The sequence below is a fragment of the Hevea brasiliensis genome, chromosome 1 (genome assembly GCF_030052815.1).
Source record: "Hevea brasiliensis isolate MT/VB/25A 57/8 chromosome 1, ASM3005281v1, whole genome shotgun sequence".
NCBI classification, from domain to species: domain Eukaryota; kingdom Viridiplantae; phylum Streptophyta; class Magnoliopsida; order Malpighiales; family Euphorbiaceae; genus Hevea; species Hevea brasiliensis.
Genome location: NC_079493.1, coordinates 107,929,252 through 107,990,199, shown reverse-complemented (window position 1 = coordinate 107,990,199; position 60,948 = coordinate 107,929,252). Strand labels below are relative to the sequence as shown.

At 34.6% G+C, this 60,948-nt stretch overlaps 4 protein-coding genes and 1 pseudogene across 7 annotated transcripts; 4 read left to right on the top strand and 1 right to left on the bottom strand.

Annotated features, from left to right (window-relative positions):
* The first annotated feature begins 516 nt into the window (after positions 1-516).
* On the top strand, positions 517-1,092 carry LOC110664035 (dirigent protein 4). Its single transcript, XM_021823561.2, has one exon. It carries the CDS (start codon positions 541-543, stop codon positions 1,090-1,092), a length of 552 nt encoding a protein of 183 aa, XP_021679253.2. The 5' UTR covers positions 517-540.
* An 8,472-nt stretch (positions 1,093-9,564) lies between these two features.
* Positions 9,565-10,173, bottom strand: LOC131183253 (uncharacterized). Its single transcript, XM_058153710.1, has one exon. The coding sequence runs from the start codon at positions 10,171-10,173 to the stop codon at positions 9,565-9,567; it is 609 nt and encodes a 202-aa protein (XP_058009693.1).
* A 19,693-nt stretch (positions 10,174-29,866) lies between these two features.
* On the top strand, positions 29,867-40,152 carry LOC110651258 (ABC transporter E family member 2). The gene is made up of 12 exons (XM_021806531.2): positions 29,867-30,202; positions 30,590-30,718; positions 31,455-31,540; positions 31,639-31,736; positions 32,633-32,750; positions 32,849-32,938; positions 35,301-35,605; positions 35,688-35,883; positions 35,970-36,155; positions 36,254-36,523; positions 38,997-39,242; positions 39,560-40,152. The coding sequence occupies exons 2-12, from the start codon at positions 30,616-30,618 to the stop codon at positions 39,677-39,679; spliced, it is 1,818 nt and encodes a 605-aa protein (XP_021662223.1). The 5' UTR covers positions 29,867-30,202; positions 30,590-30,615; the 3' UTR covers positions 39,680-40,152.
* A 7,946-nt stretch (positions 40,153-48,098) lies between these two features.
* On the top strand, positions 48,099-52,358 carry LOC110651260 (pentatricopeptide repeat-containing protein At2g21090). Of its 4 annotated transcripts, XM_058146685.1 has the most exons (4): positions 48,099-50,309; positions 50,903-51,068; positions 51,361-51,443; positions 51,557-52,358. In XM_058146685.1, the coding sequence occupies exon 1, from the start codon at positions 48,434-48,436 to the stop codon at positions 50,279-50,281; it is 1,848 nt and encodes a 615-aa protein (XP_058002668.1). In that variant the 5' UTR covers positions 48,099-48,433; the 3' UTR covers positions 50,282-50,309; positions 50,903-51,068; positions 51,361-51,443; positions 51,557-52,358. The 4 variants fall into 4 exon arrangements, with proteins under 4 accessions (XP_058002668.1, XP_058002660.1, XP_058002675.1 ...); XM_058146677.1 differs by having other exon boundaries at positions 50,903-51,443; XM_058146692.1 differs by lacking the exon at positions 51,557-52,358 and having other exon boundaries at positions 51,361-51,518.
* Positions 51,380-52,424, top strand: LOC110651259 (uncharacterized; annotated as a pseudogene).
* The last annotated feature ends 8,524 nt before the right edge of the window (positions 52,425-60,948 follow it).

Sequence of the window (60,948 nt, the reverse complement as noted above, 5' to 3'; positions counted from 1 at the left end):
TCTAATTTGAGGCAATAATAATCCATAAATCCAATATATTATAACAATTTTAAGAATTATTTTTTATTTTATTTCAATTACGGGGCATTTTATATTCAGATTAGAAGTTGGTATTTAGGTAAAATCCTTCCAACAATAACGACTCCAAAATTTAGATCCTTGACCTGGGGATCAGCTCCAAACCATTAATCCAATCATAAATGGTTGATATCAAAATCTGATCTGAATAATTTTCTGATAAATATTCAATATTTCATATAGAAATTAAAGTATATATAGAATGCAGGTGGAAGTTTATTTCCATAAATGGTCATGATTTTTGTGCTAAGATAGATCTACACTTTTATTTCCTTTATTTCTTTTGGAATTATCATTACTTTTCTGGCCCCAATTCATTTTTGTCGCAGAAATGGTAATTTATCAATTGTATTTGGAAAAAAAAAATCCTGCCAAACCAATGATGTATGGGTTTTATATTTATATACAATCAAGCAGAGAAAATAACAGTAAGCAGATTCTTGAAGCAGAAAAGATTTCAAAATGGAAGCCAGGAAAATTTTGGAGCTAGCTTTCATCCTTTGCCTCGCTGCCACCCCAGTGTATTCCCAACGCTACTCTCAGACTCGTCGATACATATCAAAGGAGAAGAAAGTTACCAATCTCCACTTCTTCTTCCATGACACTCTCAGTGGCAAAAACCCTAGTGCTGTCTTGGTAGCACAAGCTAATAGAAACAAGTCAGGAAGCCAATTTGGCGACGTATATGCCATTGATGATCCTCTAACAGTTGGTCCTGAACTTACCTCTCAAGTTATTGGTAACGCACAGGGGCTTTACGTATTTACCAGTCAAGGTATACCATCACTTGTATCAATCTATGATTTGGGTTTCACATATGGCGAGTTCAATGGTAGCTCAATCAGTGTGTTTTCGAGAAATCCAGTGCTGGAGACAGAACGTGAGCTTGCAGTGGTTGGAGGGAGAGGAAAGTTTAGGTTAGCTCAAGGGTTTGCTCAACTGAAGACTTATTATTTTAATCAGACTTCAGGTGATGCTATTGTTGAGTATAATGTGACTGTGATTCATGACTGAGCTATTGGTTTGGTGAAACAGTATAATAAATTAGTAAATCAAGTAATTGAATCAGCTTATTTCATTACTCTTCTGAATCATGATTTCATAGTTTTGGAGATGATTCCATAACCATTTAACTAAGAGCAAATTGGCAATTTTCTCTGATATATAAGTGGAGTATGATAATAAAGCCCTTGGCCCTCATCACTTTATTTTTTTAAAAAATAGATAATAATAATAATAATAATATAAATTTATAGAGTTAAGATGTTATTATGTTAAAAAATATTTTAGAAATGAACAAATTAATAATAATTAATTATTATAAATTGCTGATGTTTATTTAGAATATTTTAGAAATAAAAAATATTAAAAATAAAGATATAAAAAAATGAATTATGTGAAATGACAAGGAGAAAAAATAAAGCTAACATGATATACATTTTAAAATCTGTGTAGATATTTATATTTCTTTATTTCCATCTATAATTTTGGCATAGTGAAAGAAAGAATTGAATTTCTCTTTTTTGCTTGATTTGCTTTTTGATCCAGTTATCAGATTTTCATAGTTTTTAACTTCGTCTTATAAGTTGGGTTTGTAATTTTAGATAATTAAAAAAGTTCAATAATTTTAGTTAAGATTTAAATATTTCATAATTTTAAGTATTAATCCATTCATAAATGATATTGTTGTTATTTTTTAATATCAAATTAATTTTTTTAAATTAATTTTTTCTTATTTTTGTCTACATTATATTTGATAAAATGTCTAACTGAATTTATATTTTTATATGCTTCAATTTTTAATTAATTAATTGAATGTATTTTTTATATATATAATATATAGTAAGTTCTTGATCAATAAAACACAATCAGTCTAGTACGTATTAGAATGATTAAAATACAAATTTAAGACATGTGCATCAACGAGTTTGGATGGTGGCTCCCAGAAGGCTTAGGTGATTGTGTATTTATATAAATATTATTAAATCTGTATTACTTAAATTTTTTTAATTAATTATTTGTGCATTTATCAAATCAAATATCAATTATTTTAATGAATAAATGTTAATTATTGTTCAATAAAATGTAATTTATAAAATTTTAATAATTTTTTAAATTTTGACCCTTCACATTTAATCTGCGTCTCCCAGTCATCGAATCTGCGGAAATACAAATTGTTATTAAAATGCATTAAGAATAATTTTGACTTCTTTGCCACTTTATGAATCCATCGACTTAGATTTGTTTGCCCATGAGTTGATTCCCATTGCTGTAGAAACTTTAATGAGTTTAAAATGCTAGGTCATTTAGCCATAGTTCATCATTCCTCAACTAGTATGATTTCTCCAAGTTTGTTGAACCATTATCTAACCAGCTTTTTGATATTTCAATTAGAAGCAAATAGGTTTTGACCATCGAAAGGGGAAAAAGCACTTGGTTACTAGTTGTCTTTGATTCAATTTTCTGCAGATTTTCATATGCATTTACTGTTGAAATAATTCAACTAAAATGTCCTAGAATCACATGCATAAGAGCTTAAAATACAAACATGAATTAGGTTGAATTTAATTAAAGACTAACCTGATTTAGTAGAATCCACAGCTGAACTTAATTTAGAAGAATCAATTGCTGATTCAAGGCTCTTGACTTCAATTCTTGAAGTTTCAATTTGGTTTTCTCCTTCCAACCAACCCAAGATAGATAGCAGTGTTTTCTCCAAATTTTTTCGATATTCTCAGGGAAGAAAGTGAGAGCATGAGTTGGAAAAAGAGAAACCTAGCCTTATAAGTTGGAGATTTTATGGGCCCTTTATCAAAGCCCATAATCTCTTGGCCTATACTAAAACATACCCACAATTGAAAGTAGAGAATCCATTTAATCATATCAATGAAATTAGGCTATCGTTATGCTTCAAATCAGTTTCATGTCTTAGTCCATTTGAAATTGAAACCCACAATAATATTGCCCATAAATGATTAATTTTCTCACATTCCCCCACAATAATATTCCACTAACTCTAACTTAAACTAAAGGCTCCTCTACACGTTTTGATCTTCTAGTATTTATATTAGGTGCCTTAGAGCTATGTTTCAGAGTCCTTAAAGCCTTAGAAGTCTGTTCGGAATGTGTGGAATGGAGTTGGAGTCAAATTAGAAATCTGTGTGCTACAAAGTACACGGCCATAGGCTGTGCAAGGCTCAGGTCCAATTTTGGGCTTCGTTCATGAGAAGGCAGCGAGTTACACAAGGTAGGGAGTTTACACGGGGCTATTAGCATGGCTCGTGTATTGCTACCTTTCCTTGGCTCTCCAAGTTGCAGCTTCCAGAAGATCACGCAGGGGTTTATGAAGTACACGGGGTCTTTTACATGACCCGTGTACTGTGGCCTCCCCATGTCTTCTTCGGTTTCTTTTGACCAGGGGGTTACACGGGTCAGGCTCTGTCCTTACATGACTCGTGTAAAGCTATGCAGTAGTCCCTCTTACTTTTTCCTTGCTTTCTATTTTGTCCAATAGACTTCTAATCTTGGCTCTTTCCTAAAACACCTAAAAAGATACAAAAAATACAAAATTAAGCAGAGATTGATACAATTAACAAAAACTAATGAAACTAAGTGAAATACATGTAATTAACTACCTAAATACTATGAAATACAATGTAATAGTGACTTAAAATACCTATATGATAGAAGTGTATCAAAATATAAGATGGCTTTGACCACTTTTAATAAAACCTTCAGATTGAACCATATAGATTTCTTCATCTGCTTCTCCATTTAAGAAAGTAGTTTTAACATCAATCTGATGAAGTTCTAAATCATAACGAGCTACAAGTGCCATAATTACTCTAAATGTATTCTTAGAAGACACTGGAGAAAATGTTTCATAATAATCAATGCCTCCCCTTTAAGTAAATCCTTTAGTAACTAATCTAGCATTAAACCTTTCTATATTTCCTTTAAAGTCTCTTTTAGTTTTATAGACCCATTTACAGCCAATTGGTTTACAACCTGTAGGTAATTCAAGAAGCTCCCACACACCATTATGGCACACAGATTGCATTTCATCTCTCATTACATTCCACCATATTTTAATTGAGGAGTGGAGATAGCTTCTTTAAAAGTTATTGGATCAACAATGTGACTAATGTCTAATCACATTCACCAAGATAAACAATGTAATCAGAGGAAATAGTAGATTGTCTCACTCTAATTAATCTTCTAAGTGAAATATTTGCATCAGTATCTTGTGTTTGTGGAATTTCATGGATAGGTGTATGTTCCTCCACTACTAGATTGATCATAGGTGCAACAACTAACTGCAAAGGTATAGATGTATGAATGACTTTAGTCTGCTGATCTTGATTAACTATCTTAGGGTGATCAATAACATCAGCTATATTAAGTTCTAGAAATTTAGCTGTTTGTGATTCTACAATTCTGGAACCCCCTTCTTTACAATAGAATCTGTAGCCTTTAAAATGATCTACATACCTAATGAAATAGCAATGAGTTGATCTTAAATGCAATTGGCCTTCAGTGGGATTATAAAGGTGAACTTCTGAAGGACAACCCCAAACATGAAAGTGATTCAAGCTAGGTTTCCTTCGGGTTTATAATTCAAATGGTGTCTCAACCACATATTTACTATATATAATGTAATTTTAATGGCCTCACCCCAAAGATAATTAGGGAGATTAGTTTTACACATCATGCTCCTTTCATTTCTTGAAGGGTGTGATTCTGCCTTTTAGCCACACCATTCTATTCTAGACTACCAGGCATAGTAAACTAAGCTACTATTCCACATCCTTCTAAATATTTGGCAAACAGTCCTTTTATTTGTCCACTTGCTCCATGTTTGCCATAATACTCACTACCCCGGTCAGATCTAGCAACCTTGATGACTTTCCTTAACTATTTCTCAACTTTAGTCTTGAAAATCTTGAATTTATCAAGAGCTTCAGACTTTTCCTTAATTAAGAAAAGATAACCGTATAGGGAAAAATCATCAATAAATGTTATAAAATGCTTATTATTGCATATTGTGAGTGAATAAGGTCCACTTATATTTGTATGAATTATTTCTAAAAGGTTAGAACTATGAGTAGATTCGTTTTTCTTAATTTTGGTCAACTTACTCCTACAGCAGTCAACACATGTTTCTAGGTCACTGAAGTCAAGGGTAGGTAGGATACCATTCTTAATTAACCTTTTTACCTTTTCCCTAGAAATGTGGCCTAGTCTTTTATGCCACAACATGGAAGACTGCTCTTTTGTTAAGGATCTTTTGGCAACAACATGCTCAATATTATATGAAGTGGAATAGATTTGATTTGAACTTAAATAGAGTCTATACAAACCATATGATAAAATAAAATGACCAACTACTCATGAGTTAAAAGCTATATTTACACAACCTGCTTTAAACTCAAAAGCATAACCAAGTTTGTTTGGCACAGAAACTGATATCAAGTTTTGTCTAAAGGATGGTACATACAAAATATTTCCCAAAAAGAGCTCAAAATTAGAGTCTAGTTTTAAACAAACATCTCCAACGAACTCTTCTTCCACTTTTCATTATTGCCTACTGTGAGCTTTAACTCTTCTCTATTTGGTCTCCTCTTGTTTGTGAACCCTTGCAATGTGAAAGTAACATGTTTAGTCACTCAACTATCAAGCCACTAAGAACTAGATGTGGCATCAGCAAGGTTGGATTCACAAAACACTAGAGCTAAAGAGTTACCTGTGTTCTCACACTTCTCTAAACAAAGTTTATATTTGGGATACTAAGATTTCTTATGACCTTTTTTTTTACAAAAGAAACACTTCATTTCTTTCTTAGTGATACCTTTGGGACCACCCACAGCACTATATTGACCAGGTTCTTTGTTTTATGCTGAACAGTACTAGGAGCAAAAGCCTTGAATTTCTTACCTTTCTTCTTTTGGTGAGCTTTAGACACAAGCAGAGCAGTATTAGCATGCTTTGCCCTGAGTTTGCTTGATTTTGGAATTGGTGACTATTACAAGTATATTTCAAACAACAACCACTATGATTAGTGTTTTGACCCTAGTCAAAACACCACTATTTTTGTTATCTATACTGTTCGATGGCATATTGTTTACACTAGTGTTTAGAAGTTGAGAGAGTGGTTTATGAAAAATTACATCCCCTAACTTTTAGATGTTGAGGAAGCTGTTTTAATTATGGTCAATAAGATGATACTGCTATTTTTACATATAACAGCTAATCTAACGTTTATTTTTACCAAATATTCTTGTTTTAAATTAGTATATAAACAAATAATTACTGATAGCTAATATCTAATAGTTAATAACTGACAGCTACTAAAACAACTAATAGCTATTAGAACAGCTATTGTTGCAGAATAAAATCTTAATATCTATTGAGTAATTTTAAGTGTTAAAAGATGGTTTAATAACACAGATTTAATTTTAGCGTGTCTAAGCTAAATCTTTTCCTGATTTTATTAATAAAATTTTATTACTTATAGATAAATCAGGAAAGTGTGAAGGATTTGATTGTATTGAGATTGTATATATAACAATTGATAAGTTCTACACTTTAATTATGATTAGATTAAGTTTATTTTTATTAAGTGGCTATATAATTATATGTATTAGTATATTTCTCCAAACTTAATCAATTCACACATAAGCACTTTCCTCCATCTTTTTTAGCTTTATTCTTAATATGATATTAGATTTATAATCAATTCAAATATTTAAAGTATAAAACTTTATTTGTTTTGTAGAAAATATTTTTTTAGTATTTGGGATACTAAAAAATATCAGTGAAAAATATTTTTAATTAAAAAAAATTAATTCATTTTTTAAAAAAATAAAATTAGGATTAATATGACTCATGGGACATTTAATGAATCTTGTTAAAAATCTAAACACGAACATAACCTATATATATATATATATATATATATATATATATATATATATATATATATTAGCCGGGAGCCCTTATCACTCATAGAATGAACTCATGCTATGCCTCTTCCCTCTCCATAGGTACTCTCTGGCTGTGCCCTTTTGTTCATTATACAAGTGATAATGGGACCGTCGCACCTTAATGTCAAAACAAAGATATTTCTGATACACAGGATCCTCTTGAAGAGGCAAGTGTAGAGCATACGTATCTCTGATTATAAGAGTATGATACACATTCAAAGGTTTTCGGAGAGAAATGAGAAGAATTTAGAAAGCCATAGAAGAGAACTTCAGAGAATATTATTGAAAGGAAACTGAGTCTGATTACAACTGAAGAGAGCAACTCCTTATATAGGCGAGGAGGCTCTTAACATTACAGCAGTTAGGTAGAAGCAATGGCACTCTTAAAGCAACATAAAGAAAAGCAAAATAAAGACAGATACATTATTACATTATTGACTGTCAAACTTTTAACTTTTATCATGGAGTGGTAGACAGATTAAGGGTGTCAAAGTCAGAGTCATCAGAGTCGATTCCAAAAAAATCCTTTGGCCACTGTCGGTGTACAGGAGATGGTGGGTCAGCACTCTGAATGGCATCTTGTGACTCTGTGTCCATTGGATCCTGGGAATCTTGTCACATGGGATGGGTCCAATCAATGGGCTCATCAGTGAGAGACCGGATGGGACCAAGTGATGTACAATTCACATAGGGAGGCACCAGGCAATAATAGCTGTTGATCTCACAGAGGTACTCAGCTAGTTGTTTTCTCAAGGGTCCCATGGCATTTTTGTCAATAATTAACGCCTCGTAATTCCTCCACTCATATTTAGTATTCTGGGTCCAGAGGAGTCCATCGGGCCTTCTAGAGAAGGGCCTGTGAAAAATGAACAAGGTTCTGATGTTGGGTTGAGCAGCGATGGGCCTGTCTTCTATTCCATGGGTGTCTATGATGCGTTTCAGGCTGTAGCGCCATGCTGAAATGGGCTTGAACCATTCTAGAAATCTGGACTGGAGAGTCCTGTTAGTATTATTCATAACATACGTCTGAGGCCATGAGCGAATTCGATCTGTGGAATAGAGTGTAACCATGCACCAGAGGAGCCATAGTTCTTCTAGGATGAGTTCTCTGCCAGGTTGGATACTGAAATAGGTGAGGAAAGGGTTGTCAGGGATAAAGACAGTCGAGGAGGGGAGTAATCCCCTTAGGGTGTTTCTTGCACTCAGGTAGTGAAACAGATGATCCCTTGCGAACTTAGCCATCTTTGCGATAGGCTGGTTTGGTGAGCACCCAGGAGGAAAACTGTCTGGAGTAGGAACCAGGAAATTGTGCATTGGGGAAGGAGTATGTGGAGAGGAAGAGGATGATGCCATAAGGATCAAAGGGAGTGTGGAGAAAGACTAAATCAGGTGGAGGTTTTTGGGCCTGGATAGGAGGTCATGAACCAAGTTGTGTTTTCCTTTGATATGCTGCACTGAGAATTTATACTTGGCGAACCAGTCCTTAAGCCTCAGTAATTGTGGTTCAGGAAGAGACTTGTTTTTGAAGTCTAGAACCTTTGGGAAGGATGAGCTGTCCATGATCATAGTGAAATGGTGGCCAATCAGATGAAATTCGAATATCTTTATCCCATTTTTGATAGCTAATATCTCTTTATAGATTGAATGATAATATTTCTGAGGTTCTGGGAACTCTCCACTAGCATGTCCGCATATATGCTTTTCTCCTTGAATTTCTTCGATGAGGACTGCACTTTTGATGGGTGTCACTAGCATCAGTCTGAAGGATGCGGTGTCCAATGCTGGGAATCTTTAGTGGTGGCGGGTTTAAAGCCACTTCTTTTAATTTTTGACTGCACATGTCTGTTCTTCCCTCCATGGTGGGGAATCCTTTTTAAGCATCTTTGACAGCTGGCAAGTGTGGGCGGCCACATGCGGGATAAACTTCCTGATGTAATTGATAATACCAAGGAACTGTTGTATTTGTTTTACTGTCAAGTCATTATCAGGAAACTTCAGTAATTCTTCTGCAATGTGAGGTCCCGGTTGGTATTTTCCATCCTTGAATCTCATTCCAAGGAAGTCGATATCAGTTTGGGCCAGTGAGCTCTTCTTTTCTGATAGCATAATTCCATAGGAATCCACCAATTGTTGAAATGTGGAGAGGAGTGTCCTATGGGTCGTAACATCTTTGGAGAAGAGAAGGATATCGTCTATATAAATAAGAGCACTATGTAGTATGGGCTCGAATATCCTTGTCATGGCCTTTTGGAAAACTGATGGGGCCGTCTTAAGGCCGAATGGAAGGACTGTCCATTGGTATCCAGGAAGCTAATGACACTAATGGGCCGTTCATACTTACTGGGAAGAATATGAATCGGGACTAAAGGAATTGGAATAGTGTCTGGGCCATAAGTGGATTGGGAAGATTGGATATGTTGGGCCAGGTAAGACGGGTAATGGGCTTCAGTATCTGAACTGGATTCTTCTGAAGTGATTGAGTAATCTTCTTACATTCCGATGTCTACTCCAAGGGCAAAGATCGTATCTCCATCGGCTCATCTGCTCGAGAGAACAAGGATTCGACATCATCATGCTCCAGGTAGATGTGAGAAGCCTGTTGTATGTGTTGTAATAGCTTAACTGCCTTATTGGGGTCCTTAGGGCAGTTCTTGGCATAGTGGCCTCGGTTGCCACAGATATAGCATCTGTTAGACTTCTTTGTACCCGTTCTTTTCTTTCGAAAGTATCTTACTGACCTTCTTCCTTTCTTTTGCTTGAAAGGGGGTTTGAATCCAGAGGGATGCTTCTTGTAATGTGCTTTCTTCTTTGGTTTGCATTCACAGTTCTTTTCCTTGCATTTAATGGCAAGGTGAGACTTTTGGCATACATTCTTCAAAGCTTTGCTGTTGTCAATGATATCTTTGAACAACTTCTGTTGTTCACACATTTTGTCAAGACAGGCCAGAGTCATTTGATGAATTTCCCCTATAGTGATAGCTTTCATTGCTCTTCTGATAGCAGCAATACTTCTGTGGAGTTCTGGTTGTAATGCTTCTGGTAATGAGGCAATGTAGGTATGCCTGAGGTTGACATAATTATAACCATTAAGCAGATAATAGCGTTGAGTCATGCGCTGGTAGTGTTTCTCAATGTCTGATCTTTTTAAAGAACAGCAACGCATGTCAAGAACTCTTGTCTTAACTGCTTGCTGTATAAAGATGCATCTCCGAGAAACTCAGCAAAGAGAGCGTTGATTGCTTGTAAGGGAGTCATGTGGCAAAATTGGGCTTTCTGATATTCTCCAATGGAGGAAAACCAATCTTGCAATGTGTCAACAGTTCGAGAGATGAATTCTCTGATTATAGTATGGGAGTCAGCACCTTCCCAGAGCATTTGAACATCAAGCCAAGCTTTGAATTCTGCAAGGCGATCTCTCCACCTTGATGGGGGAACATCATCTAAGGTGAACCATGGGCCTGAACTAGGCCTGGGCTGTTGTGGAGCACCTGGTAGTTCAAAATCTAGAATTGGTTCATCATCAGGGATTTCAACATGGGGGTCTTGAGGAGGCCTTGTAGGGCCTGTAGTGCCACTGGTAGAATCTGTGGTTGGTGAAGGACCTGTTTGGGAGGCTGTTGGCTGAGGATCAGCCATGAGCAGTGTCGTGATATCTATTCGTCCGTCCTCACTGTCATCAGACGAGTCATCAGAAGAATCTTCTTCTAGTTCTGGCTCAGAGGGTATGGACACCATATGTTGAGGAGGAGGATCAGGATACATTTTGTCCTTCCCTTTATCAATCTTCCTTTTTGGAGGATGGGATTCTTCTAAGGAAGATGGACTCTTTTGCTCATATCTGGCAGGTGTTGAAGTAGGTTTGAACAAAGGAGACGGGTGATATGTTGGAGGTGGTTCATATGAATAGTTAAAAGGTCCAAAAGGGGAATAAGTAGGTTCAGGAGTAGGAAGAAAAGGATTAGGAGTTGTTTGAGCGAAGAAAATGATTAGGAGTAAGAGACCGGAGCTTCTGTGGGCTTATGCAAGTCTGCCTCAACTTGGGCCAACTATTTTTTCAGCCTTCTTATCTCTTATTCCTTTTGGTTGAATTCCACACCAAATCTCCGTTGTTGGATCAAAGCCTTCAGATCTCTATCAAGCTGGGTAATTCTGCTTTGTAAGTCCTTGTACATGTTTTGGGCAAAAGCAGTGAAGGAGTTAATCTTTTGATCAACATGCTGAGTCCTGGTGAGGACCTGGTCAATCTTGGAATCAATACGCTGTAGTGCCTTATTCTGGACAGCAGCATTCTTGGTTTGCCAGTTCAAAACTTCTTCAGCTTGAGTGATCGGGGTTGTCTGACCTTCACTATCAACCTTAGTTAGGTGAATGAAAGGTCTGGTGGAGATTTTAGTCTGTTGGTCTGTCTGTTGTGCTAATGGAGGAAAATCTGCTTCATAAGAGGTAGGTGAGAACATCATACAGGGTTGTACCAGAGGAAGTGCAGGAGGAGGGGAAGAAACTGGTTTAAGAGGAGGTAGTTTCTTTCCTTCCTTTCTGATGATCTCAAGGGCAAGCTCATAGATGGGATGAGGCTTCTTCTGCTTGGTTTCCTCATGGATACCAATCCATGGGCTACTATCTGGATAGTCTCTTCTGAGAACTTGTTGTGGCTTGCAAGAGGCTCTTCTTGTTTGTTTGGTGAGCTTCCTCCAATTTTTGTCAGACAGAGGATGGTCATACTCATTTTCCCAGTAATTGTCACGACAGTCGCAATCTTCGTCGCATGCTCCAGAACCTGGGAGATCCCAAGGGCAGTGACCATCTATTTTCTGAGGATAGATGTAATGATTGTCTGGTGTTACTGCTCCAATGGGATAGTCATCTTGTTCCTTCTCTAATGGCTGGACCATCATGGTCTGGAATACAGGCAAGGATCCTGTAGAATGCCGCGGTGGCTGGAAGGAAGTTTGTACTGTTCCATCAGGATTTCGTCTGAAGGAAGATTCTGTGATCTAGATTGGCTGAGAGGTTGAATGAAGCCTTTCGTAATTGGTTAACCAATCCTTTGGGATGAGCTGTTCAAGCTCATTTCTAGGCAGTTGCCTAGGTATCTGAACAATTGTTGGGGTGGTCTCAGTATCAGCCAATACAAGCAGAGCATCATTGGAGATAGATGGCTGTGAGAGATCTACAGCATGATCCTGCAATATGTAGATAATTTGATGGTGTAAGGTGGCCATCATCGAAGAGGTCACCTGAGCGGCGCCAGTGAGTTGAACCTGAACTTTAAGGGCAGTGTTAAGATGTGGATCTCTTAGCGAGAGATTATAGTTTGGGAAGAATGTCAACACCACACTCCCAGCATGCAAGGTGGTGAGGCAGGTTCCTATAACCGCATGTTCATACTGCAAAAACCGTGTATCAAGGAGAGACACTCTGGCTGTAACTGGAAGCCTTCGTCTCCCATGTAGACTGAGGATAAGTCGAACAGCTCCAAAGTGGAGATGAGAAAACCCTTCTTCTCTCCATCTAGGAATGAGCTGAGGAGGGATTTCTAAAGTCACATATTGTTCAACAGATGAACTCTGAAGAGAGCATTGATCCATTCTGGAGGCCTGAACATATTCTTTTGACAAAGATCTTCTAGATGAAATGAGAGATCTGATAGATTTGGTTAAAGATCCAGATCGTCTGTAGATATTGTATGGACTGAGAAGAGGAAGGAGAGATTCTCCAACTTGAGCATCTTCAGGTAAAGTGGATATTTCTACGAGATTATCAATTCTGGAGGATAGTGTTCTTCGAAGTGGTGAAGAGAAAGAAAGAGAAGAGGTGAGGTTAACAATCTCAGAGGGAGAAGGGATTTGGAGATAAGTTTCAAAAACAGGGTTAGGTGTTTGGCAAGCCATATTTGGTACGTGGCGTTGTGGCCAGAGATCGCTCTACCTTCTAGGAAGGAATTAAGCAGTTACTGGTTTCCAGCCGATATACCAAGGTAAGAGAAGATGGCAGAAAACAGTGATGCAAAGATTAGGAGAAAATACCAGAGTTGGAAAGGTTCTCCCCTACTCACCAGTGAAGTATGTATAATACAAACATAACCAGGCTCTGATACCAAGATTAGCCGGGAGCCCTTATCACTCATAGAATGAACTCATGCTATGCCTCTTCCCTCTCTATAGGTACTCTCTGGCTGTGCCCTTTTGTTCATTATACAAGTGATAATGGGACCGTCGCACCTTAATGTCAAAACAAAGATATTTCTGATACACAGGATCCTCTTGAAGAGGCAAGTGTAGAGCATACGTATCTCTGATTATAAGAGTATGATACACATTCAAAGGTTTTCGGAGAGAAAGGAGAAGAATTTAGAAAGCCATAGAAGAGAACTTCAGAGAATATTATTGAAAGGAAACTGAGTCTGATTACAACTGAAGAGAGCAACTCCTCATATAGGCGAGGAGGCTCTTAACATTACAGTAACCTGTTAGAAATCAAGCAATGACACTCTTAAAGCAACATAAAGAAAAGCAAAATAAAGATAGATACATTATTACATTATTGACTGTCAAACTTTTAACTTTTATCATGGAGTGGTAGACAGATTAAGGGTGTCAAAGTCAGAGTCATCAGAGTCGATTCCAAAAAAGTCCGTTGGCCACCGCTTGTACAGGAGATGGTGGGTCAAGACTCAATGGCATCTCGTGACTCTGTGTCCATTGGATCCTGGGAATCTTACCACATGGGATGGGTCCAGTCAATGGGCTCATCAGTGAGAGACCGGATGGGACCAAGTGATGTACAATTCACATGGGGAGGCACCAGGCAATAATAGCTGTTGATCTCATTGAGATACTCAGCTAGTTATTTTCTCAAGGGTCCCATGGCATTTTTGTCAATAATTGACCCCTCGTAAGTCCTCCACTCATATTCAGTATTCTGGGTCCAGAGGAGTCCATCGGGCCTTCTAGAGAAGGGCCTGTGAAAAATGAATAAGGTTCTGATGTTGGGCTGAGCAGCGATGGGCCTGTCTTCTATTCCATGGGTGTCTATGATGCGTTTCAGACTGTAGCGCCATGCTGAAATGGGCTTGAACCATTCTAGAAATCTGGACAGGAGAGTCCTGTTAGTATTGTTCACAACATACTGATACAGGGCCATGAGCGGGAATTCCAGTCCTGTGGAATAGAGTGTAACCATGCACCAGAGGAGCCATAGTTCTTCTAGGATGAGTTCTCTGCCAGGTTGGATACTGAAACAGGTGAGGAGGGGAGTAATCTCCTTAGGGTGTTTCTTGCACTCAGGTAGTGAAACAGATGATCCCTTGCGAACTTAGCCATCTTTGTGATAGGCTGGTTTGGTGAGCACCCAGGAGGAAAACTGTCTGGAGTAGGAACCAGGAAATTGTGCATTGGGGAAGGAGTATGTGGAGAGGAAGAGGATGATGCCATAAGGATCAAAGGGAGTGTGGAGAAAGACTAAATCAGGTGGAGGTTTTTGGGCCTGGATAGGAGGTCAGGAACCAAGTTGTGTTTTCCTTTGATATGCTGCACTGAGAATTTATACTTGGCGAACCAGTCCTTAAGCCTCAGTAATTGTGGTTCGGGAAGAGACTTGTTTTTGAAGTCTAGAACCTTTGGGAAGGATGAGCTGTCCATGACCACAGTGAAATGGTGGCCAATCAGATGAAATTCGAATATATTTATCCCATTTTTGACAGCTAATATCTCTTTATAGATTGAATGATAATGTTTCTGAGGTTCTGGGAACTCTCCACTAGCATGTCCGCATATATGCTTTTCTCCTTGAATTTCTTCGATGAGGACTGCACCCCAGTGGGTGTCACTAGCATCAGTCTGAAGGATGTGGTGTCAAATGCTGGGAATCTTTAGTGGTGGCAGGTTTAAAGCCACTTCTTTTAATTTTTTGACTGCACATGTCTGTTCTTCCCTCCATGGTGGGGAATCCTTTTTAAGCATCTTTGACAGCTGGCAAGTGTGGGCGGCCACATGCGGGATAAACTTCCTGATGTAATTGATAATACCAAGGAACTGTTGTATTTGTTTTACTATCAAGTCCTTATCAGGAAACTTCAATAATTCTTCTGCAATGTGAGGTCCCGGTTGGTATTTTCCATCCTTGAATCTCATTCCAAGGAAGTCGATATCAGTTTGGGCCAGTGAGCTCTTCTTTTCTGATAGCATAATTCCATAGGAATCCACCAATTGTTGAAATGTGGAGAGGAGTGTCCTATGGGTCGTAACATCTTTGGAGAAGAGAAGGATATCGTCTATATAAATAAGAGCACTATGTAGTATGGGCTCGAATATCCTTGTCATGGCCTTTTGGAAAACTGATGGGGCCGTCTTAAGGCTGAATGGAAGGACTGTCCATTGGTATTGGGCCGTAGGAATGCAGAAAGCAGTCTTGGGCCTGTCAGAGGGGTTAATACCCAAACAAACAAGAAGAGCCTCTTGCAAGCCACAACAAGTTCTCAGAAGAGACGATCCAGATAGTAGCCCATGGATTGGTATCCATGAGGAAACCTAGCAGAAGAAGCCTCTTCCCATCTATGAGCTTGCCCTTGAGATCATCAGAAAGGAAGGAAAGAAACTACCTCCTCTTAAACCAGTTTCTTCCCCTCCTCCTGCACTTCTCTGGTACAACCCTGTATGATGTTCTCACCTACCTCTTATGAAGCAGATTTTCCTCCATTAGCACAATAGACCGACCAGCAGACTAAAATCTCCACCAGACCTTTCATTCACCCAAGTAAGGTTGATAGTGAAGGTCAGACAACCCCGATCACTCAAGCTGAAGAAGTTTTGAACTGGCAAACCAAGAATGCTTCTGTCCTGAATAAGGTACTACAGCGTATTGATTCCATGATTGACCAGGTCCTCACCAGGACTCAGCATGTTGATCAAAAGATTGACTCCTTCACTGCTTTTGCCCAAAACATGTACAAGGACTTACAAAGCAGAATTACCCAGCTTGATAGAGATCTGAAGGCTTTGATCCAACAACGGAAATTTGGTGTGGAATTCAACCAAAAGGAACAGGAGATAAGAAGGTTGAAAAAACAGTTGGCCCAAGTTGAGGCAGACTTGCATAAGCCCACAGAAGCTCCGGTCTCTTACAGCCCATTCAGCCCTTTCTCTGCTCAAACAACTCCTAATCCTTTTCTTCCTACTCCTGAACCTGCTTTGTCACACCTTACCCCTCCGTAAGGCATAACATGATCCCGTAGAATACTTAATGAACTACCGAACTTCACCTACCGATAACTCATTAAGTACCCTACGAGGGATTTTTAAAACAATTTTCTTACATTTTGGAAGTAGTGAGCATTTTAGTGAGAATTAAAAACCATTTATTCAAAGCTTAAGGACTAGTAAAAATTTTTGTCCATTGAAAATTTTGCCGCAATTTTTATAAAAATTTTGACAGAGTTCTCTCTGTATTTTGAGAAACCAGTTCTTCAAATACCTGTAAAAAGCACTTCCAAAAATATTTCACAACTCCCAACCACTAATAATTCTCAAATCAACTCAATACAAGGCACTTCAAATAATTTCACAATACAAATCCAGATTTCTCATCTCAAAATATTTAATATCTTCATTAACAAAACATAAAATAGTAAATTCATATGTACAAATATTAAATTTACACAATAAAATCAAAAAAAATATTAGTACAATTTATTTACAACTGCTCAATTTACATTGATACTTATGACATTACAGTATTTACATCAAAATAACCATAAGGGTATAAAACAATACCCGTACAAAAGGGATCAAGAAGTTCTTGTCAATCCCGCAGCTCACTCTGTTGCTTTCTCCTTGCTCTTATCTGCGACAGTAAATTAAACAATCGCTGAGTATAAACATACTCAGTGGTGCACAATAAAAATTTAAAATGCGATACATAAATCATTTATTGATGAAATATAATTTGAATACTTCACAATCACATTTCACAAATATCAAAGCTCATAACAACTCATTTTGTCAAATAATATATTAAACACAGTTTAGTCAAACAATTTCATAAACACAGTGTTGCCAAAATCATACACAACTTAAGCCAAGACACAAAATTTTCGATCAATGCCATGTTGTATATCACGACAAAGCAATCTACAACCCTATTAATCGAAATCAATGAGGGAGGTGGCTAGCTAGCTAATGAGTACTCATCCGATCTACAACCTCAACTGGCAAGCCAGAGAGGGAGGAAAATAAACGATCTCAGCCCCATAAATGGAGAAGGAAATGTGATACTGTCATGCTAAGTGTGAACATAAAATCCATTTCAAACATTTCATTCAAATATTGCATACAAAAATTAAATCAATTTCCAAAGTTACAATTTGATCACAAGGTGGCAACACAAAAATTCATAAATTCATACTGCATGCTAAATCAAATTTTCAAGGGTAAAATGCTTAAATAGGATTTATTGTGCACAAACCTCAAACGACTCGTCCCTTAGCCTCGACTCGGTTCCTCGGGTTCCTTCCCGATATTCTTTTCAACTGAAACACACAATTTTACAATGTTTCAGTACTAGAACTTAACATAAATCCAAAATAAAGTTAGCTTCACAATTACCTAGCTCTAACGTGCTAAATTCGACGTTCTTTAAATTTTGTGTTTCGGGTTACTATTCACTACACTATTCAAGTCAAATAGTTGACTTTCTAAGGCTTAATAGGTATGGGAATTCCAACTTCACCCACATACCACATTTTGGTCATTAAACTTGTTGGTCACGGTCATTTTCTCAAAGTTTAGGTCATTTTGGCAAAATTGCCAATTTTCGGTTTTGTGCTCCGAAGTTGCATTGTTCCATTGGTCGATCTACTGTTGGTATTTGACGAAACTTCCTTCATAGAAAATGTTCCTTATTGTATTAAGTGTATTCTCATTTTTGAATCACCTCAATCGGAGTTTTGTAGCTCAAGTTATGGCCAAAATAAGTTTATCGCTCACGCAATCGCTCATACTGGTATCTTGGGTTCTGGTAGATTTTGATCCAACTTTGGTCAGTAATTTGATCAAGTTAAGTTCATAATTTGGTCTAACTTTCTTAAGATGAAATGTTCTACTATGTCTTAGGTTTCCATCGGTTCAAGAATCGCCTAAATCCGAGTTTTCTAGAGAGAGTTATAGCCATCCAAATATTACTGCTCAAATGAAAATCTGCAGAGTTGCAGGTTTGATTACTCAACTTTGCTCAATAATTTGAATGGGTTAATGGCATAATTTGGGGTGATGTTCTTCATGAAAGTTTTATATCTATATCTCCTCTAACCCCTAGCCAAATTTCAGGTCAATTTGACCTGTCTAACTCGAGTTATGACTAAATGAACAGTTACTGTTCATTTAGTCAGTTTGGTGCAGTGGCAGCCTGCTCTCATTTCACTTTGGTCAATTGTTTCACCAAGTTTTGGTCAGTTTTTGGCCATGGTTCCTTAATGAAAATTGTGTTATTTTATGTCTATTTTCATTTCCAATTGGTGGCATATCAATTAGGCTTGTAAAATTTGAGTTTTGGTCCTTCAAAGTGGGTTTGGTCATGCTGCTAGCAGCATGACCATTGGACCTACGAATTTGGTTTAATTTCCTACCATTCCCACACAATTCATTTGGTCATAATTGACCACTATTTCACTTCACAATAGGTCAAACATGCCATTTATGCATTTCTCCAAATTTTGGTTCACAAACCCTAACATTCAAACCCTAACTACACTAAAATGTTGCATTTATTCCCATTTATGCATTTCCAACTTACTAACATTCTCATGCAAGCTTACTAACACATTTAATTCATTCAAAATACATCAAACTCACCCACATCCATGGATGGCCAAAATTTTAGTTTGTCCTTCCCCATATTTTTATTTCATTTTAACACATTACAAGCTAATTCAACAACTAATGATGCATTAAAAATGGAAAGAATGGAAAGTAACAAGTTGACATGCTCACCTCACTTAAATCCTCAAAACCCTATCTTTAGCTCCTCTTTCTTCTTGAAATTCTCTTCTCAAGTTGCAACTACAAGCTTTAATGAAGTTCTTATGAGAGTTATTAAGGTTGGGTAATGAAAAATTAAGCTTAGTGTAAGCTTAAAGAAAGGGCTTTCATGGAGGATTTATGGAGGAAGGTGGGGTGTCACTTTAGGAAGAAGAAGAGCTTTCTAATAAATTTCTTTTTCTTTTCTTTCCTTTATACGTTTTTTGCTTATGGAAGACCACTAAATCCAAATTAATTAATTCAATTTATTAATTTAGTTATGACATCATGCATGATGTCATAACTTTTGACTTTTTTCATTTTCATCTCTCTTTTTTTTTTTCTATTAGTTCTTTAATTTAATTCTCGATTCCAAAATTTTCTTTTCTCCGATTTTATTTGACAGTTAGGTCAGGAGTCAGCTCTCGGGGTCAATTGACCAAATTGCCCTTCGTCGGTTCATCCCGGTTTGCAAATAATCCAATATTTCTTCCGGCTCCCTGACCTAATTATTTGACTGGCTTAACAGTTCTTTTTCGTGATTTTCTCTTTTCCACTGTGTTCATAAGGGTCCTAAGGACCGCAGCGTCACTTTTTACGGTTTGAAATTTGAGTTTGAAATGACTTTGTAGTCGTTCCCGAGGAGGTCACTCATCGCTGTGACTCTCGGCTCGTTTAACCTCTTATGTTCTGTTTTTCTTATTTATAGTTAACTAATTAAACATTACTAATTATTTGTGTTTATGGCTTCTCAAGTTGTCTTAAGTGTGGCCCTAATCCCATTAATTGTCCAGACCGACACCGATCACCGGAACAGTGAAATATACCAGGCTATGTTACATGTTTATTCCCCTTTTGGACCTTTTAACTATTCATATGAACCACCTCCAACATATCACCCGTCTCCTTTGTTCAAACCTACTTCAACACCTGCCAGATATGAGCAAAAGAGTCCATCTTCCTCAGAAGAATCCCATCCTCCAAAAAGGAAGATTGATAAAGGGAAGGACAAAATGTATCCTGATCCTCCTCCTCAACATATGGTGTCCATACCCTCTGAGCCAGAACCAGAAGAAGATTCTTCTGATGACTCGTCTGATGATAGTGAGGACGGACGAATGGATATCACGACACTGCTCATGGCTGATCCTCAGCCAACAGCCTCCCAAACATGTCCTTCACCAACCACAGATTCTACCAGTGGCACTACAGGCCCTACAAGGCCTCCTCAAGACCCCCATGTTGAAATCCCTGATGATGAACCAATTCTAGATTTTGAACTACCAGGTGCTCCACAACAGCCCAGGCCCAGTTCAGGCCCATGGATCACCTTAGATGATGTTCCCCCATCAAGGTGGAGAGATCGCCTTGCAGAATTCAAAGCTTGGCTTGATGTTCAAATGCTCTGGGAAGGTGCTGACTCTCACACTATACTCAGAGAATTCATCTCTCGAACTGTTGGCACATTGCAAGATTGGTTTTCCTCCATTGGAGAATATCAGAAAGCCCAATTTTGCCACCTGACTCCCTTACAAGCAATCAACGCTCTCTTTGCTGAGTTTCTCGGAGATGCATCTTTATACAGCAAGCAGTTAAGACAAGAGTTCTTTGACATGCGCTGCTGTTCTTTAAAAAGATCAGAGATTGAGAAACACTACCAGCGCATGATTCAACGCTATTATCTGCTTAATGGTTATAATGATGTCAACCTCAGGCATACCTACATTGCCTCATTACCAGAAGCATTACAACCAGAACTCCAAAGAAGTATTGCTGCTACCAGAAGAGCAATGAATGCTATCACTATAGGGGAAATTCATCAAATGACTCTGGCCTGTCTTGACAAAATGTGTGAACAACAGAAGTTGTTCAAAGATATCATTGACAACAGCAAAGCTTTGAAGAATGTATGCCAGAAGTCTCACCTTGCCATTAAATGCAAGGAAAAGAACTGTGAATGCAAACCAAAGAAGAAAGCACATTACAAGAAGCATCCCTCTGGATTCAAATCCCCTTTCAAGCAAAAGAAAGGAAGAAGGTCAGTAAGATACTTTCGAAAGAAAAGAACGGGTACAAAGAAGTCTGACAGATGCTATATCTGTGGCAACCGAGGCCACTATGCCAAGAACTGCCCTAAGAACCCCAATAAGGCAGTTAAGCTATTACAACACATACAACAGGCTTCTCACATCTCCCTGGAGCATGATGATGTCGAATCCTTGTTCTTTGAACAGGATGAGCCCGATGGAGATACAGTCTTTGCCCTTGGAGTAGACACTGGAACAGAAGAAGATTACTCAATCACTTCAGAAGAATCCAGTTCAGATACTGAAGCCCATTACCCGTCTTACCTGGCCCAACATATCCAATCTTCCCAATCCACTTATGGCCCAGACACTATTACAATTCCTTTAGTCCCGATTCATATTCTTCCCAGTAAGTATGAACGGCCCATTAGTGTCATTGGCTTCCTGGATACCGGGGCTCACAAAAGCATGATGAACCCAGCCATCTTACCCTCAGAATATTGGGTCTCTCATGAAGAATACTTTAAGGCTGCAGATAGAAATGTTTTCAAAACTAGCCTTATCACTAAGCACCCAATTGGAATCCAGTTCTTTCCCACTTGTATCCTTTGGACTAGGGTCATCGGGTCGGATCTTCCTGACAAGGATTTGCTGATAGGCTTTGACTTGTATCAACGAGCGAAGCATTTGAAGATCCTCCCCACAGGATTGAAATATAAGAGGAATTTTCAGCCATTTACTTCTGTCCCAAGGTTATATTCTCTCGCTGATGCCTCAGCTGAATTCCAAGAGCACAAGGAGCTCCTCTTAAGGTCCTGTGCTGACTCCCATGCACATTTTTACCATCACCACCCCCTATGGAAAAACCTGGAATTCTTTGTCAGTTTTCCATTCAAACTCAATGAAGATATCAATCCGAAAAAGGCATCACACCCGGGAATGAATCATACAGACTTGGCTCTAGCCCAAGAAGAGTGCAGACAGCTTCTCCAACAAGACCTCATAGAACCCACTTCCTCCCAATGGGCTTGCCAGGCCTTTTATGTTGAAAAAAGATCGGAACGACTAAGAGGAAAGAAAAGGCTTGTCATAGATTACAAGCCTCTGAATCATTTCCTCCAAGATGACAAGTTCCCATTACCAAAGCCTGAAGCCTTGTTCACTCAGCTACACGAAGCCCATATTTTCTCCAAGTTTCACCTTAAAGCCGGTTTTTGGCAATTGGGTATTAACCCCTCTGATAGGCCCAAGACTGCTTTCTGCATTCCTACGGCCCAATACCAATGGACAGTCCTTCCATTCGGCCTTAAGACGACCCCATCAGTTTTCCAAAGGGCCATGACAAGGATATTCGAGCCCATACTACATAGTGCTCTTATTTATATAGACGATATCCTTCTCTTCTCCAAAGATGTTACGACCCATAGGACACTCCTCTCCACATTTCAACAATTGGTGGATTCCTATGGAATTATGCTATCAGAAAAGAAGAGCTCACTGGCCCAAACTGATATCGACTTCCTTGGAATGAGATTCAAGGATGGAAAATACCAACCGGGACCTCACATTGCGTAAGAATTATCAAGTTTCTGATAAGGACTTGACAAGAAACAAATACAACAGCCTTTGGTATTATCAATTACATCGAAGTTTATCCCGCATGTGGCCGCCACACTTGCCACCAAAGATGCTTAAAAGGATTCTCCACCATGGAGGGAAGAATGGACATGTGCAAAAAAAATTAAAAGAAGTGGCTTTAAACCCGCCACCACTAAAGATTCCCAAAGATTGGACATTTGATCCTTCAGATCGATGCTAGTGACACCCATCAAGTGCAGTCCTCATCGAAGAAATTCAAGGAGAAAAGCATATATGCGGACATGCTAGTGGAGAGTTCCCAGAACCTCAGAAACATTATCATTCAATCTATAAAGAGATATTAGCTGTCAAAAATGGGATAAAGAGATTCGAATTTCATCTGATTGGCCACCATTTCACTGTGGTCATGGACAGCTCATCCTTCCCAAAGGTTATAGACTTCAAAAACAAGTCTCTTCCTGAACCACAATTACTGAGGCTTAAGGACTGGTTCGCCAAGTATAAATTCTCAGTGCAGCATATCAAAGGAAAACACAACTTGGTTCCTGACCTCCTATCCAGGCCCAAAAACCTCCACCTAATTCAGTCTTTCTCCACACTCCCTTTGATCCTTATGGCATCATCCTCTTCCTCTCCACATACTCCTTCCCCAATGCACAATTTCCTGGTTCCTACTCCAGACAGTTTTCCTCCTGGGTGCTCACCAAACCAGCCTATCACAAAGATGGCTAAGTTCACAAGGGATCATCTGTTTCACTACCTGAGCGCAAGAAACACCTTAAGGGGATTACTCCCCTCCTCGACTGTCTTTATCCCTGACAACCCTTTCCTCACCTGTTTCAGTATCCAACCTGACAGAGAACTCATCCTAGAAGAACTATGGCTCCTCTGGTGCATGGTTACACTCTATTCCACAGGACTGGAATTCCCGCTCATGGCCTCAGACGATGTTATGAACAATACTAACAGGACTCTCTGTCTGATTTCTAGAATGGTTCAAGCCCATTTCAAGATGGCGCTACAAACCAAACGCATCATAGACACCCATGGAATAGAAGATGTGCCCATCGCCGCCAAATTTCAACATCAGAACCTTATTCATTTTTCACAGGCCCTTCTCTAGAAGGCCCGATGGACTCCTCTGGACCCAGAATACTGAATATGAGTGAAGGACTTACAAGGGGTCAATTATTGACAAAAATGCCATGGGACCCTTGAGAAAACAACTAGCTGAGTACCTCTGTGAGATCAACAGCTATTATTGCCTGGTGCCTCCCCATGTGAATTGTACATCACTTGATCCCATCCGGTCTCTCACTGATGAGCCCATTGACTGGACCCATCCCATGTGGCAAGATTCCCAGGATCCAATGGACACAGAGTCACGAGATGCCATTCAGAGTGCTGACCCACCATCTCCTGTACACCGACAGTGGCCAAAGGACTTTTTGGGAATCGACTCTGATGACTCTGACTTTGACACCCTTAATCTGTCTACCACTCCATGATAAAAGTTAAAAGTTTGACAGTCAATAATGTAATAATGTATCTATCTTTATTTTGCTTTTCTTTATGTTGCTTTAAGAGTGTCGGTAGCCAGTTTCTAACCGGTTGCCTGTAATGTTAAGAGCCTCCTCGCCTATATAAGGAGTTGCTCTCTTCAGTTGTAATCAGACTCAGTTTCCTTTCAATAATATTCTCTGAAGTTCTCTTCTATGGCTTTCTAAATTCTTCTCCTTTCTCTCCGAAAACCTTTGAATGTGTATCATACTCTTATAATCAGAGATACGTATGCTCTACACTTGCCTCTTCAAGAGGATCCTGTGTATCAGAAATATCTTTGTTTTGACATTAAGGTGCGACGGTCCCATTATCACTTGTATAATGAACAAAAGGGCACAGCCAGAGAGTACCTATGGAGAGGGAAGAGGCATAGCATGAGTTCATTCTATGAGTGATAAGGGCTCCCGGCTAATCTTAGTATCAGAGCCTGGTTATGTTTGTATTATACATACTTCACTAGTGAGTAGGGGAGAACCTTTCCAACTCTGGTATTTTCTCCTAATCTTTGCATCACTGTTTTCTGCCATCTTCTCTTACCTTGGTATATCGGCTGGAAACCAGTAACTGCTTAATTCCTTCCTAGAAGGTAGAGCGATCTCTGGCCACAATGCCACGTACTCACCTCTTCTCTTTCTTTCTCTTCACCACTTCGAAGAACACTATCCTCCAGAATTGATAATCTCGTAGAAATATCCACTTTACCTGAAGATGCTCAGGTTGGAGAATCTCTCCTTCCTCTTCTCAGTCCATACAACATCTACAGACGATCTGGATCTTTAACCAGATTTATCAGATCTCTCATTTCATCTAGAAGATCTTTGTCAAAAGAATATGTTCAGGCCTCCAGAATGGATCAATGCTCTCTTCAGAGTTCATCTGTTGAACAATATGTGACTTTAGAAATCCCTCCTCAACTCATTCCTAGATGGAGAGAAGAAGGGTTTTCTCATCTCCACTTTGGAGCTGTTTGACTTATCCTCAGTCTACATGGGAGACGAAGGCTTCCAGTTACAGCCAGAGTGTCTCTCCTTGATACACGGTTTTTGCAGTATGAACATGCGGTTATAGGAACCTGCCTCACCACCTTGCATGCTGGGAGTGTGGTGTTGACATTCTTCCCAAACTATAATCTCTCGCTAAGAGATCCACATCTTAACACTGCCCTTAAAGTTCAGGTTCAACTCACTGGCGCCGCTCAGGTGACCTCTTCGATGATGGCCACCTTACACCATCAAATTATCTACAGATTGCAGGATCATGCTGTAGATCTCTCACAGCCATCTATCTCCAATGATGCTCTGCTTGTATTGGCTGATACTGAGACCACCCCAACAATTGTTCAGATACCTAGGCAACTACCTAGAAATGAGCTTGAACAGCTCATCCCAAAGGATTGGTTAACCAATTACGAAAGGCTTCATTCAACCTCTCAGCCAATCCATATCACAGAATCTTCCTTCAGACGAAATCCTGATGGAACAGTACAAACTTCCTTCCAGCCACCGCGGCATTCTACAGGATCTTTGCCTGTATTCCAGACCATGATGGTCCAGCCATTAGAGAAGGAACAAGACGACTATCCCATTGGAGCAGTAACACCAGACAATCATTACATCTATCCTCAGAAAATAGATGGTCACTGCCCTTGGGATCTCCTGTGTTCGAGCATGCGATTTAAGATTGCGATCGGCCGTGACAATTACTGGGAAAATGAGTATGACCATCCTCTGTCTGACAAAAATTGGAGGAAGCTCACCAAACAAACAAGAAGAGCCTCTTGCAAGCCACAATAAGTTCTCAGAAGAGACTATCCAGATAGTAGCTCATGGATTGGTATCCATGAGGAAACCAAGCAGAAGAAGCCTCTTCCCATCTATGAGCTTGCCCTTGAGATCATCAGAAAGGAAGGAAAGAAACTACCTCCTCTTAAACCAGTTTCTTCCCCTCCTCCTGCACTTCCTCTGGTACAACCCTGTATGATGTTCTCACCTACCTCTTATGAAGCAGATTTTCCTCCATTAGCACAACAGACCGACCAGCAGACTAAAATCTCCACCAGACCTTTCATTCACCCAACTAAGGTTGATAGTGAAGGTCAGACAACCCCGATCACTCAAGCTGAAGAAGTTTTGAATTGGCAAACCAAGAATGCTGCTGTCCAGAATAAGGCACTACAGCGTATTGATTCCAAGATTGACCAGGTCCTCACCAGGACTCAGCATGTTGATCAAAAGATTGACTCCTTCACTGCTTTTGCCCAAAACATGTACAAGGACTTACAAAAGCAGAATTACCCAGCTTGATAGAGATCTGAAGGCTTTGATCCAACAACGGAGATTTGGTGTGGAATTCAACCAAAAGGAACAGGAGATAAGAAGGCTGAAAAAATAGTTGGCCCAAGTTGAGGCAGACTTGCATAAACCCACAGAAGCTCCGGTCTCTTACAGCCCATTCAGCCCTTTCTCTGCTCAAACAACTCTTAATCATTTTCTTCCTACTCCTGAACCTGCTTATTCCCCTTTTGGACCTTTTAACTATTCATATGAACCACCTCCAACATATCACCTGTCTCCTTTGTTCAAACCTACTTCAACACCTGCCAGATATGAGCAAAAGAGTCCATCTTCCTCAGAAGAATCCCATCCTCCAAAAAGGAAGATTGATAAAGGGAAGGACAAAATGTATCCTGATCCTCCTCCTCAACATATGGTGTCCATACACTCTGAGCCAGAACCAGAAGAAGATTCTTCTGATGACTCGTCTGATGACAGTGAGGACAGACGAATGGATATCACGACACTGCTCATGGCTGATCCTCAGCCAACAGCCTCCCAAACAGGTCCTTCACCAACCACAGATTCTACTAGTGGCACTACAGGCCCTACAAGGCCTCCTCAAGACCCCCATGTTGAAATCCCTGATGATGAACCAATTCTAGATTTTGAACTACCAGGTGCTCCACAAATGTGTGCCCGATTCAGCCCATGGTTCACCTTAGATGATGTTCCCCCATCAAGGTGGAGAGATCGCCTTGCAGAATTCAAAGCTTGGCTTGATGTTCAAATGCTCCGGGAAGGTGCTGACTCCCACACTATACTCAGAGAATTCATCTCTCGAACTGTTGGCACATTGCAAGATTGGTTTTCCTCCATTGGAGAATATCAGAAAGCCCAATTTTGCCACCTGACTCCCTTACAAGCAATCAATGCTCTCTTTGCTGAGTTTCTCGGAGATGCATCTTTATACAGCAAGCAGTTAAAACAAGAGTTCTTTGACATGCGCTGCTGTTCTTTAAAAAGATCAGACATTGAGAAACACTACCAGCGCATGACTCAACACTATTATCTGCTTAATGGTTATAATGATGTCAACCTCAGGCATACCTACATTGCCTCATTACCAGAAGCATTACAACCAGAACTCCAAAGAAGTATTGCTGCTACCAGAAGAGCAATGAATGCTATCACTATAGGGGAAATTCATCAAATGACTCTAGCTTGTCTTGACAAAATGTGTGAACAATAGAAGTTGTTCAAAGATATCATTGACAACAGCAAAGCTTTAAAGAATATATGCCAGAAGTCTCACATTGCCATTAAATGCAAGGAAAAGAACTGTTGTATTTGTTTTACTGTCAAGTCCTTATCAGGAAACTTCAGTAATTCTTCTGCAATGTGATTTAATATTTTTAACTTTTATAAAATAATATATTACATGAAATTTACACATTAATTTTAGTTATGTATAAATTTAATAATTTATAAAATATATAAAATCTAATTTTAAATAAGCAAGCAATATTTTAACATTTAGCTAATAAATATTTTTATTAAAAAAATTAAATCAATATTTGCAAAATAATATAAGTTTTAACTTATTACATAAATTTACAAATTAAATAAAATTTAATTTTGAAAATACAAACCAGTTATATAATAAAATAATAAATCTCTAAAATAAATTAATAAATATAAATAATTAAGTTTATATTAATTAATTTATTATTTTTAATAATACCATCAATGAATTACTAAATAAAAAATGGATTAACAAAGTTATGAGTGAATACATAACATTAATAATAAAACATATTAATAGAATATGTAGTTTAGTTTATAAGTCAAATAAATTTTATAAGTTAAATAAATTTACTTATATGTAAAAAATCATAAATAGATTAGTATTTAGTTTAATTTATATAAAAAAAATTTTTCCTAAAATATGTCAGAAGTTACAAATAAGAATATATTATTTATGACTTATTTATTTATTTTAAAACTATTATTTAATAGAGTAAAAGACTATACCATCCTAATAATTTTTAAAAATATTAACATTATACTATTTTAACAACTGCAACACTTACTCCTTATTTGGATGATGGTTAACTATGGTTTTATAATGTATGGTATGGTAATATTACTTGTTTGTGAATTTCATTCCTAGAGAATGTTGGTTTTGAGTTGTAAAGTGATGGTTCCTTAACCATAATTTTACCACATATTTTTAAAGTTTTAGATGATTTAAAATTTTTTTACATTTTAATTTTATACTTACATAATTTATAAAATTTCAATTATATCATATTCCTTTTAGTTATAAATGTTAATCATCCCTCATTTCTAGTCCCTACCTTGGACAAAAAATCTTTATTCTCTCATATATGCCAATCCTCCATCGTCTCTCACATTACAAGTCCTTCATAGTCCCTTCTCAAGTTTTACGTCTGCAATTACACTTCAACACCTCTCTCTACTTTTGCTCTAGCTATTAATTTTGGATGTGCGTATAATCCAAACTCATCATAAGTGTGAGTTTTTATTGGTAATTATCATTTTTTATTTATATTTTATTATTGGGTTTATTCTAATTCTTTTATTATCTAGCTTTAAAATCTATTTTCTTATTTATTGGTGAGTGATGTCATTTTGTATACCTAAGTTACTTCGTCTACTTTGTCAATTGGGTAATCAACATTGAACTTTTTAGTTTTGAGAAAAATTCATTGTTATATATTTAAAACAATAATAAGAATATTTTACTACACCATGCTATATCATTTAACCAAACAAGAATAAATTATTAAATCATTTTATACTATATCATCTTTTTAAATATATTAACAATAAAAACTATATAATACAATATAAAATAATATAATATGGTAGACACGTTAATAAACTATCCTGTACTCAATTCAAATATAGTGTTACATATCCTTCTTGATAGTTTTAATCAATTAAATTATTTTTAAATATTTTTTAATTAAATGCTTAAATTACTTAAGAGTTATTTTTTAAGTAATTTTATTGTGTAAATTTTTAAGTAATTTTATTAAATAATTGATTATTTAATTTTTAATTTAATTTATAAATTAAAAATATATTTTAAATTAAAAATAAGTAATAAACTAAATAAATATATTAAATTAAGTTAAACAGTCCATCTGTCGCACAATACGATAATTAACGTGACATAAACAATCATGTATTCGGTAAAAAAAAAAAAAAACCAAATCATGTAATTTCAACACGAGTAAGTATTTTTTTTTTTCATATACTCGATTTTTTCCCCTAAAATTGCCACTCCTAGAAAGCTTTCCTAATTCTCTTTGATCTTATACAGTTATACTACATCGTTTTATGTGAAACTAAAACTGTCGTTCAATCAAAACAGGGTCTCTCTGCTCCATTTCACAGCTCCTCCTACAAACCCTAAGGCCTTCACTTGCCACAGCCGCACCGATTTGAATCCGCCACGACCATTGTTGTTGGCCTTTGCCGCTCTCCATAACTGCCGTGGTAGCTGTCGTTCACCTCTTCGAAGCCATCGCCGTGGCCGTTGCAATTGAACACAAGGAGGAGGCAAGTAGCCCTATATAGCTGTCTACCCCTCTGCCTAATTGTCTTATCCACATCGCCAGCGCTGTTGTGTGGTTGAGGTGAGCTTTGCAATTAAAACTTTGTATTTTTTTCCCATGGCTGTTCCTTTCATTTATTTATGGATGCTGGGATCAAAATTGAAGAAAATTGAAGCCATAGATTGTGATGCTATTTGTTGTTTGAATCTCTCATAAAATTCATGATTTCTTCTTTAGATTTTCTGATTAGCTCATTAGATTTTCTTATTAGCTTTTTGTTAGATATTTCTTTCAAAACTTTGTGCTTGGAGGTAGTTGGCCAGCTTATAAATGAGCCGGATTTTATTGAGCTGAGCTCCGATTAGTTCATCCTATTTGCAGACTATTATTAACAATAATCATTCCCTTCAACATGTTATTTTTTATTTTAATTTTAGATGGTTGTGTGTGCATGAATATATTCGGCAGGTAAAAGAAAGAAAGGAGAGGGAGAGATGGCAGACAGGTTGACGCGTATAGCAATTGTGAGCTCTGATAGATGCAAGCCCAAGAAGTGCCGTCAAGAATGCAAAAAGAGTTGCCCTGTTGTCAAAACTGGTAACTTTTTTTTTTAATGATTTTATTCTTACATTTTGAATTTAAATATCAATGATCTATTTCTTTTTTTTTTTTTTTTTTTTTTAATCTTTTCATTTTGCTAGGCTTAGTCAATCAGAGTCTGTCCTATTATCTCTTGTTCATTTTTTAAAATCATTATGCTAGATCTTTTCACCATAATTGTTGTGTTTACTGCTCAATGCAATACTAGAATACTTTAGGCCCTTTGGTTGATGATTAGCAATGCCAATTCTTGGTTTTGCGTTCAGAAAAGAATTGAACATAAATTCACTAAAGCTCCTTTGCAGTAGGAGTGTTCTGCACCTGATTCTTTCCTTATATAGGTAACTTGTTTGTTTTGGTTTAAAAGTGTCTCTTTACTTCTACTACAGAGTTAGATGGTAGCATCCTAATTTCTATTTTGACAACTAGCCTTGTACTCAGTTCAACTAAACTTTTAGGTAACTAGGTTTGGGCTGGTATATTCGTTATAAGTTTAAATGAGATAGAGTTTTCTGGAGTGGGGAAGACTGTAAGAATCAGAATGATTTGGGTTAGGGTGGATCTCACCTTGATAACCTTATCCATTGTGCCCCTGTTTGGTATATGTTGGAGCTCAAAGGTAGAACTGATTGTCAACTTTCTATTGGTTTGAATTGTCTTTGGTAATGGTCTTTGCTATAGATTAGTAATCCATATATCTTTCTTCTTACCCTTTTGTACGATTTATCCGCAGGGAAATTGTGTATTGAGGTTACTCCTGCATCTAAGATAGCATTCATCTCTGAGGAGTTGTGCATTGGATGTGGCATTTGTGTTAAGGTTGGTAAATTCAAGTAGGGAAGGGATCCTTCTGTGTTTGTTTTCAGTTTGCTTATGGCTTCGTGCAAAACTAACTATTAATAGATCTGTTAATGCAGAAATGCCCATTTGAAGCAATTCAGATCATCAACTTGCCAAAGGATTTGGATAAAGATACAACTCACCGTTATGGTCCCAACACATTTAAATTGCACAGGTTTGTTAATGATTGCATGGTTACTGGGTTAATAATTGAAAGAAGATGCTCATCTTTTTAGCCACATTTAGAGTTGGAGATGCACACATAAGTCGAAGGCAGCCAGGAAATATCATTGATCTTTCCTGGATGATAATTGCTTGTGGGTTTGGAAGGCATAATTATATACTTCCGCACATACAAAGATAGAATTACTCTTTTGATTCCTTTATAATTTTCCTGTTAGTTTGGAGGTATGAAATAATAGGGAAGAAAAAAAGGACCCTCTCTTATAATTATCTTGGATTAGCTAGCTGCAAGGGCCATGGTTTTAAATCGCGGTCGCGGCCACATTCGTGAGTAATGGAAACAAGCCTGTGACGGCATGGTAATGGCTTGGCGCTACACAAATTTTTTTGAAAAATTTGCAAAGTTTATGAAATGAGTAGATATTGGTAGATACAAGTAAAATTAAGATATACAATTATATAATAGGCATAAATACATAAGATGTTATTTTATAATTAATAATGTATTTTGGTAAAATTAATTCTAAAAAATAGTTCAAATTAGAAAGTATGATTGGAGTAACGATCGTTACCATTACTTAACGGTAAATAACGGCTGTTACCATTACGTAACAGTGGTAATGGCCGTTACCCATGCAAATCAAGATATACCTTTAAATAACAGTCTAACGGGTAACGTAATAGTCCCTTTAAAAACCTGTAAATAACGGCTGTTATGTTACATAATATGACCGTTATTTAAAACCACGGCAAGGACCCATTTGTCTTGGTGTAGTGTAGTGTCTTTTAAAGCCTTTCAGTGTCTTGCAAACAATGGCCTTGTTCTTGTATTGGACATCAAAAAGTGATGCTTATACCCTTTGACGTATCAGAAAATTACTATTGCAGGTTACCCGTCCCTAGGCCTGGGCAAGTTCTTGGATTGGTTGGAACAAATGGCATTGGGAAGTCCACTGCCCTCAAAGTTTTGGCTGGCAAGCTGAAGCCAAATTTGGGCCGTTTCAATGTACTACCTTTGTGTATAATTCCTATTATTGCTACACGATGGATTCATGTTCTCTTTTAACCTTTTTGGATATGTTTTTTTTTTTTTTTCTATTTCAGAATCCTCCAGATTGGCAGGAAATCTTGACCTACTTTCGAGGATCGGAATTGCAGAATTATTTTACCCGTATCCTGGAAGATAATTTGAAGGTACTTTCCCGTTTTGACATGGTCTTAAACTTGTATTAACTAATAACTACTTATGAAAGAATTAAGTTTCTGTGTCATAAGTTCTTGCATGTTTCTCTTCCATTCAACCTTCTGGTTATCTTTTCAAATTGTTCAATGGCTATAGTAAATTTTGACCATAATTGTGTAACTATACTGTGCAGATTTGAGTGTGGAAATGTTGAATGTTTAGTGTCATGACCAAAAATTGATTTGCATGCATTATCTGTGATGCATAAATGAGACAATTATTCAGTCAATAAAAAAGGATGATCTAGTGCACGAAGCATCACACTTGTGGGCTCCGAGGAGGGTCGATGTATGTAACCTTACCCCTACTTTGCAGAAAAGCTGTTTCCGCGGCTCAAATCTGGAACCTCCAGGTTACAAATGGAGTAACTTTACCATTACACCAAACTCACCCAATGATGATCACTTTTCTTTTTTTTTTTAATTCCTTATCTACATACAATTGTTTATTTGAATGCAGTCATTTCACACTGGGCATAAGATAAGTCCTTTTATTTGTTCAATTGTATGCCTTTATTGGTATTATATGTTCGGGGCTCTGGTCCATGAATTACTTTGCTTTGTGATCTATGAGTATCACTTGCTGTAGTCCTTTTTAATTTCAGTTCCCATTGAAGATAATCTTGAATGGGACAATTGTTAACACTATATTTGGGAAGGGATGAAATTGGGGGAGAGGAAGAGGGGAAGGAGAATATGAGAACTTGTTTGGAAGAGAGCGAAAAATGGATGAGGAAAAGTTTTAGTCTTTAAATACTCGTGTGGGGTCCACAAAACTTTTTACCCCAAATTTGGGTGAAATTGAAGAGAAATTAAACATAACTACTAAATCATCCTCTCTTTAGATGTTATTTGTTAAAAGAAAGGGATGTTATTGTGATTTGGCTCTAAAAAGAATTCTTTTCTTTCTTCTCCTCTATAGCAACGAGTAGTGTTATTAAGGCGAGAGCCGAGAGGTGACATTAAGGTGATAGGGTACCCTATGGCCTTAAGGTGAGAGGCGATGGGAGGTGAGAGGGTTTTTGAAGTGAGGTGCAACACACACACACACACACACACACACGCACAGAGAGACACTTTTAATATAAAAATATCATACTTTTAACTAGTGTAATAAGTAAAAAAACATATTGAAAAAAAATATATTATTTGCACATGTAAAACAAGAGAAATAAAAAGCAAAAAACAATAAGGTTATACAAAGGAAATGAAATTTAAAGAAAGGTTAATTAACTCCATTTTATTAGGGCTTAGGGTTTAGGGAGAAATAGGAGAGAAGAGAAGAGGAAGGGAGGAGTGAAGAGGAGAGGGAGAGGAGGGAAACCCTAAAAATAAAATAAAAAATTATTTTGAAAGAGGTGCACCTCGCCTTGCCTAGCCTAGTGCCTTAGTGCCTAGGCGAGAGAGGCGCTCACCTTGCCTGGCTCCTTTAATAACATTGGCTGTGAGCATTTGCTTGACTCGGTTTGAAATTATCAAAACCGAATAAACTGAAATTTCTTAGAAGGGAAACCAAACTGAACCTAAAATTGAAATATTTTGGCTTAGTTTGGTTTTTATTACATAATATAATTTCAGTTGGTTCGATTGATTTGTTTTTTTTAATTGTACAAACATAACCAAATGGAATTAGCTGAAATAATTGAAAAAGAAAAATAAAAAAGAACAACAATAACAACAACAACAACTAAGCTTTAATGGTCGGCTACTGAACTGAAAAACCAAATAGCATAAGTTTGGTTCAATTTGTTGGCTTAAGCCAAATAATGCTCACCCCTACTTCTCATCCAAACAAGAGAGAAACTCATTCTGTCTTATCCCATTTTCTATCTCCCTTCAGTTTCTTTCCCCTCATATTTTCCCTAGCAAAAAATAGTTCCTTCTGAATCTAATTCATAGCTTCTAATGTAAGTAATCTTACATGTCAAGTTGGATTTTTTACCTCATGTTTTTTTTTTTTTTTTCCTCCTGTTCCTGAAGTGATGTGATGCATTATCTATTTGGATATGATTGAAGTATTATTTCCGTTCATTGTAATTTTTATTCTCATCTTCAACTTTTACCCTGATATCTTTATTCCTTACCGTTTTCTTCTTTTTAAAAAAAAATGTGAGTTTGCATAAGAAGACCTTTTGTTTTGGCTTGCTATGCTAAAGTCTGCGTTCCTTATGCTCCCTTTTTGTAGTGTATTTTTCTGCCTACCAAAGTAGGATAAAAAGGAGAAATGCTAAACTATGTAATCTTGTGAACAATGCTTGATTCATTTAAATTCATCTATTTCTTTCTTGCTAAAATACAAGTTCATATTCAACAGGCCATCATAAAACCTCAGTATGTTGATCACATTCCTAAAGCAGTCCAAGGCAATGTAGGGCAGGTGCTTGACCAAAAAGATGAGAGAGAGATGAAAGCAGAACTTTGTGATGATCTTGAGCTGAACCAGGTTATAGATCGTAATGTGGGGGATTTGTCGGGTGGAGAGCTACAGCGTTTTGCTATTGCTGTCGTTGCAATACAGAATGCAGAGATATATATGTTTGATGAACCTTCAAGTTATCTTGATGTCAAACAGAGGCTTAAAGCTGCCCAAGTTATCAGATCTTTGCTCAGACCTAATAGGTAACTTCTTTCTTTTGTTCTTGAAAATTTTTTTCATTCTTGTACTTTGAACTTAATTGCATTGGCTTCATCTTTGTTTCAGCTATGTAATTGTAGTGGAGCATGACCTTAGTGTCCTCGATTATTTATCAGACTTCATTTGCTGCTTATACGGGAAACCTGGTGCATATGGAGTTGTAACCCTTCCCTTCTCTGTTAGGGAAGGAATTAATATATTTTTGGCTGGATTTGTTCCTACAGAAAACCTTCGATTCCGGGATGAGTCGTTAACCTTCAAGGTAATTTTGCTATATTTTTGTATCTACACACAGATGCACACTTTGCCTCCCTTCCTCCTTGACGCAATATTAGTTGCCTTTTCTAGGTTGCTGAGACTCCACAGGAGAGTGCTGAGGAGATTGAAACATATGCACGATACAAATATCCAACCATGACTAAAACTCAGGGCAACTTCAAGCTTCGTGTGATTGAGGGTGAATTTACAGATTCTCAGATAATTGTGATGTTGGGCGAGAATGGGACCGGAAAGACGACATTTATTCGTATGCTGGTACTTGTTTCTAAACATAATTTTTTTTTGTAAAACATTCTTTTTACCATGAAATCTGGCATTTGTTGAACAATTTATTTTCTGGGCCAAATATGCAGGCTGGCTTATTAAAACCTGATAGTGTCGAAGATTCCGATGTGGAGATACCTGAGTTTAATGTTTCTTACAAGCCCCAGAAGATCAGTCCTAAGTTTCAATCTACTGTTAGACACTTGCTACATCAAAAAATTCGTGATTCTTATACACATCCTCAGTTTGTGTCAGATGTCATGAAACCGCTTCTTATAGAACAACTAATGGATCAAGAAGTAGTGAATCTGTCTGGTGGGGAGTTGCAAAGAGTTGCTTTGTGCCTCTGCCTTGGGAAGGTGAACACTTTTAACTTATTTTCGTAATTCAATAATTCATTTTGGTGAAATGAAAATACAACTGACCAGTTGGTGATGTTTTAATTCAATTTACTGTATTCTAGAATATGTCTTTTTTGTGGTTGATTCTTTTGGTCTTGAGTGAGTGGGCTCATGGATGGAACAGGTTTTGCAAAAATTATTGAAGAATTACATGAAGGGTGGCTTGAGGGTTTCGTGTGAGGTTGATGAGTTCAGTTATATAAAATTGCTTGGAATGCTTTACTTTGTTGAGATGGACTTTTAGTTTTATGTAGGGTGATGTAAAGTATTTCTTGATTTGTACATGGATTTTCTACATGATCAAAAAATTGTGAAATCCTCTCTTCAAATTATGGAAGGGATGCATGGGAGCATTGTTCAAACTTTTTTTTTTTTTCTACCCATTTGGATTTCTATGCTATGCCAGCTTCTAGTCATATGAAGCATGGATACTTAGCTGTAGGGGGCTTGTTTAGTGTGTGACACTGTGCTAGACGTGGAATATGTTTGTTTGACAGTATTAGGACATGGATAAATTTTCTGAGGCCTATAGGATTTGTTTTCTATTTTTGGTCCTTTTGTCGTTAGTGTTGATTATATTTAGTTACAATTGCATGATTATATTTAGTTACAATTGCATGAGTTTTATCACTTTCGACTATTTGCGCAGTTTTCAAGTGTTTAATTGTGATCATCAATTACTGCCAGTTATGTAAGAGTGTTATATTTAAGCGGTCTCCATAGCACACCTTAGTAAGTGCCTTTCACCAGTTGCTCTCCATTGGTGAATCTGCATCGCCATATACCATGTAAAATCATTGTTGAAGTACAAAAAGTTCCTCCCTTCCAAAGCCCCTTTTAGTTAGATGCATTGTTCTATTTGGAAACATTATTCATGCCTAAAGATCTCTCTAGAGTTGTTTTAATCTATATATGCCACGCTTCAGAATAGCAGAAAAGGATTTAAGTGAGTAGGGAGACTGGATAAAGTGTTCTTTATAATTGTAATCTAAATTTTTTAAGATTCCCAACTTTCTTAATTATTTCCTTTCTGCAAATCCAATCACTCTAATGCTCACCCTTGTTATCACTTTATTGCTCACACCTTTGGAATCACTTTATTGCTGACACCTTTGGATTTGAAGGCAACACCCAAAGGTTACTAAGTGAAAGGGAACTTGCCAAGTTTACAAGGTGGAATCAATATTTTTGTATTGTTGTCCACCTTGATTATTCTTATCAGGCCAAATTAATGTTCAACCCCAAAACCACTTGAAAGCGTATAAGAATGCCTCTTAAATGGAACAATTATTCCTCTTTTTCAACATAAATGGAATGGTATTATTGGCACCTTACATGGGAAATAATCTAGTATCCAATACCAATGCTGTGCTAACTTGGAATCCACTCATGTGATAATGTCTGTCTCTCCTGAACTCTGTAGTGTAATTAAGCTAGGCACCTTCATATGATGAAGTTTAATGTCCAACTCTGCTTGAAGCACCAGAAAAACCACAAGGAGATTTCATTAAGCAAAACCTAAAATTTTACTGTATCCATCCAAGAATCCCCATCAAATGCTTTTGTGCCTGAACCTCATTTTCTTATTGCTCAAAACGAAAGGATTGGCTGGATCCTTATCATTCATGTTTTAAGTTTTTATTGGTTCAAGGCAGCGGGATTCAGTGCAAATAGATTATTTATTTATTTTAAAAATGCATGGATCCTTGTGTTTATGCTGCGAGATGAAAATTTCTTTGTTGAACAGATCTTGTTAATGTCCATACCTGTGTGACTTCAGGAATTTTATGTTGACATTATATCCATCAAAATGCATGATTGTGGTTTTCTTTGCCCTAACCTGAGCCCTAGAGTAACCTTAGAAGACCTTCCCAAGTTTGAAAGCTTCCTAAAACCCACAAGAGGCAAGCCTGAGGGAACACTCAAGACCTAAGACAGGAAACCTTGTCCTCATTTGACTATATGGGGGGAAGACTGCAGGTCTATACCTGTGTGACTCCAGGAATGCATGTTTAAACATGCGGTGAAGACCCTAAGCTGCAAACAGTCCCTGAAACTTCTTTCGGCAGTTTTACTTTGCTCCTTTCCTGTTTCTGTAGTTTGTAATTGCTTGTACTTGTGATTCTTGATTTATGCAGTGAATGTCAGTTGTTTGAATATAAAATGGTAGCTATAGCTGATCGGCGTGTGAATTGAAACTAGTCTTGTCTATAACATTGTTCTTATTCACTTGGTGTGTGTGGTTCAGTTCTTTTTGTGGGTTCATAAAAAATCAGTGACATGAGCATGTTTGCAGCATATCCTGTAATTGTGACTAGAAGCTAGCCGATGGATCGTCTTACTTTAACTAATTTTTAATATTAATATTGAAAGATTTGAGGCTTCTTCTATTTAATGGGGTCTGATGTTTGGTTTACTGCACGTGATGCAGCCTGCAGATATTTATCTAATCGATGAGCCAAGTGCTTATCTAGATTCTGAGCAGCGAATTGTTGCTTCAAAAGTCATAAAGAGGTTTATCCTTCACGCGAAGAAAACAGCATTCGTGGTGGAGCATGATTTTATAATGGCAACTTACCTTGCTGATAGAGTTATTGTATATGAGGGGAGGCCATCTGTGGATTGTGCAGCAAATTCGCCTCAGTCATTGTTGACTGGAATGAATCTCTTCTTATCAGTAAGTACTCATTGTTCATGTTTTAAAGATAGTTAAGAAAGATGAAGTAATGAACGCAAGAAAATTCCAACTGAATTTTTCTATTTTCATTAGTCTAGTTTCTGACATAAGCTTTTGAAAATTTCACCTTGCATGGAGGCTCTCTGCTTCTTTTTGAACCATGTACTAGTTTTGCTTATTGTGAGCTTCACTAAGGCTCATCTCAATAGCTCACTTTTGCACAATTAACATTTGTCATAATTGTACGATTTAAATTTTACTCCTGGTATTTGTGGTCTCTTTATAATGACAGTTTGATTTTGCTTCACTTGATGCAGCATCTAGATATCACTTTTAGGCGGGACCCAACCAATTATCGACCAAGAATCAATAAATTGGACTCTACCAAGGATAGAGAGCAGAAGGCGGCTGGGTCATATTATTACCTGGATGATTGATGTAATTATTGGCAGGTTTACATAGTTTTCTTCATGGCCAAACACTCTTTCGGGTAGTCTTCAGATTAACTTAATGCTTTTGCTTACGCTAGACTTGGGCAGAGGTTTTCATTTTATTTTGCTGATTTTAGATATGCAAAATTTGATGGCATCATTCTGAATAATTTTGCAACTTGGCCAAGTTATTCTAATAGTTGACAAATGATAGGATATCTCCCGGCTGTTGAAGAAATAAGTTCCATTTTTGTCTGATTGAGCTGCAGGCCATTTGTGATTCTTCTTCACTATGTTTTCTCTTATACTGTGTTTTCTGTTCTCCTGTTTTTGACAACTTCGAGTGAATCATAATATTTTCCTGGATTGTACTTGACGCTTGTATTTCTCTAGATTTTCATACAAAATCAGAGGAAGAACAAAAAACATGTTAAACTGGAGTCATTTTTAAAGTTAATATTATGTTGATTGCAGTGTAATAGCTATTCCTCTGAAATTTTCTTGTTTTTTCTCATTTATATATATATTTTTTCTCATTTATATTACCCGTTATGAAAACAGTCATTCTAATTTGATGTGAATTAACGAGGCATGGCAATTACTATGTGGCTGTCAATTACTATTTCATTATTTCTTCTGCTCCTCGCCCTGGCGCCGTTCCTTCGGTTGCAAGCTTACTTGCTGCACTGTAACATGGATGAAAAGGACGTAATTATCGCTGTAAAAATCAGTTATTATTAGATTCTTCCAGAGCTGGGACATCGAAAGTTCACCAGCAATTTGTCTTCTTCTTCTTCCCCTCCCCTTTTTTTTTTTCCCAATCTCTCCGGTGGTTTGCCTCCAATGTTTTTTTTTTTTGGGCCTGAGGCCTCCAATGTTTGTTCCTACTTGTTTCCCACAGATAGGGTTGGATTTGTATTTGAATTGGACAATGCTTTTAATGTATTTCTTCAAATTAAATTAATAAAAGGTCGTTTGAAAAGTGTAACAATCGAAATCAATAAAATAAATTATAAAATCATTATTGTTGGTTTTATTCAGTTGTATTTTATTTTATACATTTATGTATTTATTATATTAAAAAATTAAAATTATTTTTGTTTATTAATTAAAAAAATTATAATTTAGCACTAATATATTTTGAAATATTTAATTTTAAATTAAATTTTTTAATAATAAATATTTATAAATTTTTTCATAGATCATATAAAATGCATGGAGCTTTCTTCATTGTCTTCCAGAAGCGTTAGTTAGAATTTCTGTCGGTCAGTAATTTTCTAAATCGAAATCAAATCAAAATACATTATCCATAATCAATATAACACAAATAAAAATTATAAAAATTGAACCGAATTAATATGGTTTCATTGCATTGATCGGTTTGGACGATTTCTTTTACACTCTACTTAAAGCAGTGGATATTAACTAAGTATATACCAAATAAAATTATTTTCTTATAAAATAGAAATAGTATTTGATGCAGAATAGGAAAATAATTTATCTAGAATAAAAGGGAGAATATATATATATATATATATATATATATATATATATATATATATATATATATTGGTATTTGGAGTGTGTACTTGTCAGCACTATGAATATAAATATTCTAGAACAATAGCATCAATGTGTTCGCATTACTTTTAACTAAATATTTTTACTACATAATAATCATCTACATTATGCCTAATAAGTTACATTTGCAAAAAATTGAATTCTCTATTTATTGACTAATATTTTATTTTTTTAGCGTTTAGGGTATTCATTAATAGGAAATATAAAGAGAAAACTAAGTAATTTTTAAAGGAAGATTTTTTTTTAAAATTATTTTTTATTTTTTAAATTTAATAATTTCATTCATTAATTTAATATTATAATTTAATATTTCAAATATTTTTCATATTATTTTTCACAAAATAAACAGAATTGCAAGCTTGAAATTTGTTATCTTAATATCATCATCATGGGTTCAAAGATCATTGCTCAATGGATGCGTAAATCTTATAAAATTACTAATCTTATAAACGGAGCTAGGATTTAAGTTTGGGGAGTCAAATGGAATTTGTACTTATAATATTTTTCTGTAACACCCCAAAATTTTAATTTTTATGAGCATTTTGGTATTTTAATTTTATTTAAATTTTAGGAATTTTTTTGAGATTTTTCGGATTTTAAAAATCGGGTTCGATTTTTCGAAAATATAAACTTTGATGAATTTTAAAAATTTATTTAAAAACCACGTGGCAAAACTAAAAATATATTTGGAGTCTACGTATTTTTCTGAGTTTTCTGGAATTTTTTCGGAATTTTTGGACCTCGTTTTCGGTCCCAAGGCAGAGTAAAAATTCAAATTTTGTATTCTGAATCGAACTGGCCGAATCGAACCGGACCGGATCGGACCGGTCTTCTTCTCTTTTTCTTCCTCCCGCGTGCGTTCCTTCCTCTTTCTCTCTTCCTCGCGTTTTCTCTCTCTTCCCCACCCCTAGCCGCCGGCTAGCCACCTGCCGAGCCCCCGGTAGGCCGGCGCCCCTTGACCCTCCCGGCCACGCCCTAACGGCCAGTAAACGCGCGAAATGCCCTCCCCTGCGCGCGCGGCGTTTCGGCTTCTCCGGTCAAAATCCGGCAGATCCGGCCACCAATTGGACCGGGTCTTGTGTCTAAAATCATCTACTCGGCGAGAGCTTTCCATAGACACCAAGAACGCCGAAATCCATCGAGCGGTTTGTCCGATTTTTGCTCGGGAAGATTTTAGCCCATTTCGACTTTTGGGCTGGATTTCTCGAAAACCGTGAATCCCACGAGAAAACCGAGGCTACCAGCACGCTCCACTCGTCGAGTGCTTCGCAACGACATAAATTTCGAATTTTTCCGACACCGTTTTTCGGTGGGTCCCACGGAACTTCGCAGTATTTTTCCGAGCATTAAATGAGCTTAGAAAATTCTGAAAAATTTATGTACTAACCCCCGTGTTATGGGCTTCGTGTAGGTATCCTCAATTCGCCGAAATTCGACAGTTGACCGGGTCTGTGGATTTCCTACGCATGCACTGCTACGGAAAAGTCTCCGAATTGGACCGAGGTTTTGGCTACCCCCCCATTGTCAAACGTCCCGAAAAGGCCACCAAGTCGGAATCGGCAAAGGTAAACCCGAACCTTGCTTTTTCGTAATTTTCTAGTGCTTAAATAGGATTAAAAATCCATAAAATATTCGTGGTAGCTTAGAAAATTACGGTTCTTTTTGCAATAGCTTAGTAATATTGCTAAGGACCGCGGGGAAAAGTTTTATAATTTTTAGAGCTTGTTTGGGCAGTTTTTGCAAAAATGATCAATAATAAGGACTAAATTGAAATTTTGCGTATTGTGATGGATGACTGATTTGATGGGCCCAGGAGGGGCTGTGTGATATGATTGAACTATGGATATATGGATTGTGAATATAGAAGTGTGTTTTGAGCCATTTTGCAGGTTGGGTAGGTCCTAGGTATAGGGGAGATTCTGCCGGATTTTCGGCACGACTTAGGACGTATTGGTCTTTTTCTTTGTTTGTATTGAGTCAAATTTATTAAATGATTGTAATAAAATTGTCGTGAGCCGACAGCCTTTCTTCCTCCGCCTACCTCGGTGACCATCACAAGTCCGTGAGTAAAATATTAATTTTAATTGTAATTTCGATATTATTATATGTTCAAGCATGCCCATGCATCACTTATATGCATATATTTATGTAGTTAAACTCTAGGCACGATTTATGTTGCATTCATAATCGTTGATGTGCCATGAATGTTGTTGTGGTAATTTGGAGCGGTGCAGCGTTGGCGTGCGTGTGATGTGGTGTGGACTATGGATAGGACGGGGTAGTCACAGCTTGAGTAATTCGCTGGGACCCGATCCTTCGAGGGGTAGTCACGGCTTGAGTAATTCGCTGGGACCCTCGATTTGGTTATTAAGTGGAAGTCCGAGCTTGAGTAATTGGCCGCACTGTGTTGGATTTAAGAGAGTCAGATAGGGATCACCCCATATGTTATGATTGATACTACAGGGTGTGTGAGTGCTCCAAATTACCTTTTTGATGTTATGATGTGAAAATGTTGTTGATGTTGTATTTCACTCTACAGGGTGCATTAGTTTTAGATAGTTATAGGGATTATGGTTAAAATTGATATTTTACTCTTTCAGTCGAACGCTCACTCCTGTTCAAAAATTTTTACAGGCCACAGGAGGATATTTTTTGAAGTTAACCTGCTTTCTCCCCCGCAGGTCAATTATTACTGTTTGTATAAACTTGTTAAATCTTAGAATTTCCGAATGTGTTAGAAATGTTTATTTGATTTGGGTCTGTAAACTAAATTATTATTTTGGGACCTGTAAACTTAATATGCTATACATGTTTGATGGATTGGATGAGGGAGCTGAGCTCTCATTTATTTTTATGTTGATGAGTATGTGGAGGGTGAGCTGAGCTCCCCAAATGACTATATATTGTGTTTACAGGTCGGGTGAGTCAAAAACTCCCCGTTGGAAAGTCCATTTTATGGCCGGACTCTGTCCGTTTGTTTTCTTGAAATTGGGCCCAAATGGGCCTTAGAATTGGGTAAATGAACAGTTAGGCTTACTACGGGCCTCGGGGGCTTTAGGCTGGCCCAGGTCTTAGTGCCGGTCCGGCCCATAGGTTGGGTCGTGACATTTTCTGTGGATAATACAAACTCGATTTTATATAAAAATAAATTTTTATGATTATTAAATTAAATATTTACATCGCGATCTATACATAATCAATTAAAATGTGTACAATAAATGTATAAATTTAAATATAAATATTTGATCAAACGATTGTTAATTTCATTTTTATATTATCATCTTTTTTTATTTATAAAAATCTATGTGATATATTAATGAAATTATTTTAAAATTTAGGTAATAAAATTAAATTTTACAAAATTTATTATGAATATAAAAGATAAAAATAGACCGATATATTAAATTAAAAATTAGAAAAGAAAGATAACATCAACGAGGAATATATATATATATATATATATATATATATATATATATATATATATGTATATAAACTCACCAAAATTTGAAACTTGGATTTGGAAAGCAAGTATCTATTATTTTTTGGGTTTGTGAGGAAGAGAATACACCTTTGAGACTTCATTTATAAACTTTCATTTTAAGAATAAAAATAATGCAATATTTTTTAAATAAAAATATTTTAATAATATTATGAGCTATATAGCAAATAAACAATTTATTTAGCCTATCAAATTCCAATTTTAGTTAAAATAAAATTAATATTTTAAATAAAGACATTACAAATTAAAAAAAAAACTAATAAATATATAATATTAATTTAATTTTAATATATAATATCATATTAAAATTTTAATTTTCACAAAATCAAGGGGCCATTGCTCGCATTACATGGACCTGCAATGTTATTTTTCAAATTTTACATCACTACGATCGCCATGAACTATAGTTACCTGCCTCTTTTTTTTTTTCACCTTCTACTATTACTAAAGTATGATAAGAAAACAATAAATGATAAGAAAACAATATGTGTTTAATGTAATTGGATTGCCTTTTCATGCAAGATGACCTATATGAAATCACAGATGTATGCAAGGTTTATGCTTGCAAGCTCAACCTTCTCAGTGTTATTGTTAGCATAATTACAGTAATTAGCATGATTATAGGAGATTTGTGTAGCATAATTACAGTAATTAGTATGATTATAGGAGATTTGTGTAGCATAATTACAACAATTATTATTCTTGTCTAAATTAGCTCATATTCTCTTGTATAAATAGATGTAATATCTCTGTAAATCAGATACAGATAAATACACAGACAAATATACAATCATTTCCTTCATTACTTGTATTCTTTCTTCTAACATGGTATCAGAGTCGTAAAGCTTTTATTTCTAGTTTCTGGGGTCTCTCTTCTCTCTCTACAACCTGTTCTGTCTCTGTTTAAAGTCACTAGTTCCAGTGACCTTTGAGTCTCACTGCTACCTTAGGAAGGATCACAGTAGTGTTTTCAGCCGATCTTCAAAATCCGGTGGCCGGGTTTTGTGCTAGTGGCCTTCACGCACCACTTTTTGGTTTCTGAAGATCTCTCATGCGTCGACAAGTGGCGGCACGTGGCTTGTCTGTTTGCTGACCGGTGCTTCCTCCGACTTCGCTCAAGCTTTTTCGGTGTTGGTTTGATCTTCAAATGTCTCAATCTGCTGCTGTTTAATTTCTACTTCAGTTATTTGCCACTGTTTGATACAGCTTGTCGGGAGTCTTGTTTATCTCACAGTTACTTGACCTGATATTTCATATGCTATTCATCTGGTCAGTCAGTTTATGTCTGCTCCTCGCTCAACTCATTTCTCTGTTCATCTGTTCATATGTTTGATTCCTGTCTCCTCTGTCAGCCAAACCGCTGATATATTCACCAAAAAGCATCTTCATGCTCACTTTCAGGATCTCTTAAGCAAACTCAAGTTGGCACTTGTGCTACCACCTTGAGTTTGAGGAGGGGTGTTAGCATAATTACAGTAATTAGCATGATTATAGGAGATTTGTGTAGCATAATTACAGCAATTAGTATGATTATAGGAGATTTGTGTAGCATAATTACAGCAATTATTATTCTTGTCTAAATTAGCTCATATTCTCATGTATAAATAGATGTAATATCTCTGTAAATCAGATACAGATAAATACACAGACAAATACACAATCATTTCCTTCATTACTTGTATTCTTTCTTCTAACAGTTACTACTGCAATTAAGTTGAACCAATATGCAATTTCTTGCTAAAAACTTCTTAGAACTGAATTGTGGGTTCAGTTGCCTTCATGGTTCAAAGGCCTCAAAATTTGACTGCCCTTATGCCCATTGCTATGTCTTTATGTCAGAAGGAGAAGTTTATCAGCCTCTTCAGTCACACTATTCATTCTAGTCAGCCATCACTGAACATCAGCTTCAACTTCGATTAAATTCCACCTAGCCACCTTCATGGTATGCTCAACCCTTTGTTTTGCATGCGTGAGCTTTTCAACTTCTTTAAGGTTCTGGATGTTGCCGCTGTAATTGAATACATAAATAATAGTCTTCTGCACAATGAGATTGGGAAGTGAGAGGAGATTGGAGAACACTATGACCATTTTAAAAGTCATTGGCTAACGGAAAATGGCTTTTAATTTTAAATGAAATGACTTTCTAATTTATAAAATTAAGATCTAAGAATTTTTTTAATATAAATATTAAAATATAAAATCAAATTTGTTGATAATATTAAGAGAGTGTTTGACTTATTTTATATAAATTAACTTGTAAATAGTAAATTTTTATAAACTAATTTAAACTTAAAAATATTTAAAATTTTAAGTAAATATACATTTAATTAAAATGTTTATAAGTGAATGGCATATTTAATAAAAAATAACTTATAAATATATTTATTGTTAAAATGAATACTAAATTTTTTTCTCAAATAAAAAATTATATTAACTCAATATTTTATTATAATATTATCAAAATATATTTCAATTGCATTATAATATAATTTAATTTTAAATTAAATAAATAAATATTTCATTAAAATTAATAAAAATAATTTTTAAATTTTCTACGATTAATGTACCTAATTTATTTAAATTATTGCAAGAAAATAAATTTTTTTAAACATGAATATGAGAATAAATACAATAAAAATATATAATGAACTTATAAGATTTAATGAACATAATATAATAAAATATTTAATTAAATTAATTTACAAACACCCAATTTATAAGAACAAATATATATATATTAACTTAGAAGTTTAAGAATGTCTTCAACAAATAAGTCAACTTAATTAAAGTGACCTTACCATAGTACCTTTCATTGAATCAAGCCAAATCAAATTTTAAATAGTTCAAACTCGATTATGTCAAAAATTTTTTAAATTTGAGATCAACTCGTGTCGAACTTAAGCTGAATATCTATAACCTCAAATTTAATTTGTTTAGAAAATGAGCTCTAAATCAGCATAACCAAATCGAGTTTTTTTTAATTAAATTGAGACTCATTTATAGAGTGAGTTTTAAATTTATAGTTATAAAGCTCAAATTACATTATTTTAATTATTTTTTATATAAAAAAATCTTAATTTTCATAAAAAAAACTTAAATTTAAATTAGAAATAAATATATTTAATAAATATATTTTATATATTAATTATATAATAATTTTAAATAATATATTATCTTTAAAATATTTTTAAATAAAATAATAAATATTTATAATATAATAAAATAATAAATATTTATAATATAATAAAATACAATAATTAATATAAATATTTTTATAAATAACTTTATTTATTTAACGAGTGAATTCGCAATCCTCTAAATGTCTTGCTTTCAAGCTCGATACATTTATCAAAAGAGCCTAAAAATAAAACTTAAAGTCAACTCATTTTTTAAACGAATTGAATCGAACTGGGCTTTTATGAACCAAACCTCGAGCAATTTGGGAAGAGCTTAGTTCATTTACCGCCCTAATCAGGTTCGGACCCACTAATCACTACTGATATGGCAAAAAAATATTGGTTGCTAAGCAAGGGCCATTAGTCAGCATGGCAATACCCCACGCCCCACCTTCACATGTACCGCAGCCGGCGATGCTAATCTCACCGGAGACACCACCGCAATAATGATGAACGAGAGTAACACTCTCTTGACTTTACTTCGCATGGTTCTTCTCTCCAATGCTCTCTCTCTCTTCGCCGAAGCCCTCCACTTTCTCGAAATTTCACTCCTCTCGCAGAAAGCAGCTCTCCACAAGGCTTCCCTGCATAGTTAAATCCCTTCTTAATTTGACCACTCAAAGCCAACTCGCACAAGCAATCTCCTCTCTTGAGCTGTTGTCACGCAAAGGCATACGCTTGCCATGTCAGACACTAGCTTACCTTATCCAACGGTGTGCAAATTCCAAATCGCTCAAGTTGGGCAAAAGGATCCATCTACATTTGAAGTTAACCGGATTTAAAAGACCCAATGCGTTTTTGGCTAATAACCTGATCAATATGTATATGAAATGCGGTGATTATGTAGGCGCATACAAGGTGTTTGATGAGATGCCTATGAGGAATTTGTACTCCTGGAATAATATGCTTTCTGGGTATGCTAAATTGGGCAAAATAAAGCCGGCTAGGAAGTTGTTTGATAAAATGCCCGAGAAAGATGTTGTGTCCTGGAATACAATGGTGATTGCCTATGCGCAGAGTGGGTTTTGCAACGAGGCTCTGAGGTTTTACAGGGAGTTGAGGAATTTGGGGATAGGGTACAATGAGTATAGTTTTGCAGGTCTGTTGAACGTTTGTGTCAAATTCAAGGAATTGGAGCTTACTAGGCAGGCTCATGGGCAGGTTTTGGTTGCTGGATTTTTATCGAATTTGGTGATTTCCAGTTCAGTTGTCCATGCCTATGCAAAATGCAGGGAGATAAGTGATGCCAGGTTGCTGTTTGACGAGATGAATGTGAGGGATATTCTTGCTTGGACAACATTGGTCTCAGGGTATGCCCAGTTGGGTGATATGGAGGCAGCTAATGAATTATTTGATTTGATGCCCAAAAAGAATCCTGTTTCATGGACAGCTTTGATTGCAGGGTATGCTAAGCATGGTTTAGGTCACAAGGCACTTGAGTTGTTTACAAAGATGATGATGCTTCATATTAGCCCCGATCAATTTACTTTTAGTAGTTGTCTTTGTGCTTGTGCTAGTATAGCTTCACTTAATCATGGTAAACAAATACATGGTTATTTGATACGCACCAATTTCAGCCCTAATACAATTGTGGTGAGCTCTCTTATTGACATGTATTCAAAGTGCGGAAGTATGGGAATTGCGAGGTTAGTTTTTGACCTTGTGGGTAATAAACGGGATGTTGTCTTGTGGAATACTATGATTTCTGCCTTGGCGCAGCATGGTCATGGTGAAGAGGCTATTCGATTGTTTGATGACATGGTTAGATTACGCATGAAGCCAGATGGGATAACGATGGTTGTCATTCTCAATGCATGTAGTCATTCCGGTCTTGTGCAGGAAGGGCTTAGGTTATTTGATTCCATGACTTCTTGTCATGGTGTTGTTCCCAATCAGGAACATTATGCATGCTTGATTGATCTTCTAGGCCGTGCAGGACATTTTGATATGTTGATGAATCAACTTGAAAAAATGCCATGTAAGCCAAATGATCGAATTTGGAATGCCCTAGTTGGTGTTTGCAGAATCCATGGAAATGTAGAACTGGGAAGAAAAGCAGCAGAAAAACTTATAGAATTGAAGCCTCAATCCTCTGCAGCCTATGTGTTACTATCTAGTATATATGCTGCACATGGGAGGTGGGAATCGGTTGAGAAGGTGAGACAGCTTATGAATGAGAGACGAGTAAGAAAGGAGCGAGCCCTTAGTTGGATAGATATTGAAAACAAGGTGCACTCTTTTACCGTATCAGATCAGTTGCACCCTTTGAAAGAAGTAATATATTCAATCTTGGAACAATTAGCTGACCACATAGAAGAAGAAGAAGTTGCATCATTTAATAATGAGTGAGAAAAAATTTTCATCCATACTTTTCCAGGTGTGGTGAGGGATATGTACAAGTTTTTCAGTTTTGCTTAACTTGTAACATTTACCTTTACTTGAATGGGAGGCTTCCAAAGATTGTAGTTCTCATTTTCTAGACTTGAATCTCCACAATGTTATACTTGTGAGATTATTCCAAAAATGTAGACAGCCAATCATTTGGAAGATATTTTTCTTCCTCTTTTGTTATTGTTTTGGATTACTGTTCGCCAATAAATTGAAAAGTACAGTTTCCAACTTGTTCATTGTTTGATTTAGTTGCATAACTAGCTAGTAAGGATTTTTCCTGGTACTGAGTCTGCCGACATTCTTCTTTCTCCTTGTGTAAGACATGGTATTAATTTAATGATTGCAGCAAGTTCATTTGTATTCATTGTGCAGATCAGAGAAATGGATCCAAAAGATGGAAGAGCAGGAAGAAGAGCATGTAGATGTCACAACAAGAAACTTATTTTTATTTTCAGATATTGGCCAAAATTCTTTCCCTAGAAATACAATATTCAACATAGCTTGCACTTTGTGGACTACTATAATTTTGCAAAATTTTCAACAGCTACTTTGCTAAAAATAAATCTATATTTTTGGCAGGACACTGAAAAGATATTAAACTATAGACAGTGTGAACCACTGGATGCTTCTTGCCACATGTCTTTGATCTTCTTCTTGTTATGCATCTCCATTCATGGGATGGACATCCAGCTTGCTTACAAGGAGGGAAAGCAGTTGTGAATTATCATCACCTGTAATCATTGAGGTAGGAGTCCTCAGATACTAAATCACCTGGTAAGACCATTTTATTTTCAAGGTTCAAAAGTCCATGAAAAATGTTCTATTCTACTACATCCAATTGACGAGGGATGTATGTGGTTCTCTGTTGTGCAGGGTACTGCATTTTTGAAATGGACTTGTAGGTGCTTTATGGGGCTTTGTATCTTTTATAATACTTTTTGTCCCTAGCAAATATTGCTTTTGTTCAGTTGCTTTACCATTTTACCATTTTGAATCTTGCTTTAGGGCATGACATGCTATTGCTTCATCTAGCGTAGGCAGTGAAGGAGAACACTCATGAGAATATGCTTAGAAGTGGCATTATCAACGGTGGGAAATTTTTTGCGGAGTTGGCCTTGTGGTAATTATCAATATTTGGATTTCTTTTTAGACTATTATTTATTAAATGCACTACACAATGAGAATAGTTTATTTATTTATTTTTTTTGAATAACTCTGTTTCCTATCCAATAGGTTTCGAACATGAGACTTGTTGATAGATTATGAAAATGGCCCACCTTTGTTTTTTTTAACCATTGTTAAAGACTATGATTGATTGAGCGTACAATGTAGATGTTGTCATCAGTGATGTTAAGAAATTCTTATCATAGACTCAATCAGAGATCATAATTCTTGAAATATGGACTGAGTTTGGGCATCAAGATACTCCAGATTTTGACAAAGTGCTTGGAGGAACAACTGGGAGAGTATCTGATCCATTAGGATGATCGTGTCTTTGGCAAGATAATTGCAGAATTGCTGCCAAAGAGAATAATCTGTACATGGAAGCCAAGAAAATCACCACAGCCTGAACATGGGTGGGGGCCCATCGTGTGTTGCAGGGTATTTGAAGGATAACTGGATTGGCACAGAATTGCCATCAACAAAGTTTGAGAGCAATGTGAAGCATTTGAGTGAGCAACAACCAGCTTCTTTAAGGAAATTATTTTACTGGGTAGAGAACAATGTTACTCCTTGGGCATATAACCCATTTTTGTGCGTTAAACCAGTGAAAGGAAGGATTCGTGGATGTGCTAGGCTGTTCATAACACAGTGCTTCTCTAGGTATGTTCAGATCGATTGCTGATCTTCTCTACTAATTTTATAGGTGAGGATTTTGTGGATGCATGGGTGGGACTCACACATGCAAGAAATGGAGGCCTAATTAATCTGTTATTCTGTAGTTCTTTTTAATTGTTCCTGTTCATAGATTTTTGACATTTTAAATTGTGATTTCCTGTAAATAAATTTCTAGGATGAACAAGATTTAGCTCGATTATTGTTGATAGAGCTGAACTTTCTATGTCCACTGTAATAATGCTTTATACATGTTATGTACAAAGTGTTTGTGCACATGAATTGCGTTGAGTTTAATTGCTAAAATTGTGTTTTCCGTTAATTAATTACGTTTCGGTGGATTTTTTTTTTTAATTGCAAGTCCATTACATTAAAACCCAAAAGGGCAATTACATCAAATAAAGGCTAAAGGCCTGATTACGAATAGAGCCCAACCCAGAGCAGACCACCCTTAGAGCCTAGTGCCCAAACCAATCAAACCCGAACCCAGAAATCTAAGCGACCTGAACCCTCTCTGGATTACGCACCCCACAAACCAAAAACAAACCCAAAAACTAACTATAGCGTCACCCAGAGATGAGGAGGAAAGCCCGTACCCTGGGACTAGAAGGAAGCCTTTCCTGCCCTCTCAACACAGCCCCGAAATGAAGGTCAGATTAACCGAAGAAGACAAGAGCCTTCGAGAGAGAAACGAGAGCTTCTATTTCTAACAATATTTCTAACGATGTTGATTTAATTAGGTTTTGATGGATTGAGAGCTGAAAAGCCAATTTTGCCATTGTTAATGGCATTTTTATGCCAAAATAAAGTAATCTTGTGTTTGGATTGGGAATTTGAAATATGAGATTTGAATTTGATAAAAATACATGTTTTGGTCAATTAATTAGAGTTATGAATATATATTAACCTCCTAAATGTGATAAATATTTTATTTATGTGTGAATTTAAAATAATTTATAAAATGATGTTATTTCAAACTCACTTTAAAAACATTCATAATAATAAGTAAAATGATAATATTTAAAATACATAATTTATTAATAATTTATATTAAAATTAGATTTAAATTCCTTATTTTAAATTTTGATATCCAAACATAGCATAAGAGCATTTTATAATTTAATTTTTGAAATATGATAAAAATTATAGTTTAATCTTTTGAGAATTAAGTTATTTCTTAAAATATATTTTCCTCTACAAAATAGTCAACCCAAATTCAATGTACTAAATTGTTACCATGGCTTTTTTTTTCACTTTTTTTTTTCTTTATTTTTTTTAAAAGAATATATAGAAAAGTCTAATTTTCTGCTAATAACAATCAAATAATAGTTAACCTTTAGGGCATTTTTTAAATGTGAAAAATTAATTTTGCCTATAAAAACAACCAAATTTATACAATTTCACACCCTTCCTTCTATATATCTCTTTCAATTCTCTTGCTCTCTCAATTTTCCACCCTATCTCAAATTTTCATTCTCTCAGATTTTCAATCTCTCTTAATTCCTACTCTCTCAAAGTCCTAATTAATTTTTTTCTATTTGAGTTAATTTTTATTTGCACACACAGAAAAAAAAAAAAAAAATCAAGTGGAGGCTCATCTATGAATTCTAGAATTCGCAAGAGACAAGGAGAAAATGAGGGAAACTCGATCTTCCTTTACCCTAGTTTCAGGTTACTTGGTATTTATACTCTCTATGAATTATTTGATAGCTAACTTCCATATGTATACCCAACCCAAGGGAAAGAGAACATTAATTTGGATGAAGATGAATATGTCATGTTATGTTATAGATATTTTCATATTAGATGTATATGTCATGTGTTTAATTTTCATATTTATTGTGTGCATTTTTTGAATCACATTATGGCTTTTGCGTGTGATCCAAATAATAATAATAATAATAATAATAATAATAATAATAATAATAATAATAATAATAATAATGCCATTGAATCACTATCACATGTTAATGAACCCACTTCACTTTTATTTTTAATTGAATTTGTTAATATTATTGTTTTTTTAAAGGATTATGAAAATGGAAAATAAACTTATCTAAAACTGATTTATTATAAATATAAGATATAAATATGTGGGTTTCATTTATTTTATATATGAGTCCTATTATACATGTAGTGTCTTGAGTCCACAATAAATCAAGTGTAAGTAAAAATTTTCTAAAATAACAATCCTTACTTAAAAGAATATATTTTCATCATAAAAATTTTTTTAATTTATTTTAAAAATATTCCTTTGCTTTATCAAATTTCTAGATTATTTTTAATCTTAAGGTTAAAATAAATAGTGTATATTAGGTTGATGTGATGAAAATAATGGCCGAGATAAGACAAATTAGATACTAGTTTTTTTTTTTAAATGTGCGTTACACTTTTTTTATACTCATTGTATATATTCATAATTTAATATTATTTATAATAATAAATTAATAATTAAAAATATTTTTGTATAAAAACTAAAAAATCAATGTTGATAGAATAAAAAAATAAACACATTATTATTTATTATTTTTAATTGAAATAATTATAGTAAAAAAATGTATAAATAATTATTTGATTTACAATAAAATACTTTGTAAAATTGACTTTTAACATATTTTTAAATTAAAATTTTTATAATTATTTTTTTAAAAAGTAAACATCAAATTTTAATAAAAAAAGTTATTAAATTCAAATAAATAAAAAATTTTTAAGTAATATAATGCCTGTATTTATATGAAAATTGGATTCTTTCTAAATTAAAAAATCAATTGGTGTTTATATTTAAATATAAATTTATTAAATTGAAATAATAATTTTATATTCAAAGAGTATGGCTTCTAATTCTTTTTATACGTATTTATTATTTAAAAAATTAGAATAAAACTATATTATTAAAAAAATTTTATAAATTGTTATATTCATTTTACATTTACACAAATTAATATTTTTAAATTTTTAATAATGTACTATTTTAAAATAAAAAATCAATATTATAAATTCTAATCACCTTATTAATTATATTAATTTTATAATTAAACTCAAGCCTAAGATATTATGCTAATTATTAATTTTTAAATAACATATAGTATCTATTTAAATTTTTTTTCTCTTATGTGTAATTTGTTTTATATACTTTGTATGTAATTATATATTATTTAAAAATTTTAAACTCATATAACTTTATTATATATTATATATGAATTAAATATTTTAATATGTTAATTATTGTTTATTATAAATTAAAAATTATAAAATAATTTGATCATTTCATAAATTCTTTCATTTATATTTTATGTTTATTAATTAATTATTAGAGAAGAATACAATATTATAAGTAAAAAATTAGATTAATGATTGAATGAATTTTATTATTTATTCATATATATATATATATAATTCTATTTAATATAAATTAAAAATTGAAGTATTTAAAAAAAAGTATATATAGTAAATATATTGATGAAAAGTTAAATTATATAATTTAAAAAAACATTGTTATAATTATATATCATATATTAATTTTATTCTTTAATATAACTCTAAATATTATATATATTAAATAAGGTTAAAAGAAAAAAAAATAAACCTTTATGTCAATTATCAATTTTAATAAAAACTTTAATTATATCAATTTAATCATAAACTTCTCCAAATGTTCTCAATTTTAATAATAAAATTAATTAAAAACAATTAACTCATTAATTGGTGAAAATAATTCCAATTTTTTTTATTTATTATCAATTTTAACTACTCCTTTTAGTTTTATTAATATATCCAATAATTTTCGTATTTTTATTAATTTTAACAAACTTTATGTTGATAAAAAATAATAAATAAATAATATTGTAGACCCTTATTTTGTGATGAGTATGTGCATTGAGACTGTGGGAAACCCGATGATGAAAAATTATATGACTGTAAGATGTAATTAGAGACATAGGACTGAATTATTAATTTCGTGGTATGATCTTAAAAAAAAATAATATATTTTTCTGAGAAATGAATTTAATTAAATTTAAATAAAATTTTGTTTTGTTTAAATTTAATATAGGTAGTTTTTAAATGTACCTAATTAAGCTTAATTGGGCTCAATGGATCTAAGAAAGTTTAGTTAGGAATTTTAAATAGGACCCATTTAATTTATTTTTTAAAAATTAAAATAAAAAAAATATTTTTTTCTCTATCCCTCTCCTATACAAACTCTCTCTCCTCCTTTGACCCCACTCTCTTCCTTACTCCCTATTGATGCTACCCCCTTTTCCTATCTTCCTATTGGTTGGAACAACTCACCCATATCCCAATCACACCCAAATTCCTTAATCCCAATTGTTTAAGTTATCTGAACCTTATCACACTAGGACTTCAAACCCTACCTCACCTCTCCCTCACTCCCTGTTGGTGCCTTCCCCTTTCTCTCTCTTCTTATTGGTTGAAATACCTCATTCATATCTCAGTCTCACCTAAATTCTGCAATCCTAGTTGTTTAAATTATCTGAACTTTATCACCTTAGGATTCCAAACCCTATCACACCTCTCTCCCAAAACCCTATAAATACTCTACTGGAGAAGAGAAGAAAAGGAGGAGGAGAAGACAAAAAAACAAAAAGAAAAAAAAAAGAAAGGAAAAAAAATTTAAAAAGAGAATAGCCAAAATTCTTTTAGTTGTTCTTTCTTTCTTGTGACATTTCTTGAATGTTAGTTTTTTTATTTTCTTTTCAAGATCTATGCCAAGTAATGTTTAATTCTCTGTTCCTTGTTTTTAATTTATTTTGTATGTTTATATAGATCATATAATCATGTTTAATTTGAGGGGATATACAACTCTGCACATATTCAGTTTTTTATCTCTCATTTTTTTATTAATTTTCATTATTTTTTGAATTTGTAAAAAATTTAAAAAAATTATATTCATATTCTACACGAAATTCTATTAATTTTAGGCTCAAGAATCACTAAAAAAGCTTTAATATTTTATAAGTTATAGCTGTTTAAAGTTAGAATTCCTGTAAAATCTGATTTGCAGGATACCCGACTTTTGGAGCCTATATATCTCTTGTTTCTTAATATTTTTGTGTAAAATTCGGTGTCTAAAATTAAGTTTGGAATCTTGTGAATCTTTTTCAATTAGTTTCACATACATATCTGTTATGACTGGTGAGTTATGAATTTTACAAAAAAGTAGTGCAATTCTATCATTTGGCAAATTTATGATTTGTGTAGATTATTTGGCTAGGGTTTTGTTTAATCTATGAATTTTATGATGTTGAATGATGTTTTGGCTGTCTTATGTAATTTTTTCATGATTTTTAGGTGTACCTAATTATTTTTTAAAAATTAAATTTCTTGCCACTGTCAATCTACCAGAATCTGAGAATTGTACATTTATGTATGTTCTTGTGTGTTCTTTAGTTCTAATTGATATTTGATTATTTTTCTGAGTTCTCTTAATTCAAGAAGTGTTTGGATCATGTTAGAAGACCTGAACCCTCAAATAGTTATAACTAATTAGGAATTTTAACCCCTTAGGAGACTAGAGTTAGAACTAGTCTCCTAAGGGGTTAGAACTCTAGTCTCCTAAGTGGTTAAAATTAGAACTTTAGTCTCTTAAGGGGTTAAAATTCCTAATTAGTTACAGCTACTTAAAGGTCCAGGTCTTCTAACATAATCCAAACACTTCATAACACTTCTTGAATTAAGAGAACTCAGAAAAATAAATCAAATATCAATTAGAACTCAAGAACACACAAGAACATATATAAATATACAATTCTCAGATTTTGGCAGATTGACCGTAACAAGAAATTTGATTTTTGAAAAATAGTTAGACACGCCTAAAAATCATGAAAAAAATTACATAAGACAGCCAAAACATTATACAACATCATAAAATTCATAGATTAAACAAAACCCTAGCCAAATAATCTACACAAATCATAAATTTTTCTAATGACAGAATTGCACTATTTTTTTTTTATAAAATTTATAACTCACTAGCCATAACAGATATGAATGCAAAACTAATTGGAAAAAATTTCCAAGATTCCAAAATTAATTTTAGAAACCAGATTTTACACAAAAATATTAAGCAACAAGGGAGATATGAGCTCCATAAGTCAGGTATCCTGCAAATCAAATTTTACAGAAACCCTAAATTCAAACAGCCATAACTTACAAAATATTAAAATTTTTTTAGTGATTCTTGAGCCTAAAATTAATAGAATTTTGTATAGAATATGAATATAATTTTTTAAATTTTTTACAGATTCAGAAAATAATGAAAAATAATAAAAATATGAGAGATAAAAAAACTGAACATGTGCAGAGTTGTGTATCCCCTCAAATTAAACATGATTACATGATTTATATGAACATACAAAATAAATTAAAACAAGGAACATAGAATTAAACATTACATGGCATAAATCTCGAAAAGAAAATAAAAAAACTAACATTTAAGAAATATCGCAGGAAAGAAAGAAGAATTTTGACTATTGCTCTCATAAAATTTTTTTTCCTTCTTTTTTTCTTCTTTTTATTTTTTTTGTCTTCTCCTCATCCTCCTTTTCTTCCCTTCTCCAGTAGGGTATTTATAGGGTTTTGGAAGAGAGGTGTGATAGGGTTTGAAGTCCTAGGGTAATAAAGTTTAGATGACTTAAACAACTAGGATTGCAGAATTTGGGTGAAACTGAGATATGGATGAGGTGTTTCAACCAATAAGAAGAGAGGGGAAGGGGAAGACACTAATAGGGAGTGAGGAAGAGGTGTGGTAGGGTTTGAAGTCTTAGTGTGATAAGGTTCAGATAACTTAAACAACTGTGATTAAGAAATTTGGGTGACACTGGGATATGAGTGAGGTGTTCAAACCAATAGGAAGATAGGAAAAGGGGGTGGTACTAATAGGGAGTGAAGAAGAGAGTGGAGCCAAAGTAGGAGAGAGAGTTTTTATAGGAGAGGGATAGAGAAAAAATATATATTTTTATTTTAATATTCATAAAATAAATTAAATTAGTCTTATTTAAAATTTCTAATTAGGCTTTCTTAGGCCTATGAAGCTCAATTAAGCTTAATTAGGTAAATTTAAAAACTACCTATATTAAATTTAAATAAAATAAAATTTTATTTAAATTTAATTAAATTTATTTCCCAAAAAAATATACTATTTTTTTTTCAAGATCATGCCACAAAATTAATAATTCAGCTCCATGCTTCCAATTACATTTTACAGTCATATAATTTTTCATCATCGGGTTTTCCATAGCCTCAATGCACATACTCATCACAAAATAAGGATCTACAAATATATCTAATATTATTATCTGAATTTTTAATTTTTTTCTCTCTTTCTTTCTACTTATAGTTTTAATTCACATTTTTTCTATCATCTTATTTCAAATTGAAGGAAAAAAAAAGAAAAAAAAATATTTAAAAAATAAAATATGAACAAATAACAAAACTAAAATAAATGTAATTATAATTTTTAAAATGATAGATAAATTAATTAAAATAATATTTTTTATTAATTTGAGAATAACTATTAAAATTGATATAAAAATAAAAAGATTAACTAATATTAATAAAGTGTGCAAATATTTGAATATGCTTTTGCCAATTAAATAATCTAATTACGCTAATTGTTAAAATTAAAACTAATGTCAAAGTTTAAGATTAAAATGATAAAATTAAAATCTTTGGCTAAAATTGAAGAATTTATAAAGGTTTTGATTTTTTTAATCATTTAACTATTAAATAATAATATAAAATTTATATAAATAGATAAAAATTTAAAATGAATAAATATTTAATTTTAATATTATGATTTTTTATCATATTTTAATATAAAATTAAAATTTATTTTTTTAAACAATTAATTATCCAAATAAAATTTAAATAGTTTTATGAATAATATATTTAAAATTTTTTTAATATATTTATAAATTATAATATTTTATTGATGTAAAGAATAAAATTACTTTGAAAGTAGGACTAATTAATAAAAAAAAATCTAAACACTTTTTTAGTTTTATTTAAAATTTTAGTTGATTTTGTTAAAATTATTAAATTAGCATTAGTTTTATTTTATTTACTTTAATTAATAAAAATTGCATTGCAATTATAATAATTTTATTAAAGTTTTTAATAAAAATTATTTTTTATCCCGTGAATAAAGATTGACGCTGGACTAGCAGCATTGCTTATCCACACTAGTGTTTATTATATTGAATAATAATTTAAGAATATAAAATTATTTATTTTTATTTTTAATAAAAATAAAATAAATAAAATTTGTTTATATATAAAATAAATTTTAAGTTTGATTAAAGCTATGTTTTTATCCATATAATAATTAAAAAATACTATAAATTTATTATTAATAATGTGGTTCATCTAATTGAATTAGATTAAAAATTTAAATTCTTGATTTTAATATGTAGTTAATACTAATTTTTTTTAATTAAATATATATAGGATTATAATATATCTATAAATAAATATATATTTATTAATTTTATTAAAATAAATTAAATAATTTTTAATGAATTAATAGTACTTATAGGATTATAATTATATAATTACTATATTAAGAACTATAATATATATTTTTTAGTATAAGTAGAATTATTATTAAAATAATATTAAAATTTTAATTTATATTAAATATTATAATATGAAAAAAATAAAAATATTAGGTATTTAGTGACAAATTAATCGTCATTAAAAGTTATTAATGACAATATAAAATATTATAAAATAAAAGATTTGGTGACAAATTTTTTATCACCAAAAGATTA

Excerpts from the sequence above, each read along its gene's own strand:
- LOC110664035 (XM_021823561.2), top strand. The coding sequence starts at position 541 with ATGGAAGCCAGGAAAATTTTGGAGCTAGCTTTCATCCTTTGCCTCGCT.
- LOC110651258 (XM_021806531.2), top strand. The coding sequence starts at position 30,616 with ATGGCAGACAGGTTGACGCGTATAGCAATTGTGAGCTCTGATAGATGC. Across the intron at positions 30,719-31,454 it reads TTGCCCTGTTGTCAAAACTG|GGAAATTGTGTATTGAGGTT; the intron begins GTAACTTTTTTT and ends ATTTATCCGCAG. Across the intron at positions 31,541-31,638 it reads GATGTGGCATTTGTGTTAAG|AAATGCCCATTTGAAGCAAT; the intron begins GTTGGTAAATTC and ends CTGTTAATGCAG.
- LOC131183253 (XM_058153710.1), bottom strand. The coding sequence starts at position 10,173 with ATGACTCAACGCTATTATCTGCTTAATGGTTATAATTATGTCAACCTC.
- LOC110651260 (XM_058146685.1), top strand. The coding sequence starts at position 48,434 with ATGCTCTCTCTCTCTTCGCCGAAGCCCTCCACTTTCTCGAAATTTCAC.